We start from the raw sequence: 72089 nt of genomic DNA, 5'->3' as shown, positions 1-72089 counted from the left end.
TTGAATAACCGGGGTTAAAGAGACGGATGGTTTCACCTCCAGTTGCGCAGTTTGGGCTGATTCAACTTGTAGCATCACAGCTGTCAGTGAGAAAGCTACGTCGGTTAAGTGTAGCTAATAAATGTAGGACGCTAAGCAGCGATGACGACAACAGCTAACGGCTAACTTAGCATGACAAACAAATGCCTTTTTTTACTTGTTATCTTAATTTCACCCTAAAAAAAAGTAATTCTTCACAACTGCAAGGTCATGTTTAGTCAAGGAACTGGTTTGACTGGTAAGCATGATTCAAGTGTGACCAGCTTTGAATGACATGACTGGAAAATACAAAGAACATGCTGCTATTTTTATGTTTTTATTTTTCTACAAAGTCCTCCCTTTTCCTGTACTATAAACTGCCCTACTGCCCTCTTCATGTGTGTTTTCATGGATTCTACGAGTTACTTTACAGTTCAACATGCTCTTTGCAGTGTGTTGAAGTGGTATTTAGTTTCTCGGTCTTAGCTAAATGAGGTAACCCAAGCGTAGCTTTGCGCTAGCGCTGATTGTGTTACGTTTCATGTCTGAAAACCTTTAAGGCCATAACTTTATGTGCACCAATAGTTTAGATGTACCATTTCTTCCTTCTGGTGACGTGTACCAGGTGTACTCTGCCTCTCACCCAAGCGGCAAGTTACAGCGGTTAAAATTAAAGCCTATGTGGGAGTGCATTAAACTGCAGTTCCTCCTTCATACACTAGGGCAGTGTTTCTCAATCTCAGTCCTCAGGCCCCCCTGCTCTGCATCTTTTCGATATGTTCCTCCTCCAAAGCACTTGAGTCAGATTTTCTTAACTTCCTTATTAAGTTCTTTGCAACCTATTAATGAGCCCTTTATTTTATTCAGGTGTGCAAAGGTAGGGTTGCCTGTAAAACATGCAGGGCAGGGGGTCCTGATGACTGGAATAGAGAAACACAGTGCTAGGGGCTCCAAAACAGAATGAGTCCCATAGACTCCCATGTTAAAAAGACTAACTTCAGGACAGAAGTAAACATGTTTACAGCCTGGTTCAAAAATCCATTTTCGGTTTAATAGGTCAGGTTTACCTTCATGACAACTCGTGGGAGAAATACATTTCTTTCTAACTCCACCGTTTAAAAGTAATTTAATCTCAAAGTTCGTCATATTTAGGGGCGTGTCCTTTTGATTGACAGGTACTCAATCTCCTGCTTCAAGTAAGAACATAGAACATTTTAGCCAGTTAACAACATTACCTAGCTTTAGCCCGCTTCCTTCCATTAGCTGGTTAGCCCCTGTTAGCTCCGGGTAGCTCAATTAGCTCTTAGCTACAGGCAGCTCGGAGTTCGCTCGATATCAGTCATTCACCATGACACTAACAGCTCCCACTCTTCCTCTTTGCCCATATTTGTATTTTCCGGATGAGACGACACGCATGACCCCGCCAAGATAGCGATGGTAGGAACCGCCCACCGAGGCTCTGTCCACCTTTTTACATACAGTCTATGCTCTTACCCAATGATTGCTGGGATAGGCTCCAACTTCCCCGCAACCCTGAATTGGAATAAACGATTTAGAAAATGGATAGATTGGTGGATGCCACTTCTTCTCTTGTCCAGATTTCTCAAATTAAAGAAAAAAAAGAAAACCAAATTCCACACCATGCTAAGATGTGCTTAAGGTTTTAACTTAGGCAGTTTTTTAATGTAACTAAAGAATGGCAGCAAATGGTGTGTTCTTGTCACTGGCTGCTGGTAACAAGTTTTTCTTTGGTGTCTTAGAAAACAAAAACAGAAGGGCATTTCTCTGCAAAGCTTTGGGTGGTACTGGACTGACAGTATGGTAAAAAGAAAAGAAAAGAAAAACTGACAGAATATTTAAAGAGCCAGAAAAATGTTGCTCACAACCGCTTTGTACGATTACACGAAAGTCTGGCTGCTTGAAAGCAAAACAAAAGAAATGAAGGTTGGCTCAATATTTTTGCACAGTTCTGTAAGTAATTCACAAATGAGTCCATATTCATACCCAGCTGTTGAAAGGACGGCGCGCAGCTTAAACACATTTATGCACAAGCAGCTAAACACGTGATCTTCGTACAGAATAGGTCTGGCATGACTCAGACCTGCGAACACAAACAGTGTGTTTTTATGACCACATGCATCTCTCCAAAGAAAACAAGTGCTCTTAGGTGATGATTTTATGTTATTTTTTATGTTTCTGCCTTTTTTTGTAAAAGAAAATCCCTCAATGTTGAGATAATCTAATTTAGAGATTGCGAGGATGCCAGTCTCATTAGGTTATCCACAATCTCCAAGTCATTCTCTGAATCTATTATCTCCATATTTCTCTGTTTTTCCCCCTTTAACATTGTAAATTAACAACAAATAAAGGATCATACAGTATAGACAGTAACGGATTAGTCCACATGATTACTAGACTCTCGGTCCATTCTCAAAAGGAGCTTTTTTATTTGACTGCTTTTAAAACTCTTGCTTCAAGAGGTGCAGTATGTCCTCATAATTCCTCGTCTCACATGCTATCTTCGGTGGTGGCCTTTTGTCTGTCAACGTGCGCTGCAGAGGGAGTTAATGAATGAAATAATATCTGAGATTAATTTCCGGCCCGTTTGAGCGGAGCACATGTAGAGCAGCGTTGAGCCGCGACAGTCGATGTCTCTCTGTGTTCCGACGACACCTTAGCTCATAATGCCTGTAAAATACCTCGCCTTTCCACACTCACCTCTGTGAACGTTTTGACTTTTCCTCCTCCACCACATCTAGACAGGAGATGCCAATCAACGCTCCCAGCTGAGCTGACACCAACAGGAGTGGCTCGAAGGGGAGGAGGGCAGCTTGAGGGCAGCCAGGAGTTTTCCCCTAAGGTTGCAGAATTAGTGAAGCTGCAACCCCAAGACCTCCAAAAATCCTAGTCTGTGTGTGTGTGTGTGTGTGTGTGTTTGCAGCCCTGCATTAAATAGTAATCAGAGAGCAGATGGCTGTTTTGTAATGATTAGTGTTTAATGATTTGCTGCAGGAGGAAAATCGGAAGGCAACAGCTGTAAAAGGTATGCAGGCTGCAGTGGGGCTGCAGGTTATGCAGATATTTGCTGGGGTTGATAAAAACAACTCATGCATTCCTGATGGGGTCTACAAGGAAAAATGAAAAATGTTAAAGATTACAGAGGAAAATACAAATGTTGACTCATCAACCAGACCAGATTATTTACGTTTAACCTTGTAATGAAGGCGAAGCAAGTTTATTTGTATGGACAAAGACAATTTAAAGTGATTTACATGAAACATTAAAAACATTTCAGATGGTGTAAAAAAAAAAAAAAAAAAAAAGCATAAAAGACAACACCAATAGCAAAAGCACAATAAAATCATAAATGGTCTTAAAATAATAAGGAGCAAGATTGAATAAAAGTCATGGTGCAGATGTCGTGCACAGACAAAAAAATGGATGAGAGATGTTAGCATGCTAACACCTAAACCAAAGAGGTAGTCGTACATATTTCTAGATACAAGCTAGTTAGAACTGCATAATTATTGATTAATGGCTATGTATTGTCATCAAGCTCGTCCTGAGCCACCTCAATAGAAAACAACCTCAACGAAATCAATCTGTATGTTTCCGTGCTTATTTAAGTCAAGCTACGGTTTCAGCCTGGCTACGTAATTTCATTATTTTCAGTAAACAAAGGCCAAGAATCCATTTATTGACAGAAGTATGTCAAACTCCACATTTATGTGCCAATTTACCTCTTCTGGACTTGTTAGCATGGGCTTCTGTGATCTGTAGCATCTCTGACCCAAACAACTGGCATTGGCAAGCGGCAGATTGGTACCATGAGACTCGGTGAAGTGGACAACTTTACTTATCTGTTTATTTCCTCTCTTTTAACAACTAAGCTTCCCACGTATCTGGTGCATAAAACTGTGTGAATATTCATGACTAAAGCCTTGTTTATGCAGAAAAGCAGAAATTTGCATAGGCATTATTATTTTAGACAGCCAAGCATGTTTAAAGTTTTTTCTAATGATTTTCAGTCATTGCGAAACAGTGTGTAAGCACCTAAACCTGATTTTGACTCCTGATATCCATGGATGGATATGGATACTTTGAGTGTGTCATTTGCATATGATTTGCATGTGATTCGCTATGTTGAAGTTGCATCTCACTGCTGGCGTGATAATGCAACATGAAAACCTGCTGATTGTATTCAGTAGGGCTGTGACGATATGCTTTTGTCCCGATTTGATTTGATTCCGATTTTTTGGGTGTCGATTCAATTTAAATTGCGATTCTCAAAATTCTTCAATATTGCTGATATTTGTAGATTAAAAACAAAATATAAATTATAAAAAATTTTTTGCTAGTAATTTTTCTTGATTTCAGTTAGGAAAAAACAACACAGTCGACAGACCATCATTTTGCTGCTATAATGTCCAAGAAGACAAGTAAAAAGATCAATAAAACCAATAAAAATGACAACAATTTTATAGTGGATTAACTTTATTTAACTGGAAATAAAAAAGATTTTTAAACAGAAAAATCAAATTTAAAATTGTAAAACAAAAAAATCCTGATTTTCAATTTTTGATTCGATTTTCCCACCCCTAGTGTTCAGAGTTAAGCATCAACTATTTTTATATGCTACTAATGCTAACTATGCAAATTATACTACACTGTAAAAATTTGACAGCAAATTATTATTTTACTTTAGTCAAACTCTTATCATTAAGATATAGTTACTGTATAGATTAATTTATTATTAAAATTATATAATCAAAAGGATAGTTGTTCAAACCCTCAGAATATTTAATCTATAATATAAAGTGTAAGGCGAATGCATTGATTTGTCCGTTTCACTAGGATTTCGTCATTTTTTTATTTACACTTTACAGTCTGTTTACAGTTATTAAGTTTTATTTTTTTCAGATATTATGCCTCTTAAAATGTGCACACTTCTCATATTAATGGTTATTTGTTTCTTCGTAATATTGACATAACAGCTGTGGCATCTTAAGTTTGTAACCATGGCTCAAGGTAGGACATTAGCTATAGCATGATTAGCATTGCATGGATTTCTGCTAATTTTGCCTGGAATTAGTTGTTTTTTTCCAGTGATACTCGTTCCACACAGCTTACAAAGCGTCTTGTTTTGCTTTGTATCAAATGAGAAACATGAAATTAGGTCTGCTTTTCTGTTTTTCCCAGCAGCTGACACTTTTGTTTCATGAGAAAACATTGGAACTGATTGTACTATCCTCGCAGGAGTAAATCAGATTCCCCCTTTTCATCACACACATACCCTACCAGTCAAACGTTTGGACCCACTGACCCACTAGATCAGTGGAAAAGGGATGGACCAGAAGGGTACTCTGGTCCATCTGAATTCTGAGGTCTCGGTTTGTTTCAAATGAACCTAATGCAGGAAGAATATGTAGAAGAATAGACTATTCCTCTAATCAGAAGGGGTTTTTTAAGAGTGGAAGATTCACCCCGCACTTAATACAGACCTTGAGACACTCTATTCCCGCCATGTTCATGCAGGTACCGAAGCACAGACCGAAAGAGACTCTCGTATATAGAAAAGACTATTTATTTTACATATTTACAGCTCAGATGAGGAGACGACGCTGGCAAAAAAGCCCTGACCAGCTCTCCGACCTCCTCTTTTATACTACCCATCCTTCTTGCACACACACAGATAAACACAACACTCAAAGCACACACTCAGTTCCAGACTCTGCTGGAATGTGTTATCAATAGTCTTGCAGCCTTCTCTAGTTTTATCTGTACTTTCCCAAAAGTTCATCTCAATCTTTAACTTATCTCATGCTATGTGACCTCAAATACTCCAACGGGATAATTACTAAATAACAACACATACTAGAACTTATACGGTGGAAATGAAAGTCACTCTGCATTAGCCAATAGATGATCAGCCTTTTGATTGTTTGTTTTGTCTTCTCCTCCAGTAATCCCCCCACACCAGGGTCGGAGGAATACTTTTGGGCTCTTAGGAACCCTGTGGCCTGTGCTCTACCTGCCCTGGGCTGTCGGTGCCCGGCGGGTTGGTGTTTTCCGTCTGGGGCTTGGTCCCCCTTACTGCAGGGGACTCTGGCTGCAGCCTCCCTCTGCCTCCTCCTGGGTGGATACATAGTTGGCTCCAGAGTGGAGCGGAGAGTGGAGTGGATTGTCCGAGTCTCAGGGTCCTCCTGGCCTGCTTCTTAACTTTCTGTAGGCGCGGTCACATGGACTCGATCACTCTTCTCCAAACACTCTTCATTCTGCAGGTTTAATCTCTGACAGCAGTTTATTTTTCTCTTTGTGTTTGTGGCTTTAGCTGAACTACATGGTTTATAATCAACTTGTTCGTCTGTGGTGCTTTTGACAGTTGCCACCCCCATCCTACAGAACGATCCTCATGAAGCTCTACGCTGCAGTCAGAGCAGGAGGTGGTCACTTCTGCCGCATGACCAGATTAAAGTTGATCCATCCTGGTTTCCTGTCAGGTGTTAATGTGGAAGAAAACATTTAGAAAGCTAAAATTCCTGTAACATGTTGTAGACTCTTAACTAAAGAACAGCTGCAGCTGATAGTTAAAGTACCTGAAATGACACTTTAACTCTGAGTTTGTTCAGTTTTTTAGTTCAGGGATTTTTTTATTTCATTTTTTACCGTTTTAAAGTTAAATGCATTTTCCAGAGATTAATAGAGCCTGAGTTTACAGTATCAATCTCATTTTCTATTATTTTGGTATAATCCCTTCAAATCCATTTAAATCAAAACAAATATTGCTTTTCAGAGCAAATTTTGTTATGGGATTAAAATGTGATAAATCAAGATTAATTAGATACAAAACCTATAATTTTCATCCAAGGGTTGCGGGGAAGCTGGAGCCTATGGGCAAAATGCAGGGTACACCCTGGACAGCTCGCCAGTCCATCACAGGGTCACACAGAGACAAACAACCACTCACTCCTATGGGCAATTTAGAGTAACCAGTTAACCTAGCATGCATGTCTTTGGACGGAGGAAGATGGAGTATCTGGAGAGAACCCACACATAGATGGGGAGAACATTCAAACTGTCCAAGCCGAGGATCAAACTCGCAACCTTCTTGTGGTGAGGCTAAAGTGCTAACCACCATGCCACCGTGCAGCCCAGCCTGTAATTTATTAGATAAATTATTTTAATCAAGTCCCACTCCTAATATATGTATATATATAAAAGGTCTGTGTGTATGTGCGTGTACGCTGCTTTTTTATTTTCTCTGTGTGAGGTGTTTTTCCTCTTTCCTCCCTGTTATCTGTCTACACTCTTTTTTTCTGTTCTTTCTCTCCTGCCTCTATCCCGTCTGCTCCGCTCCTCAGTACAATGCAAACTCTGTAATTCACACAGTTATTCAAAATACCCAGAAAAATGCAGAATATCAAGAGGATCATTATACTATATCTGTAAAGCTCCTCTTGCTAAAGCAAATTTACTCAGCAGAACAGCATCCAGACCATCATTCTGGTTGCTTCATCGCTGAACAAGACAATGTTAAAAAAAAAAAGTTTTCCTGATACAGCGCCACCTTAGGAGGGGAATATGTTACTCAAAAGATTTGGTTTGTTTGACTAAATACAGGGTGAACGTAAAGTCGGGCTTGCTGAATGTTAGCCAAGCCAAGCAGACTGTTCAGTGTGAAAATTATCCAAGTCTGATTGGTTCCCTCCAAATTTTCTTCCATTTTTCTAGACAGAATAGTTACACTGCAAAAAATCAGCCTTAAAATAACAAGAAAAAAATATACAAAAATTAGGTGAATGTTGCTTAAAATAAGATAAATTATCTGCCAAGAGAACAAGAAAATTCGGCTTGTCAAGACTTCCCAAAACAAATAAAAATACTCTTAAAACAAGGAATTCTCTGGCATAAAAACTAAGAAGTATCTTATCTTTAAAAAAAATAAGCATACGTGTACTCAATTTAAGATTTTTAATCTTACTTAGATTTCAGTTTTTGCAGTGTAGGTCTGACTGGATCTCATCTCTGGCATCTCAAACCTTGTTTTCATTAGCTGACATATCATCACAATTTTTTACTCTTCACCATATTTTTCACTGCAGTCCTGTTTTCATCAGAAAAGAAGCTTTAACAAAAACTATGTTGAGAACTATTAAACTATGAAATGAACACTGTATGCTGAAAACGTTGCTGGAAATATGGGTTATACTCCTCACATTGTCTCTCGGCTAAATTTCCAGTGAGAGTATTTTAACAAAACTATCCATCATCCACAAATCATGGCGTTAACTGCTGTCAGAAACACAACAAGCCTTTTGCCTGCTAGAAGTTTCTTCGTAAAGCCTTTTATACCAGAAGTGGCTGACAGACCGCTCATGTTTCACTTCAACTGTCCAGTTTCAGGCTGTTCGCTTACTGTAAATACATCAACGTTTCCTGCACCTAACACCAGCCCAGTTTGGCAATAAAAACTTATTACTACAACTTTCAGGACTGTCGGGAACGTAAAACACACCTTAAGTTGATGCTGAGAGAAAAACCAGAGGAACAGCTGGTTTCTGCCCTCAGAGCAGCAGAAGCTTGCAGAGAGGTAAAAATCCTGCATGAGACTATTAACCAAATAAAAAAGATGGATTAATTTAAATTTCGTCTATATTTAATGAATGTGAAAATTTAATTATTTTTTAAATTCTGTTAAACAAAGTGAGTAATTTATTTAATTCTTTGTTTATTTTCTATTTAAACAAACAATTCATGTATTTACAACTTTTTTTTAATTAATAAAAAAAGAAATATACAGTTTGTTTGTCTGTACAGTAAATCAGGTGAAGTATCATCATCTCATTTTCTGTTTCAAGACCTTTAAAATTCTGCTAATTTTGTTACAACAAAAGGAATAAATAGTCTTTTAGTGGCACTTTTAAGCCCATTTTCCACCATCTGGCCCAAGGTAAGAGTCAGTCTACATTTTTTTGCGCTTCCACAGGAATAAATTGGTAAAGCAACCAGAATATCCAACTGGAATCATCCCAGTTTTTGTGGCTCTTCTGTTGGGTCCCAATTTTAGCAATCCAGCTATAAAAGGTGGCATTGTTTCATTATCTTCATCGTCATCATCATTCATTATATTTTCATCTGTGTGTCCTGCTTGAGTGACAGCAGTGTGTTGTTGAAGCGGTCCTGGTGGGGTGCTTTGGACTGGACCCCCCTCCCACTTTCTTTGATTGGCTTATTTATTATTTTTCAGCAGAAACTACATTTAAACTGCATTTTTGTGGGATTGAGAGAATGTTGAAGTGTTTACCGGAGCCTTTTTTTTTTTCATCAAGCACACAACGTTCCCCTTATTGCCTGCTGGAGAAGTGAGCGACTCCTTCTGAATCTCCGAGGCAGCAGGCAACACTGCTTACAATGCAGCTCATCAGATTAGGGAACACTGGGACACTTTTTATTATTTCTGAACCACCAATAAAACAAATCTCCCAAAAACAGACCCGTGTCTCTGAAAGTCTGCAGAGGAGGATGACTGCTGTCACAGACGTCATGCTGAGTCTGCAAAAACAGGAAAACCAGCTTTGCTTTGTGGAGATTTGTGGCAGGAGCCTGATGGAAAACTACACATTTACTGAGTTGTTATTGACCCGATTGCTTTGTTAACTTCTTCACTTTAAATGTGAGCTTCAAAACATAAAGGTCCATGGGGAAAAATCATAAGCTAGTAAATGGTGGTGTGGTGGTTATCACCGCAGCCTCACAGTAGTTTGAGCCTTGGCCGGGTGGGGGACGGTTCCAACAGCAGCATTTCTGTATGCTGTTTGTCCCTCTGTATGCGTAGCGTCTCTCTCTGTACTCTGGCTTCCTCCGTGTATCAGAAAACAAGCATGTTAGGTTAACTGGTCACTCTAAATCAGGGTTGCCCAAGTCCAGTTCTGGAGATCTTCTAGCTTTAAGATGAATCCCTTCTCCAACACGCCTAAATCAAATGGTTAAATATCTCATCCACATCATTCAGCTCTTCAGCGGTCCAACAACGAGCCATTCATTTGAATCAGAAGTGTTGAAGTTGGACTGCATTGACCTACCAGCTCCACAAACTGCATATTTAACCGATATCAAGCTTAATTTGCCCTCGGTTAAAACAGGTTTAGTTTAATTTAGTTTAGTTTAGTTTAGTTTAGTTTAGTTTAGTTAGGATCCCCATTAGCCGTAGCAAGCTACAGATATTCTTCATGGGGTCCGGCCAAGCAGCAACCTCCGGCGGTTAAAAGTGAAGCCTATGTGGAAGTGCATAAAACTGCAGTTCCCCCTTCATCCACTAGGGGCTGCAAAACAGAGCAAATCCCCATAGACTCCCATGTTAAAAAGACCAACTTTACAGCAGAAATAAACATGTTAACAGCCTGGTTCAAAAATCCATTTTCGGTTTATTGGTCAGGTTTACCTTCATGACAACTGTAGGGTGAGTGAATTTTTTTCTAACTCGCCAGATTAAAAGTAATTTAATCTCGAAGTTCGGCATATTTAGGGGCGTGTCCATTTGATTGACAGGTACCCGATCTCTGGCTTCAAGTCAGAAGAACATAGAACAACCGCGGTTTTTAGCCGGTTAACAACATGATTTAGCTTTAGTCTGCTTACCTTACCTTAGCTTTTAGCTCCCGTTATCTCCGGGTTAGCTCGGTTAGCTTTTAGCTACAGAAAGCTCGATGTCAATAATCCGCCATGACGCTCACGGCTGCCCTCTCAGCTCCACCTCTTTGCCCATATTTGTATTTTCCGGGTGAGATGACGCACATAACGCTGCCAACATGGCGACGGTAGGAACCGCCCACTGAGCTTCAATTCAGCTCTTCAGAAACCTATGGGTGACGTCAGGGAGACTCCGTCCATCTCTATATATACAGTCTATGGGTCCAGCACAATTATAACATAAAAAAACAAAGCCTTGTAAAAGTTACATCAGCACTTCAGTTCAATCCTGGAATACAAGCTATTTACATATTTAAATCCATCTCTTTACATCCATTTTTACATACTAAATGCATGCATGTCATGTCCATTCATGTAATATCCAGTACTTTACCATTATACATTGCATCATATAAACAGTTTACTGTTGTACACACTCTATTCATGCACAAAATATGCTGACTCATAATTGGATATCAACCAATATATTTGATTATCTATAATACAAATCTTCTAGTTCACCTCTTTCCACATTATCAATTAGTTTACTCTATTACACATTCATTTGTATTTATTATACTTTTATCACCAAACCCTTATAATTATGATTTATACAGATACCTCTACTTTTGAAAATAGTCTTTTAATAATATTTTAAAGTTTTTTAGGTCAGTGGTTAATTTAAGAACGTCATATATTCATGCCTCTATACATAACAATCCTTTTTATGACATCTGGTTTTGCTTCTGGTTTTGGTGTAAGAGGATTCATGGCTACATGGAGAAAAAGTCAGTATATTCTACCACACATGACATTAAGAGTCTCATCTCATTTGGATGTTTGAAGCAGAAAAGCCTATTTCCTAGTATAATTCAGAATGTCGAATGCAGGCCCAATCCCATGAGGGAGTGAGAGTGAAACCTACTGAAGATAACAAGTGAAAAGCATTATAGTTGCAGCCCATTAACCTCTGAAAACACCAAGGTCTCAAACCTCTGGGGGCAATAAAACCAGCATGTCCAGATAAATCTTCACTGGGTGAGGAAAGTTTGCAGAAGCAATATCTCATTTTCAGGCCTGCAAAGCTAGATGATGCCTTTCTGTGTGCATCTTTATTCCAAGATACAACTGTGTCAGTTTTTACAGCGCTTACAGGAACACTTACACCCACACTCATCATATGAGGATTAGATTTCAAAGCATTCAATGAAGGGCTATTTGATACAAGTTACTGTAAACACTGTCTTTCATCTTCTTTCAGCTACTGGAAGCTAAGCTCTAAATGCACTTTCTCTTGATACTGGAGCAAGTAAAGTCTATGTTTGATAGTTGTAGACAGTGTGAATGGAGACAGTAAGTAAATGGAGATTGTTGGTGTTCTGAGCTGTAACTGTGGTGTTTCTTCGGTTTCCTGTTGTTCCCAGGTTCATTCACACATCAGTTTAAACAGTGTGATACGTTCAGGCAGACTGTTATTAGCCTTCAGTTGCCTTGATAAGCTCCTTAGTCCTAAAATCCTTAAAGTTTGCTTAACTTCCTGAGTCAGGAGCAAATGAAAACCCATTGTATAGATTAAAGCTGTTTTTTGTTTTTTGGCTAATCTGAATGTTCAAGATTCAAGCTGAACTCAGGTGACATAAACATGCAAACACATTTCTCAGCAGGAAAATGTTTTATGTACCAATTTATTAGGGCTGAGCGATTAATTGGATTTTAATCTCAGTTACAATCTGAGTTTTCAACTATGATAAAACTAAAAGGGTGTAATTATTTTTCTCTCTGCAGTTTCCTCTCCTGCTGTCTTCAGCTGCTAATCGAGCGTCTCTGGCGTTGCAGCGCTGTGCTGTAAACTCCTCCCACAGCCGCTTTGCTTTCATTCAGACACTGTTGCCAACTTGGCGACTTTCTCGCTAAATCTGGAGACTTTTGTTGTTAAAAGAGACAAATCTAGCAGCTTTTACTGGAGTTATTAGAGACTTTTCTGGTGTTTTGGCGACTGACTTGAAGGCACATATTGTTCTGCAGTTATTGTAAGGAAGGAGCAGCGGGAGCCTCTCCCGTCCTAAAGCACTCCCAGGCGGCCAGTCTCAGTCGGCTCCGGCTGCAGGTCCATGTAGAATAACTGCAGTAGGTTGTGGAAGTTCACCTAAACATACTTTATACCATTGTCAGTGACAACTGGCTGCATTATTTTCCTATACATTGTTCGGCGAGTTAAACACTGTAATATCCCTCCATTACGGGGCGTTACCATAGCAACGCGTTAATCAGCTGGTTCAGATCAGCCGTCTTTTAACAGGTGAATCAGAGAAACGCGCTGCAGCCTGACAGCGGTTGTTTGGCATTAAAACATACATCAAGACCAACGTAAAATAGTTCCTATATAAGCGGTAAAAGCGGATTAAACAACTCAGAACCGTGGATTAGACGGTTATAATATGACAGATGGTTATAATATGACGTTATGACAGCTTCGCTGTCACACGGACCATTACAGGAAATCATTCCTGCTCACCTTAATAAGACTGTTCAATGCTTCCTCCTTGTGTCTTAGATAACATCAGGAATATTACCAATGTTACTTATCTCCTCTCAACCATTGAGAACATCACGACACGCAGTGCTGTTTAAAAATACTGGATAATCGTGTTAAATAATCATGTAAATAATCGAGATCTCAATTTCAGTCAAGATAATCGTGATTATAATTTTTGTCATAATTGAGCAGCCCTACAATTTATGTCATTAAACTAACTTGCTGATCTAAACTTGCTGGAAAAGCAACAATAAATCTAAAAACTGAAGAAAACCATTGACGCATCTGCAAAGGCCTGATGTCCTGGTTAACCTTACTGCTACAAATAAAACACATACATTCACTCATTTGTAATTTCATTATAACCTTTACTTGAAGAGATTTTCATTGTAAACTGGTCATTTTTCTAATATCAACCTGAGCAGAGCTTAACTTATTCAAAGCAAAGAGTCTATTTTGGGCTCACATTGTCCATTCTCCTGACTGTATGAGTCATCCCCTCCACGGACAGAGGACAGAACAAAGACAGCTAGTTATAGAAGTGTCACCATTCGTCTCAACCTTCACTGTGGAGATGATCTGTCATATTTGTCATATTCATTTGGCATCTTGTCTTTCTACAGGTGATGAGTGGAACTGTATCATGTCTGAAGTACAGGGAACACTGGAGTTTTCTCTTGAGTTGCACAAGTTTCACAATGTGGATCTCTTTCAGAGGGGGTAAGCACTTTACATCTGTTATTTATAAATGAATATTATCAAAGTAGAGAACAATGGAGTGATTTTCAGAAACATGCAATAAGAAGCGGGATGTGAGGAATACATTTTCCTTCCAACACTGCTGAAGCTACCTGTGGCTTGTGGTATGAACACAGAGGGGAATATGGTTAATACTAATGAAGCTATGACTCATCCGGGGATGTGTGATTGAATTTATTAGGTAATTCAATTGTCAGCCACCCTTCCACCTATTTCAGTGCTGTCAGCTGAAGATTGTGTTGTAAATCTGACTAATTGCATGTGAGGAAAAGAAATGTGCTCATGCTCCCATCTGAGCTGGATGTATTCGTAAGTTAAAATGAACCAACGAGAAGCAGCTGAGAGGTAACAGCTAGCTCGTGGATGCTGCTAAATCTATATTTTATTCCAGAATTTCATTTTGAAATTTGGATAAGTGTTAAATAACCCTTTCATTCATAGTGGCCAGTATAGACAAGTTTTTTTTTTCTTTCATATTCTCAAATGAAGATGGTATATTTGTAAATGAACCACTTCAGTGAATGTTAGCGAGTCATCTTTTTTTCTTTTTTCTTCAAATTTTTTATTTTGATAAAAGACATGACAAAAAACAAAGACCAAACAAACTAAACTAAATGGCAGGGTGATCAAAGAACTAATGGAGAAGAAAGCAAAGTGAATAATAAAATAAAATAAGATGTTAGCGAGTCATCTAATACATTACCACTCAAGAATAAATAAATGTGACATAATTCAACATAAATGTATACATTGTAATTACACAAGTTTGCCTTGTGACAAAAATGACACAGCTATGTTTTATAAAATTTTTACTTAATATAATTATAATTATGAATTTATAAATATTACATAGAATACATTAAAATAAATTGATAAGAAAAATATCATTAGATGCGTCTGCAGAGGTAAAATATGACAATTTAAAAAGTGTGGCATTGTGTTCTTATAAATGCATGTCTGAAAAGGATAATGCTGTTTGATAAGCCTCACATCACCAGCAAAGGGAATCCGCTGCGGAAGTGGCAAAAAGTACAGTTCACCTTTCGTCCACTAGGGGTCCTAAAAGTTTAGAAGTTATTTAATCTCAAAATTCGGCATAATTGGTTGTTTGTCCTTTTGATTGACAGGTAGATGATATCTGGCTGCAGGAAGTGTGTAGCACAACCATAGTTTTCAGCTGGTTAACGCTATGACTCAGCTTTAGCCTGCTTATCTTAGTTAAATGGTCAGCTCCCATTAACTCCAGGTTTGCTTAGTTAGTTCTTAGCTACATGCAGGTCTGAGTTTGAAAGATGTCACTTATCCACTCCCACGCTCACAGACCCCCTCTTACCTCTTTGCCAATTTGTGTATTTTCTGGGAGCGACATGAAGGATGATGCCGCCAAGATGGCGACGATGGGAACCGCCCAATGAGCTTAAACTAGACCATTCAGAAAACTACGGCTGACGTCACAGAGGCTCCGTCCATCTTTTATATATCACATATTAGCATTAACATTTTATAGCTCATCAGGTCTGGATTCAGGACTGGGTTAGACCAAAACTTTAACAGTCTAAGTTCACTGCTGGTTTCAGCACAGGATCTCCACAGTACATGTTTGCTGGCATAGAAATGTATTTTTATATATTTATGTATATACCTTCATTTTCTAACTCCAGTCCTCGTGAGCTACCATCCTGCAGGTTTAAGTGTTTCCCTGCTGTGATGCACCTGAGCCAAATCAACGGCTCATTAACAGGCAGGTGCAGAAGATGTCTACAAGTTGTTGGAGAACCGTTCATTTGAATCAAGTGGGTTGTAGCAGGGATACATTAAAACCTGTAAGATGGTCGCTCACAAGGACATGAGTTGGAGACGCCTGATATAAACAATTATTTGATAAACTAAAAAGCTCAGAGTTGACTTGTTTTATGCCTTGCTCTGTCACAAGCTGTGTTTCTATTACCATATATAAATGTGCAAAACCTAAATATCACAAATAAGAAAAAATGTTACCATCTCATTAGGTTTTTTTTATCAGATGTGTCACTCCAGAAGTATATTGCAAATGTGTAATGGAAACACTTTTATTCGCTTTTACACATCAGTGGACATGACGTAGGAGGTCACGTGACCAGTTCATTTCAGGTGAAAACGGCACAGTTTGTATGAACAGAAATCATTTTAGAAATAATTGAAGAGAAAACCTATAACCAAAATGTGGAGTTTTACACTGAATTAGAAAGAGAAATGAAGCAGAAGAGTTTAAAAAATCTGTGGCAAACCATCCCTAGCAAGTAAAAAACCCTAAAATGAAGCTATCTGGCTGCCTGGTATAAGCCACAATTCTCATAAAAAGAACTGCAGCTTACGTGCTGAACACTATTCACTGGAAAAACCTGCAAATTGCAGTTTACTTTGTCAAAATATTCAAAATATAGCTTTTATTTTGCAAAAAACTGTAAAGCAAATGCAGCTACTTTCCCTCCTTTTTCTCTTCCTCCAATATGCCCTGAAAATGTGGTGCTGTGAAGGCAAATCCAGCGATCATGTGATGCTCTGGGCTGGAAAAGCTGCTGTTTCTCAGTCATGAGACTGCTGGGCAATGAACACTGCAGGAATGAATGAACACAATGAAGGTTGAGTTGTCATCAAAACCAGCCATACGCAGAGTTTTAAGGTTGGAAAGTAAAGTATTGTTGAACAACCTGGTGTTATAAAGCCAAATCTTTTATCTGCAAAGCAAGACTAAGCATTAGTTATATTGGAAAGTAAACACACCGAAGGATCAAACCCTCACAAGACACAACCGCCATCCCTCGTCTTTCCACATTTCACACACTTGTTAACTAACATTGACTGTTTTAAAAACATACATTTGTTACAATATTCTATGTAAAGCTGAAAAGACTAAATGCTATTTGGCTTGAAAACAGACAGATATTTAAATATTAGAACAACAAAGGATTAGCTTTAATGTTTTGGTGAAAATATAAAAACGATCAATTTCTTCACTTTTTCCAGAGGAGCTGCTATTTAAATCTGACTCCGAAGTATCTTTCTGAAAGTGCTGCATTTGACACAACACATTCGCCTGGCAACCTCCTTTTGCTTTTACATCATGGTATGATCCAAGTGTGTCCATACCAAGCAGCAACTTCCGGTTAAAAGTGAAGCCTATACGGAAGTGCATAAAACTGCAGTTCCCCCACTAGGGGCTGCAAAACAGAGCAAATCCCCATAGACTCCCATGTTAAAAAGGCCAACTTCACAGCAGAAATAAACATGTTTACAGCCTGGTTCAAAAATCCATTTTAGGTTTAACAGGTCAGGTTTACCTTCATGACAACTGTGGGGGGAGTGAATTTTTTTCTAACTCGCCTGTTTAAAAGTAATTTAATCTTGAAGTTCGGCATATTTAGGGGCGTGTCCTTTTGATTGACAGGTACCAATCTCCAGCTTCAAGTCAGAAGAACATAGAACCGCGGTTTTTAGCCGGTTAAAAACGTGACTGGGCTTTAGCCCGCTTACCTCCATTAGCTGGTTCGCTCCTGTTATCTCCAGGTTAGTTCGGTTAGCTCTTAGCTACAGGTAGCTCGGGGTTCACTCGATGTCAATCATCCACCACAGCCACCCTCTCAGCACCACCTCTTTGCCCATATTTGTATTTTTCGGGTGAGACGACACACGTGGCGCTGCCAAGATGGTGATGGTAGGAACCGCCCACCGAGTTTCAATTCAGCTCTTCAGAAACCTACGGGTGACATCAAGGAGGCTCCGTCCATCTCTTTATATACAGTCTATGGTTCATAGCTGTGACTGGCTTCGTGGTAAAAACCGTCACAGTAAGCTTTTGGCTGAAAACAAAGCTGCAGGTTCACTATGAGATCTAAAAAAAGAGTTTGAGGATTTATAATCTGGAGCTGAGAAGTGAAAGATGATCTGTGTTTTCTGACATCATTACTGAGAACAGCAATAATGCTCGGGCCTCATTTGTTACTTCACAGACTAACTAATCCTCCTGTGTCAGTGTATCCAGAACTTCTGTCCAACAGGTCTCTTTCTTTACTGACAGTGCCTCCATGCCAGGGGCAGGATATATGTCCTCACTACCACTGAGCAGAGACTCAGACCCCATGACAACCTTTTCCCCAATCAGTCCTAAAAACCTGGATGACATCATTGCATCTGAAAACCACCACTTGCTGTCTTGATGTGGGAGGGTTTTTCAAGAATGTGTCAGGATGCATGACATCACATCTTTTACAGAATGTAAACATGTCTCTGTTTTCAGGTGTCTCTCCTCAGACCCTAAAAACAGCTGTCATCAAGCCACTAAAAAAAAAAAAAGAAATTTGACATGAGACTAATGAACAGCTACAGGCCGATATTAAAATTCTAGAAAAAGCTGTCCTTCAGTAGTTACACAACTTCCAGACACTCAGACTGGCTAAAAAAAAAAAAAAAAAAAAAAAACTGGGTAGGACTCTTTGGCACTGGAATCATCATAAGTGGTTTGAGTCTTACTTAAGGGACAATGACTACTTTTTGTCTACAGGGAACTCTAAATCTGAGCGAACTAATATAACATGGAGTTCCACAAGGCTCCACTTTGGGACCACTGCTGTTCAACATCAACAAGCTTCCACTCACTCCAATAATAAACAAACACCAAAATATGTTACCATAGTTACACTGATGATACACAAATCTACATAACCATCTCACCAGGAAACTGTGAGATCCAAACTGATCAAATGCATTGATCAAATTAAGGATTGGATGTGGCAAAACTTCCTTCAGGTAAATGAGACAAAACCAAAATAATACCCAGAAATCTTGGAATAGTCCTGGACTGAGACCTGGACTTCAGCATCACATTAAGACAGTTGTTAAGTCGCCTTTTATCACTTAAAGAACATTTAGAGGTTTAAAGGACTGATGTCTCAGCAGCATTTAGAAGAACTTGTCCATGTATTTCTCTTTAGTAGACTATTTTACTGTAATGGTGTCCTTACAGGTCTCCCTAGAAAGTCCATAAAACAGCTGCATGTAGTCCAGAACGCTGCAGCCCGAGTCCTCACTAAGACCAGGAAAGTGGATCACATAAGTCTAGTCCTCAGATCTTTACACTTTCTTTCTGTCTGTCAGAGAATTGACTTCAAAATCCTGCTGTTAGTTTATAAAGTACTGAATGGTTTCAGACCAAAATACATTCAGGATCTTCTGGATTGTTAATGAACCAACCAGATCCCTTAGGTCCTCAGGATCTGGTCTACTTTCTGTTCCCAGAGTCAGAACTAAACACACGAGGCAGCATTCGGTTTTTATGCTCCTCACAGGAGGAAGAAACTCTCAGAAAACTGCAGGTTGCTGAAACTTTTAGCCATTTTAAATGAAGGTCATTTACTGCGTTTTCACAAAGTAATTGTTAATTCTTAACACTAATTTTTATTCTAAACATTTTTCATCTCTTAATTTGGTCTCTTTTTCTTTTAAGTTTGTTTTAATGCTCTCTGCACCTCGCTGTAATGCTTTTTTTTTTTATGTAAAGCACTTTGAATTGTCTCATACATGAAATGTGCTGTACAAATAAACTTGCCTTGTCTATTTTTGTATTCAGAAACAACTCATCATTGTTGACATTTTGACTAAAATAACCTGCAGGGCTTGTACTTCATGCTAAAAAAAGTGCTAACATGTGACTAAGCAACCTTCATGCTAATGAAGGGTTTGATTTATAAATTTCAATCACTGCAGAGTAAAGTAAATGAAGTTTCTGCATTTATAGATATGCAGAGTGTACTAAGTATTAATTTACTTGATATAGCAGCAAAGATTCGATTAATTAGATGTGAAGTTAAGAATGCCAGCATTTTTTAATTACAAATTAATTTAATAATTACAAATGTAGAGATGATTTAAGTGATACTAGGCAATACGTTTTCTTATTTTGAAACAACGTATCATATTTTACATTGAAATATACCCCAATAGCCAACAAAGTTTGGTATATCATGCTAACAGGCCATCAGCATGTGGCTAACATGCTAACCCTCCTGCTACGCATGAATTCAAGCAGTTGCATTGTTGTAGAATTTGTCTGCACATTTAAAATGCTCTTTTAAAGTGTGAGAAAAATTTCCAACAAATTAGTTTAAACAGAAATAAAAGTAGGGTTTTGGACATAACCTTAAGATTGTGAAACAAGCACAAAATAGTCAATATATCATAATTGCAGAGTGAGTTAAAGATTTTATGTGACCATGGACTTCTTTAAACGTTACATTCATGATAACTAGACAGCTAGAAAGTTCAATGACAGCATACAATTTCAATACTCTTTTATTGAAAAGCAGATTAACAGGTGATGTTAACAATATCCTTTCCTTTATTTTATTGTTTTACTTCTGCTTCAGTTATGTTTCTGTTATATTCCAGCACATAAAAAGGTCACATTAATCCTCTTCTGATGTGTCTGCAGGAGGATTAAAACCTCTCATATGGCTTGAGTGAAGCCTAGTGTCATAAAAAAAAAAAAATTGTCCAAATTGAGCAATCTCAGGCATTATCACGGCCAGCCTCTGAGTAGACTGAAATGTGTTATTTTATTTTATTTATTTTTATCACTTCCTGCATTCATATAGCACATATCGTGCGTGAACACGGCACAGAACTGAATCCCAGTGTAAAGATTAAGGACTCTGTAATAAGAAGTTTAGTTTTCAAGATCTTGGAATTACCACTCTGAAATGACATCAGTTTTTGTGAACAGGACTGGTGGACCATACAGCTCTGTGGCACGGTGACTGCATTAAGAGTACTTATTAAATCTGAATGTAAGAAGGTGATTAGTGCCACATTTTTAGATTAAGTTGAACAAGATTTCCTCACATCTGAAATTAGAAGCCCAACTGTATGTCATTCAGTCTTGTGTTTTCTTTTTAAACAAAATACTAATCATTGCTAATTTTTGCTCCTTTAGCATCTATTTTCCAAGAGATATCTAAGATTTGGCATAGCCAAAAATGTTACAGTGAATAATGAGTAACTTCGTTGAAATGCAAATCTGTAGTATCCATTAAAGTGTGAGCTGTAATTTGACTAGTTACTGGCCACTAAGTTAAACATTTCTTATTTATACTTTCTGCTAATCGTGACTTTCACTCTGTTAGCGTTAGCTTACCAATGCTAACTGTGATTTCAGTGTTAAGTCCAGCTTTAAATTCTGAGACAAACATCTGCTTTAGTTAAAATTTCAAAGTGGCCCATTATATTCTCTTCAGTATCAATCCTGTTCATTCATTAATTCATTTTATGAAACTGCTTAATCTGACTAAGGGTCTCGGAGGGCTGGAGCCTCTCCCAGCAGCCTTCAGGCGAAAAGCAGGTTATGACGTGGACAGGTCGCCAGTCCATCGCAGGGCATCTTAAACCTGTTATTGTTTGCAATACATATTATAATTACAATTTAGTTTTGGATTGAAGGAGTTATCCTGTGCTAAATCTTTGCTGAACAGCTAACATTAGCACATATCTCATAACATGCTCAGTAGTTTGCATTACAGCCTTTGAACACATGTGCAGTGTCATGTGCTTTACATTATTGATATCCATTTTCCCGTTTACTTTAATAATTCAACAACTTGTACAGTTCATGACTGATTCTGTTCAACATAACCGTTGTCATAATAAAACATATTCAGCCCTGTTTTGGACATGTAATGTGACTCCTTTTAGTCAGTTTCAACTAAGCCAGCAAAAGGTGTCAAAAAGTAGGACTGTTGGATATAAACTGAGTATATATTCAATGTATTTCTGTAGAGGGATACATTTCAGATTTGCTATTTAAACTTTTATCTTCCTGGCCGACACAGAATATAGATTTTTTTTTCTAAAATTGTATTTTTTTCCAAAATAATTATACTTTTAAATATGTTCTTTAAATAGGAAAAAATGATGTAAGTTAAGGCTGGGCTCAAATTTAATTGCTGTTGCCAGGGACTCCAATTAGAGAGAAAACATCAATCTGCCAGTTTGTTTTCTATCTGTCTATCTATCTATCTATCTATCTATCTATCTATCTATCTATCTATCTATCTATCTATCTATCTATCTATCTATCTATCTATCTATAGTTTTATCTTAGCATGATTGCCTTTCATTTGTCTTCATATAATAGAATACCATCACAGAAATGTTAGTTTTATATGTTTGATTTTTTTCTTTTAAATGTGTTTGGATATTTTAATGAACAACTTTAATTCCATCTTTGTTCTTGTATTCTTCATTTAGCTTCTATCAGATACGAGCAGGGTTGAAGGTGTCGCCTCGTGTTCCCCACAGGTTGATGGTAACAACACAAGACAACACAGGTGAGGAGAAAACAGTGCCTGCTTTGTCACACTCTCGCAAATGTACCTAATGATTCTTCCAGTGTATTTTTAGATGTCACAAGGGCTTTAGCGATGTAAAAATCGTCCTCGGTTACATCTGTGGATAAGTTATCTGGATTTTCCTCAGCAATCTGTTTAATTGCACTTTTGCTGAATGAATGGCTTTTAGCTTTGTTTGGTAAACTCATTATGATAATGGTGACTCCTAGAGGTCCTTTTGTACCAGTCTGGCTGTGTGACATTTTGGAGCCATTTGGAACATTGCTGTGGTTGGTCAGTCTGGCTGATTGTGTTTTTTTTTTCTTTTTTTAGACAGGCAGGCAGACAGACAGATACACTTGCTTGACATTGCTTTGTTGTATTTCCTGCATTATAGCAGTATTACATTCTAGCTTCCTTTACTTTGAGTGTCTCTAAATGTTCATTTTGCACTTTTTCATTATTTTATTGGTTGATTTTTTTTCTCCACTGTTGTTGGTTTTTGTCTTTAAATAAAATATTTGTGCTACTTTAAGTCACAGGGTTCACATAGGTATATGTAATGGCATTTGGAAAACATATATAAGAAATTATGTTAAAATGAAAAGGAAATTCAAACATATTGTAAGATTATGTTTATGATTCTGGGGGGATGATTAAAATACAGACTGGTCCTCTAAATGTAAATTTTGAAGCTCATAGAAATCCTGCCTTGTACATCTTCAATATTGTCACATTTTGAAAAGTCTGTCATATGGCTATATATATATATATATATATATAGTCTATTAGCCTCTTGTAAATATCCATCAGCTTTATTAGTTTCTTCAAGTTTTTAAGGGAAACCTCAACCAAACTGCAACCACTTGTAACATAGACCATGCTGGAAACCAGTCTGCCACAACTGAGTAGTCCCTGCCTTTTGCCCACAGACTGCTGGGATAGGCTCCAGCTTCCTGGCGACCCTTCATCAGACTAAGCGGTTAGCATAATGAATGAATAATTTAAACTCAGTAGTCAATGAAACAAGAAAAGAAGATTATCTCAAATTTGTTTCAGTACTTTTCAATTGGCCAATATAAAAGATCAATCCACCTGTCCATCTATCCATCCATCTAACTGCTTATTCCAACTAAGGGTCGCAGGGAAGCTGCAGCCGAATATAAAACAACCTTTAAACAAAAATCTCCACAAATCATTGCTTCTTTTTGGGAAAAACTGAAATCTGCCAATATGAAACCCTGTACTGAGATCAGGAATGATCTGCTGAAGAAACGTCCTGTGAAATATTTATACTGTGTAAACACTTCCTCTTATTCATTTTCTGTCCCTTTTGGAGCAGAGAAACACAACAACATCGTTTTGAGACTCGGCCTGTGTGAACAGGTTGAGTCGTCAAACTGCTCCTAAAAGAGGACTGAGTGTGAGAAAATTTCACCCATGACAAGAAGGAACAATCTCATTGTCGTGCATTTTGTGTCTGAATGACACACATTGTTGGAGGCTGTCTTTGAAGTCGGTAAAAACAGTAATCTCTCTGAGCACGGTGAAGCGAGGACAGCTCTCCTCTTGAGCCTTTCTTGGAACAAATGACTGTGATTTTAGCGTATCATGTGAGGAAGTGAACATTTTCTTTACTGTTCTCCGGGTTGTTGTCATTCCTCTTTGGCTATATTTTCTACACTGACTCTAAACCAGAGAGAGAAATCAAATAAATGTGCAATTCCCAGATGAAAAAAAATGAAATGAAAAACCCGGCAGATTTAGCAGAGCATGCAGCTCTCGTTGCAGCTGAGAATAAAAGCCAGTAAATAAAAGAAAGTTAGTATGCACAGTAAGTCCCTCTGCCATTATGCCAGCTATCCGGTTCTGTCCGTCAGATATAAAGATTTCCTCGGCTTTAGCTTGTCCTGATGATTCAGGACATTTTACTGCAGTTAAAGGAGCTTCTTTTATATCAAATTCACTTTAAATATTTACACATTTTGTAAGTTTTCATGTAAATACGCACATAAACAGCACTGTGACTCCTGTGTTCAAGAAGAAAAATGAGCTGTTTGACTGTAAAAATGAGTCTGAAATAAAATGATGCCAATAACTAACACACTAAAAAAGGCAGCACTTAACCTCATACTGTGTGTTTTATTTGCATCAATTCTTAGCAACTAACTTGCAGATTATAATTGAATGAATCCTCTCATGTCTTGTATTTATTTGTATTCACTGAATGTGTAAAAGCACTCGTGAGTTCATCCAGCCATTAAAATCTGGACTGCTGGCAATGCAGAAAGCTGTTTCTCTGGCAACACTGATTTGCAGTAATAATGGCTATTTTTAGCTTGTCATGACTGGAGCACCATGTGTTTGTGTGTGTGCGTGTGTGTGTGTGTGTGTGTGTGTGTGTGTGTGTGTGTGTGTGTGTAGACTAGCTGGACTTATGAGCCTCCTGGTGCAGCCCGTTGTTCTTCTGGTCCTCTGTGAGAGTTGAAGTGCAGGTGAAGGTGATGACAGCAGGAATTTCTGCTCTCCATGTAAACAACCCCACAGCATACAGTGTGTGTTTTTGTGTGTGATTATTATACAGACAAAATACCATTGATTTGGTTCCTTTTGTTAAATTTCCCTCCATGATTCTGAGCATTTAAAACAACGATTTTATGTTAAAAAAGTGTCTTTAATGGACTAAAACTTTAATGCTGAGAGGAAAGGTTTTATAAAGTTGTGATGCAACCTGAAGCCACTGAGGTGTCCCATCCTTCCATCAAGAAGAGGCGGGAAAAGTTGGTTACTACGGCAGGAAATAGGAGGTTTAATCATGATATTATATTTATTCAGTCGGTTAATTGTTTACAGACATTATAAGTTCTACCATAAAATGATTTGAATCAATTCAGGACTCATTGGTTAATAAACTGAAATAGGAAGAACAATAATGTCTTCATCCCCAAAGGGAAATTGTTATGTAATGGGGAGTGTTTTGGTTCTTTTTTTTTTTTTTTTTAAGAATATAAGACCTTATCACCAGATAATATCTTTGCTACGTTGGTCGTCTGGTGTGCAGTGATGACTGCGATCTGAGCTGAAGACCAGGGTTTTTATGGGGCTGCATGATTATGACCAAAATAATAATCATGATTATTTTAAGCAATTTTGTAATCACGATTATTCATTGTGTCTGGAAAAATATGTATTTTTATTGTACCACTTGTAAACAACCTACCTGGCAACTATATATATATATATATATATATATATATATATATTTATATGGAGCGCTCCCTTTCTATCCACTATCTTTCTATCTATCTTCCATTCTGGACATGACGTGCTCTCATCAGTCTAAAGCTTGTTACATCCTCCATAAGAAGCTTTGTCTGAAGCGGTTGGCGATGTCTGCTTTTTGTGCAGTGAAGCTGCTTATTTCATATTTAACGAGCAACTTCGTCCGTGGCAGGGCAGGTTGTTCACGCGGCAGGGTTTGTGTATTTTAATGCCACCTGCTGTAAAAATGTTTGTGTTTTTTACCACCTTGATCAGCTGTTTAATCAATACAATCTGTTTTACCTGCAGCAGGAAAAATGCGAACCTCAAATGTCCAACCAATCCAACGATACTTAACTGGCTGCTGGTAGAAGATGTGCGTGTTTGGTATGCAGGCAGTTTAATGAAGCGTTAACCACGCGTTCGCCCCCTGGTGGTGGGCAGGCTACTGGTTGAGAAGTGAGTGATCAGAGACGCATGCTGAACTCGCGTTTTGAATGTAAATATCGTTGACGATAAGGTTTGTTTAATTGTGGCCACTAAAATCATGATCACGATCAAAATCCGATTAATTGTGCAGCCCTAGTGTACAGGTGAGGATGATGAGGCGATGCACAGGTGTCAGTGATCAGTTTCCAGACCAGCGATTAGTAACCTGGCAACGCAGAGTACTGAGGGAAGGAGGGGAGGCCGTTAGGTCTTGTTCTGAAGGGTGATGGCTGCTGGCAGGACTGATCTCCTCTACCTTCCTGACCTGAAGTGTACCTGAAGAAGCCTCTCTCTGAACACACTCTGTTGTTTCCTGACTGTGTAGTGTAAAGAATAAGAATTAGGAGTTAACACAATAACTTCCATTTATATAGAAAAAAAAACTATATTAAACACATTTTTATTACTTTTCACATTTAGACCAATGTAATGGCTAGGAATGAGTTATTGACACATAGATATTACTAAATTATATTTTTGCAAATTTTTAGTTATTGTTTCATTTTTAAGTCTCCAGTTATTTGAGTGACTGTTGTAAATTCAGCCTTTTCTTTAATGAAAGGGGATGAATACATATGAGCACAACTGTAGATAGATAGATGGATGGATGGATGGATGGATGGATGGATGGATGGATGGATAGATAGATAGATAGATAGATAGATAGATAGATAGATAGATAGATAGATAGATAGATAGATAGATAGATAGATGGATGGATAGATGGATAGATAGATGGATGGATAGATGGATAGATAGATAGATAGATAGATAGATAGATAGATAGATAGATGGATGGATGGATGGATGGATGGATGGATGGATGGATGGATGGATGGATAGATAGATAGATGGATGGATGGATGGATGGATGGATGGATGGATGGATGGATGGATGGATGGATGGATGGATGGATGGATGGATAGATAGATAGATAGATAGATAGATAGATAGATCATTCTTTGTGTCATGCTGTGTAAACTATTATTAATGGCGGCCCAGCTCCATAATGTACACATCTGTTTGGATAAACACACTGCAGTTTATATCTGAAGCATTTCACTACAATCTTTTTTTTTTTTTGTCCCCTACCAATAAGGAACGCTACGACAGAGTCACAGTGAGGATCATATCCGTATTGTAATCACATGGCTGCAGCCCTCCACCCTCCTCTCCACTGCAGCTCCTTTCACAAGGTCATGCATGGAGCGTGCACGCCTCACTGACTGAATCCCAAGCATAAACGCAGCAGCCGGCTCTCTGGCCAACAGGAGGAAGTGCATCCATCATACCCACACACAGGAAATAATCCCGGACTGTGTTGCCCTTAAAGCTCATGCTCAATATTTCACTTATCTGTTTCCATCTGGATAAGAAAAATAACTAAATATTAATAATAATAACGATAAATCCCATTTGTGTGATGGCTTGTGACCCACTCAACTGAAATAATTATTGCCTGCGATTAATGCACAATAACATGAAAGATTTTCAAGGCAAATTGTGAAGTAGGAGGAATGGACCAGTATTTATGATGACACCTGTATGGAGGAGATACTCCTGCATATTAGTGTGACGAAGAGCAATTTTGCATGAAGAGTTATGTGTAGTTTACTTAACGTCTGTGACCAGCAAACACACACAGCAGATGTAGAGCACTGTGGGTTGTAAGCAGATTATTTCCAGCGCAGAATTACTGTGGCGGGAGCTTAGAGGCATTTCAGCAGGGTTTAATGTGCAGGATGTGATAACGCCTCGACACCCTTCAGAACTCTCAGATCTGGGTGGGTTTCACTTTGAACGAGGAAGAGTTTTACGTAGTTTACAACACAAATATGTACATATAAGTGCTAATATTTCATGTTATCTGATATTTTTGATGATAAAAACAGGCCTTTTTTAATTGGATGCTGCTGCTTTTATAACTAATGGAATAAGAGGCTGGAAACACAAACCAGTAGAAAACAGCAGAGCAGTGATGGAAGTTCTGATTCACCTGTTTTAGCTCAACTTTGTTAAAAAAAAAATCTCTTTTTGCACACAGATAACTCTTTATTTAATAGGCAAGAGCTATTATGTTGGTCTAATTTATTTGTTAAGAAGGGATTGTATGTTTTCTTTTACTTTTCTTTCTTAAATGTTTTAGGAAAAGTTTAATTTTCAGGTGTTTATTTGTGAAAACTACCACCAATAATATTTGGTATTTTAATCCAAACTGTAAAGAACAAAACACACAGAGTCACTGCAAAAAAAAAAACAAACAAACAAACAAAAAAACAAACAAACACCAAGGCATGAACCAAATGACAATTTAGATTCCAAGTTTTTCCACTTTGGACCAAGGTTTGGACCCAAACGAGAAAACTGGGATGCAGGTTTGAGACTGGTTTAATGCTGGAAGAACACAACAATCCAGCAACTCAAGACAAAAACTGAGGGGTGTAAACACACAGAACACAACGAGACACAGGTGAAACAGATGATCTGAACAAACCCAGGTGAACCACTGAACACAGACAAAGACAAAACAGGAACAACCTACAAAATAAAACAGGAAACCAGGACCAAAGGACACAGAAAAACATACCCCCATGACAAACGTGTTGAAGTCTTGCTTCCCATCTCTCCGTCACGCTGTGCACGAGGCCTGGACTCTGCATCTCCTAAGAGGCCACGCCGTCGCTTCTTTCACATTAAGGTACAGTCCAAGTCTTTCCTTACGATTTTCTCCTGAGCTCATCGCCCCACGTCTTCTGAAGACTAGACCCCTGACAGGAATGGACTCTTCTCGTTCCCTGAAAAGGTCTGGTTCTTTCACACCGAAGCTGAGCCAGGAAGTAAATAAGTGCCACTCAGAGAGGAGAAAGGACTTGTTGTCCAATTGTTTCTCCAAATACGACGTCTAGAATGATCATCTCTGTCCGAACGCAGAGGTTTCCGCTTCTTCATTGCAACTCATGTTTATGTTTTGGTCTGAAAGGACCCCTGAGTAACCAACCGTTTGCTTATAGATCTATGATACATAGAAAGATGAAAATCACCTCAAATTTCTGGCACCATTTCAGACTAAAGGAAACTTTAGCAGACTGAAGTTTGGGTTGTAAGATTTAATGATCACATATTATCACATCCAGCCTTCAAAGCAGAATAAACACAAGATAACATTTCACATTTAATCTGAGTCTCTAAGTTTGCTGTGATGGACGCTCGGCAAGAACAAATGTCAGCTGCTGGATGGAGGACTTTGCATTTTTGTACTGCTTTACTTTTATCGTGTTAAAGTGGTTTCTTAAATGTTGTTAAAATACCTCCAGAACAGCACAACGCTGCCCTGAATCAGCCTGAAACATGAAAGTTAAACAAAAATTAAAACAAAGGTTTTCAAATGGGATTTTATCAGATGACTTCATGCCTTTTTTAAATGAGCGCACTGCAAAAAACTGAAGTCTAAGTCAGATTAAAAATCTTAAATTGAGTACACATATGCTTATTTTTTTTAAGGTAAGATAATTCTTAGTTTTTATGCCAGAGAATTCCTCTTGTTCTAAGAGTATTTTTACTTGTTTTGGGAAGTCTTGACAAGCTAAATTTTCTTGTTCTGTTGGCAGATAATTTATCTTATTTTAAGCAACATTTACCTAATTTTTTTCTTGTTTTTTACGGGCTGAGTTTTTGCAGTGCATCTTTTATTCTCAAGAGAAAAAGAAATGTTAATGAAGCATTTTAACATGAGAAAACACAACGTTTTCTTAGGGCACATTCACATCAGCCTTTTTGATGCGAGTCCTAGTCCGCTTGGAAAGTCCGCTTCGTTTGGAGAAATGTGAAAGCACCAAGTGGATCCTGACTCAGATTATGGACGTGGATCCTGTCTGCCAACAAACGCAGGTCTCAGCCCTCATCAAGCGGACCAAAAACAGGAAGTGGACTACAAAAAAGTCACTTCCTGCATTTTGTGTAGTTTTGCGTTGTGGGTAAATGCATAAAAATGTAATGTAATGTAAATGCATTAAAGGTTCTCTCCCTCGTCTGTTGTTTATACACACATTGTTGCAGTGTGTTTCTGCAGTAACATTGTCTGCGCTTTCCTGCAATACCAGAGCCGTGAAGTTCTGATCTGTTCAGGTGATGTGAGCGTGTGCTGTCTGTGTGTGTGTGTCCCGGTATGGAGACGTTGCCATGGCGATCTGTTTAAGTGAGGTCACTGCTCATATGTTCACTTCTAGCCTTCATGAAATGGCTTGTATCTCTTTGGGGTTTTTATTTGTCGCGGAAGGCAATGAGGGAAGGCCACGCTGTTCATTAGGGCTGCTCGATCATGGCAAAAATTATAATCACGATTATTTTGACTGAAATTGAGATCTCAATTATTTAACACGACAAATATGTATTTCTTTTCTACAACATTTGCTGAAGTATAGGAACTATTTCAGTTTTATGCCAAACAACCGCTGTCAGGCTGCAGCGCGTTTCTCTCGTTCACCTGTTAAAAGACGGCTGATCTGAACCAGCTGATTAACGCGTTGCTATGGTAACGCCCTGTAACAGAGGGATATTATAGTGATCTAACTCGCCGAACAATGTATAGGAAAATAATGCAGCCAGTTGTCACTGACAACGGTATAAACTATGTTTAGGTGAACTTCCACAACCTACTGCAGTTATTCTACATGGACCTGCAGCCGGAGCCGACTGAGACTGGCCGCCTGGGAGTGCTTTAGGACGGGAGAGGCTCCCGCTGCTCCTTCCTTACAGTAACTGCAGAACAATATGTGCCTTCAAGTCAGTCGCCAAAACACCAGAAACGTCTCTAATAACTCCAGTAAAAGCTGCTAGATTTGTCTCTTTTAACAATAAAAGTCTCCAGATTTAGCGAGAAAGTCTCCAAGTTGGCAACAGTGTCTGAATGAAAGCAAAGCGGCTGTGGGAGGAGTTTACAGCACAGCGCTGCAACGCCAGAGACGCTCGATTAGCAGCTGAAGACAGCAGGAGAGGAAACTGCAGAGAGAAAAATAATCACACCCTTTTATTTTGAAGATCGTTGAAAACCCAGATCGTACTGAGAATAAAAATCTGATTAATCGCCCAGACCTACTGTTCATATACAAAGATGCATTTTATTAAAGAAAGAACTTAAAGTATGTGTACGCAATGTGCAAATATGGAATTCACTGGTGTAAAGTGGTTGCAAGTCAGTGTCTGAACAAACCAACAAACCAAGCTGTGAGCTGAGAGAGCAAACAGCCCACACCGTTATACAGCCAGCTGCTCTGATGACTGGAAGCGCCCATAGCACACCTACCTACACCTACCTGCCTGTTACATCAGCTGATCAGTCCGATCGATCCGCTGCAGTGTGAAATCAGTCTTGGCTAAAAAGGAATAGTTTGTTCCAAATAAAATGTCGTTTAGTGGTCTCAGTGAAAACCTACAACAGGATCTGAGTTGGAAGTTAGATCTGAAGAGGAGGTACAGGTGTTCATAGGTCTAACTTAGATACGAACACGTAGTTTGATGAGGTGTTGATGAGCCGTGGGAAACTTCAGACTTGTGAACATTTTCGCTCTGGGAGTTTTACACTGCAAAAACTGAAATCTAAGTAAGATTAAATTGAGGACACGTATGCTTACTTTTTTGAAGGTAAGATAATTCTTAGTTTTTATGCCAGAGAATTCATCTTATTTTAAGAGTATTTTTACTTGTTTTGGGAAGTCTTGACAAGCCAAATTCTCTTGTTCTGTTGGCAGATAATTTATCTTATTTTAAGCAACATTTACCTCATTTTTGTATTTTTTTTCTTGTTTTTTAAGGCTGAGTTTTTGCAGTGTAGTTGCGTCTATCAGCTCAGCATGACGTTTCCTTTATCCTGTTGTGTACAGCGAGGCATATGTTCCCCACCAGCTGCATGGATGTATTCTCTACGTATCTACATGGTAAATTAAGAAATTAAGTTGAAATCTTCATTCAAAACACATTTTTTTCATTACTAAGGTACACAGTTTTAGCAGGTTTGATATATTTTACCCAAAATTTTGCAGATAATAGAAGACACAATTTTTCCAGCATTCATGCAGTTTCAGACTTTCTCTCCACAACACAGTTATCTACATTATTATTATTCCAGAGTGACTTTTCGCTGCACTGACATCTGTCTTTGGATAGACGATGTGTTTATTACTTCAGTTAACTTTTTTCTTTTTTTGTTAAACTCTGAATGTATATTTTCAGGCTCTAATGAATTTTTGTTTTCCAGAGATCCAAACCTTTATGCCGCCTCATTTCTCATGTTTCTGTAAACATATGCACCAATGAGTGCATCTATTAATACTGTAAACATCACTTAAAAGCATGAAAATTGGCTCTAATTCCCAGCAGAACAGAAAATACAATCCCAAACAGCTTTAAAGAATTTTTCATTGATTTAAATAATTCTCATCATAATTAGGTTTTTCTGTTTAATCTAACTGTCAATAGAAATACAGGAATTATTGATCAGTTTTCTTTTGTTTCTTGGGAAGTAACCTGTTTTTTGCATCATGCACTCATTCATGTCAGTCATAAATAATTATCCTCTTATCATAAACTATGGGACTGTGGCACGTTGTGATTTCCAGTAAGATTTCCTCTCTGCTTTTAAAACTTAGATATTCTATTAATGCCTTTTATAAATTATGACTCAACGATACTGACACAAATGAAAATTACATTATGGCAATAATAGGTCAAAACTATAATTGTTAGTTGACGATTTTCAGGTTATGGGATCAACTATGACTATAACTGTAACTGTATTTAGGCTAAATAGTGATATTAATATTGAATACTTTTCCTGAAAATCAAAATATGCAAGTCTAAAAATTTAATCTTAATCCAAAAAAACCTATAAATTCTGGAGCTTCACCAGCATCTTCATGTTGCATGCCACCGTACTGAGGCTGTTGTCCTGCAGACTGCAGGTTATTATCTGAGTCAAACCTGATGGATTTCAGTGCAGCAGCTCTCTTTTCAAACACTTTGTGTCCCTTGGTGCATAATGTTAAGTAATATGTAATCAATCCTGTAAAACAAACTGGGGTGTGTAGTAACTTCACTCACTCCAGTGCATTGATTTAGTGAGTCTCACTATGGCGGAAGGCTCCCTGCACAGCAAAGCACCTCAGGGAGATGATGAGTCAAATATATGAATCATTATTTATGGAAATTCCCAGCAATATTTTCATTTTTATATAAAAAAATGGAAAAAAACCCATTAAAAATCAATATTCGATTCATTAACTTAGAGGCAACAATGCTAATAGAGATGAAGTACCCCATGAAGTCCATTCATGGAGGAACTGCGCCTTTGCAACACATCTACTGAGACTCTGACGAGTGACGGTTCCTACACATCACTCGTCCTGGCCGGGCTGCTTGATGCTTCGATTTGTGGCAGGATCATCAAGGGGGAGGCCATTAGGGGGAGAGGGAATAAAAAGAAGAGTACAAATGAGCCTAACCTCAGCAGGAGGTTGCAACGACCTCTCACGGCTCGCAGTTGGACAGCAGCTCTGCCACGGCGACGGCAGTCCTGCAGGGGAGGAATGTTCCAGCAGCACACAGTGAACAGTGATAAAATCACCCACAGAAGCACTCCACCCAAGATGATGACAATTAGAACTATTGGAGGCTTTATATGTGATTTAGAGATTGCTGTCTATTAACAGAACATCATACATCTGTTTCATAATAAGGGGAAATATTATATGAATTTTTCTTTTTTCATTAAAATTGACAAAGTTTCCTGAAGTCTCAATGAAAAATAATGAATTTACAGTTCTGTTCAGCAGGTATTGTCTGATGGGAGCAACTTGCCTCCACAAGAAAGCTTTCAATACTCCACCGGAGAGTTGACAGTGAATGCTGGTCCGTCGTTTAGGAACAATCTCAAGCTCAAGCAGAATCTCCCAACACTTCATCCTTGTTCTGTCAAGTACTGCTTTGAAATGTTAAAATTCCCTCCAATAACAAAACCAATCATATTTATTGGAGACAAGCGATCTGATGCAGTTGCTGCTGTTTGTTGAGTTCACCTGGGTGGCGATGTCCCCTGTTTGTAGGGCCCATTAAAATGTCAGTGCACCCCCTACTTTTTGCTTCATCAACCACCAAAAATGCCAGAAACTGCAGGTGTGGATGTGTGAAGTCTGGGGGGTGACAGACGGTAACTCAAGTTTCTAGCAAAATGGAAATGTACTGAATCCCGAAGCAGCCATACCCCAGACTGCACTGTAAAACCTGATGAGTTAGTCAAACTCATGATTGTATGCATTTCCAAAGTTATAATAAAAGTGTGCATCAAATTTATATTTGTGAATCAGAGCATGTGCATTTGTGAAAAACCTGGCCTAAGTTCATTCCTATGGAGACTGATCTGGCCTCATATGTAACAAGGGTTCCTTAAAAGCACACACAGGAAATGTGTTCTGTTTATTCTTTTTGCTTTTTTCTCATTGTTTATTCTTAACAAATATAACTTCTAAGAATTTAAAGAAACTAAAAGGTGCACATGGTTGTGCTAAGCAGATAAGATACAATTAAATATCGACCAATAATATGGTGATATAAGGTCTCAATACACAGTAAAATCACACAACTTACATTTTGCCTGAACTGAACACAACCTGAAATTAAGTGGGTATCCTTTCTTTGTGGTTCTATTAAACTGTCAGTCATTTGGGATTTGTTTTCTGATTCACCTTTAAATCAAGCAAAGCAAATCACATTGTTAACTACAACATAAGCTCCACATGTAGTAAAGTACTAAAATTAGTGATTTTTTTTTTTTTTTTTTTTTTTTTTTAAATGGATGCAAAAGTAAAATTAGCAATGTGGTTCTGAGTCGTATGAGTCTCAGACATTGGTGTTGTTGTGCTGGCCTGTGATAACAGCTCTGTTAAACTGGTGACTAGCTGCAGGTTGGTGTCCTGAGTTAGTGCTGCTGGAAGTCAGCACTGCTATGATTTAAGCTGCTGTTTGTTTCCAACAGGTAAAGAATAAAGTCCAGCGTTTCTTTTATACCCCTCAAAAGCACAAATCTGTCCCATTGCAGCAATGTTTCTTTTTTTCATAAGGTCTGCAAAAGTCTAAATGTCTGAAACTAATGTGGATCAGATAATAAGTTCACATCAATACACACGTGTTGGTGGGCGTGGTTTGTATGGCTGGAAGGCAAGTCTGAAGCAGGGTGCTGAGAGGTCTTTTTTATTTTCCCATTGCCTTGGTGCTCCTCTACATCACACCAGAACAAAACCCAGTTTATCCACAAAATCCCAATGTTTTAAAGAAGTTCTAAAAAAGTGGTTTTCATCACAGTTACATAAGAATATGCTTTTAGCAGCTTAAAAGCACGTTTTTTGATGAAGTACACCTCTTTAGTCCTCATTGATACACCAGTGCTTGTCCTAATTGTAGTCCAGAAGTCTTTGCAACATTGCAGCCATCTTTGTTTTGCTGATACAGCAGTTTGTTTTTATTCCCATACATCCCTTTAATGGTTTTGTTGAAATTGCAAACATTGTCGTATTGGTGTTGGAAGTTATGACAGACATAAAACATGTAACTGTAAAGGATATGTATTAAACTATTTAGCTACTTTTCTTCTCATTTCCAATTTTCCAAATTGCTTGTAATTAAATACCCCTCCCCTTTTTGTGCTTTGTGTCCTGCATTAGGAGAGTGCAGCTTCAGCTCTGCTGGGGTGTACGACGGCACTGTTTTCAGCCGGATTTTTCAGATCCTGTATAGAAATGAGGAGATTGTTGTAAATGACTGTATGATCTTCAAAGTCCACCTGCTACTGGATGGAGAAAAGGTAAGCCATGCTTGAACAGCTTTCTGTTTGCACACATTAATACTATTAAATTCTCTAATCTATGCTGTAGCTTTGTTCCAAAGCTGCAGAATCTGGCTTTTCTACATATTACGTACATGGGTATCGATATTCTATCCTTCTCCTCCTTTACTTGTTGCTTTACCAAGTTACATGGAAGATATGCAGTTTCCATTGTGACAGATTTAATAGTCATGTTGCTATAAGTTTCCAGATTTCACATTTATTGTTAGCAACACAGTTGTAACTAGCACACAACTCCACTTGGGATGGGTGTATCAGTACACTGAACTCAACACCTCCTTATTTGCAAGTCAAAATCTGACATAAAACACTTTTTTGATATGAAGATATTGCTGTGCTAATACAAAAATACATTTAATTTCACTTCAGAGAGTTTAAGGCAATAAAATTATGTGTAAAACCCAGCAGTAGTGCTTCATGCCATATGATCAGATAGCCAATCACAGCCTTTCCCAAACTGGGGTCCCAACCTCCTGAATTATTTCTGGGTGTCACCAGATCAGTTCATTTAAGGCATGTAGGTGGTTTGTTAATGGAAGTTCACTAAAAACCACTTTATCCCTCTTAATTTTGAAGTTTCTGATATTTTTCAAGCCTCAAGTTTTTTAGTTTTTATGATTGGATGGCCAGAAACAGTTATTACAGGTGCTATTTTAAAATCCCAAATTATCAGCATATGAGATGTTTGTCACAGTTCTGGACATAATCCTCCAAAATCCCCCATGCAAACACCAGCATGTTAATTTTAGGTTTGTGGCTTAAAAGTTTGCTTTAATAGGTGAACTGCTCGCCTATCAGATGCCAGGATGACATATTAATTTATGACTTTATGGTATATATTTAATAATAATTTTATTAGCATGTCTTTAAAGTATTTATATTTGATCATATTTCAAATAGTTTTTGTAAGAAAGATATTAATGGACAAAGTACAGTTGTGTTATTTTCCTTAAAGGGACGGAACTTTGTTTCTGTATCCATTTTAGTAGCAATGAAAAAGTACTAAAAACTAATAGTACTGCATTTAGTAATTTATTCCCTCATTTCCTATACTGCTTAGTCCAATTCAGGATCACAGTGCAACTGGAACATATCTCAGGTGAAAAACAGCATGTGACCTAGACAGGCCATCAGTCTTTGGTAGGGTAACATAATACCATACATGCTGGTGGTGATGAGTGAAACATTTTATCGCATATAAATCACGGAGCATCACTGGCAGCACAAAGTGGAACTGACAAAGCCAAAGAAGCAGAATATTGTCAGTTTGCTTCAGATGCTAGAATAGCCAGTCATCACTAAGGTATGAGTCATGTAGGAGAAGCAATAAAAACATCATTTTCATGTTGATGTTTCTTGTGATTCTCACAGGAAATTATGCAAATATGTTCTGTGTTGTCTCTGGATTGCATGGTATTGCAACATGCTCAGATTTTCTATGTCAATACAATAAAAACATTTAAAGTATCTTAACTGAAGGCTGCAAAATTGACAGCAGGACCCGACATGACAGATCATATATTACCATTTTTTTGACAGTATGGTTTTTGGCAGCTCACACTCATCCCCGCTGTGTAGAGACAATCCAGTTAAAAATAATGAGCTCCAGCTCTATGAGTACATCCACCACCCTGAAGGAAAGCAGTAAATCAAATATGCATTCATGAACTACTTTCAGAGTTAGAAATAATTATAATAAAGCAACAAAATGTCATTCTAAAGGACCATTGCATGCATTGCTTCAACAACATACAAGATGAAATTTCAGTCAGTCAGACTCATTTTAATTGAGTAGTCATGCAAGTTAACAAAGTATCCATAGTTTGGTCCAATAAAACCAAGAGCTGGTCGATTAATTGGATTTTAATAAAATTACAATCTGGGCTTTCAACGATCATAAAAATAAAAGGGTGTGATTATTTTTCTCTCTGCAGTTTCCTCTCCTGCTGTCTTCAGCTGCTAATCGAGCGTCTCTGGCGTTGCAGCGCTGTGCTGTAAACTCCTCCCACAGCCGCTTTGCTTTCATTCAGACACTGTTGCCAACTTGCCGACTTTCTCGCTAAATCTGGAGACTTTTACTGTTAAAAGCGACAAATCTAGCAGCTTTTACTGGAGTTATTAGAGACTTTTCTGGTGTTTTGTCAATATTCCTCCGTCACGGGGTGTCACTATAGCAACGCGTTAATCTTTTAACAGTTGATTGAGAGAAATGGTGTGTAGCCTGACAGCGATTGTTTGGCATAAAAAGTACATCCAGACTAACATGAAATAGATCCAGAATATTTAGCAAATGTTATAAAAAAGAAATACAAATTTGTTATAAAATGTTTCCTGTGTGGGACCATGGTATAAGTGGACTAAACAACTCAAAACCGTGCATTAGACAGTTATAATGCATGACACGGAGTAGAGAACACCACAGCAAGTAGCGTTGTTTCATCCTTACTTATATTTATCTATTCAGTTTACATCAGTATTTGCACTTTGTCAAAACAAAGCTTCATGTTTGTTTGTTTTCTAAACTTGTGGAATCATAAAGATATTGTTTAAAAGCCACGGTTTAATGTTAACTATATTCATGTTAAAGATAATGGATAATCGTATTGAATAATCAAGATGTCAATTTCAGTCAAAATAATCGTGATTACAATTTTTGCCATAATCGAGCAGCCCTAATAAAACCCTCTAAAAGTTACACTGTAGAAAAATAAGTTTGCTATATAAATAATGCTGATTGAACCATTTTAGACACAAAATCAGCACGAGGATGAACAATCTGCCTCTTGGAATTGATCTGCTTTCACTGACAGACACATGGAAATTTATTGTGCCCCAGACTGCCTATATTTAGCCCAAATGATCAGGCGTGTAAACCTGCCAGACAAGTATCGATGTGCTGTCTTTTACATTTTCACTCCAGGTGCAACCAGGAAAAAACACTTGTCCTTTCCGTTGTCGAAGAAACATCAGAAATGCTAACTATGACTCTGACCTGGGGCTGGAATATGTGGAAGTTTGGATAATCATCCAGCCATTTATATCATCATACACCTTATTCAGCTGCTTGCCAACTGGTGGCGATACATACAATAGGAACTTGCCATAGTGTGCAGTTAGAAGCCAATGCCTCACTTGACATCTAATTTTAGAAAATTTCATTAAATGCAGACGTTTATGTGGAGGATTAGAGGTAGTTGAGCTCAAAGCGCGCATCAGATTTCATCTGGAAGCACTCCCGAAGGCTTCCTGCTCATTAACCTTCCAGAGGTTATCGGCTGCTCACAGCTACAGATAGCAAAGACAGAAATAACCCTTATTTCCCCCGTGTACACCCAAATGTATGCTCAATCAATCCAAACATAAATATCCTACAGAAATTAAAAGATGTGTACATTTACCCCGAGGGTACATTGAGTGTCATAACAGGGAATAAAAGAACAGTGTGAACCTGTTTTTCTTTTTCAAATTAGCCACACTGCACCTCCATCTTCAAAAGGCTGCTGCATCTACTAGCGGCGCTGCCTTTTTAGTTTGCTCCAAGCTTTTGGTTTTTCCAATTTGTTGATCAAATTTATGCCCTTACATGTCTCTAGCACTTTGAACATGAGATCATTTCAGCTGTGCTCAGGCTACATCAGATGAAACGAGGCACCAGAGTCCAGGGAGGACACATGTTTGACTAATATGGTCACTGAAGTGGTTAAATAGGCAAAGCAAAAAAGGCTGGTCTCATTGGCTTCACGACCAAAATAATAGCACAAATCCAGATTTGTCCCTACAACTCACAAAAAGCCAGTAAATTTCCAATTTTTGAACAAATTAGCCAATGAATAATATTTCCATATAACTTATTGGTTAGTGAGAGTAACTGAAGAGATCCCAAGCATACACAGGAAGAACATGCAAGCATCCAAGGTTCAAACCCACCCGAGCCAAGTCTCAAACAGGCCGTTATCTTGCTGTGCTTACCACCAAACCATGGTGGTGAACACATACTCCAGATTTGATTTCACATCTTTGTTGCGTGTGAATGAACTAGTTTGTGAAATAAGAGGTTGAATAATCAATGTCCTGGAGGATTCATGCTGCTGTAGAGGCCTTAATAGAGTACTTGATGCTGATTTACCAGTTTTAATCTAATTTTCCTGACCTTTAACCTCATTATTAAACTGTTTATAGATTTCCTCCATAAAACTGATTACCAGTTATTGCACATCTCTTGTTTTCTTTACGAGGAAGACTCTTATAAAGTAGGACCAACAAGGTTGTGGCCATTTATTTATTGGTTATAGTATTAAAAACTCTGTTCTGACTTTGTAGGTGGAGGAAGCCTTGAGCGAGGTGGACTTTCAGCTGAAGCTGGATCTTCATTTCACTGACAATGAGCAGCAGTAAGTTTTTAAGCCGATTTCAAATGTGTGTGTGTTCAGGATGAAGGATGTGTGTGCGCGTGTGTGTTAATGTACTCTTCTTTTATTCTGCCAGGCTGGCAGAAATAATGACAGTTCCCTTGATCAGCAGTCGGACCCTCAGCCTCCACTTCCATCCGCGAAGAGGCCTCCACCATCACGTCCCCGTCATGTTCGACTACTTCCACCTGTCTGTAATTTCCGTGTCCATTCATGCCTCACTGGTTGCCTTACATCAGCCGCTGATCAGGTAGATTCCAAAGTTTTGCAGACTTCATACCTAGCAGAGCTTAATGCTCTGCCAAGAGATGTTATGTGATATGAATTGGTCTAGGAGCAATTACCATGAACTATTTTCTATGACACCATCAGATTTTCAATACTAATTTCTAAAAAGTAGACATTAAAACAAAAAGAAACTACCACTACAGTTTTAATGAATGAATGAAAAAGTATTGTAGCCTTTCATTGTTATCTTTGCATAAACTGTTGGTGATTACCTTTACAGAAATTTCTTCCTTTCTCTCCCACTTACCGCTTCCTTTTTCTTTTTGTTTTTTAAAATACATTAAAAGTTTCCAGTAAATCTCAACAGCTGTAAGCAGATTTTATCAACTGTCTTCCTTCAAATAAGCTAACATTAGCTCAACAAGCATACCAATAATACTCCATTAACCTTCATCAGACTGCATAAAACATTGTGTTTTTTCCTTATAAGCCTGCATTCTTCGTCACAAACAGAAAAAAAGTCATGCCGACCTGTTTCAAAAGCAACACGACTCGATCGTCCTGCTCTGTCCCCCTTTGCACCTTTTACTTGGTCCGCATACTGATTCGTCTTGCAGGCAAACAGAGCGATGATCTCTTTGTTGAAGAATAGCTCAAACGGTTCCCCTTCAGACATATCATTGTCTTCTAAATGTTGCCCTGCAAGTTCACCAACAGTAAACTGTGTTACTGTATTTTGGCGCATTCATGCACCGGCAGCTGTCGAGCGCTTGCATAGATCAGGCGCTTGAATGCGGCGGCAGTGTGTTGAAGGTTAAGATGAGATTCAGCTAAATTAATTTCAGATGTTACGTATAAATGATATTAATATAATATCATGCCAATTTATGTTATGTAACTTTTAGCCAAATCTTTAAGCCAGAACACTTCCCTGTACTAAAGATGGGCATCAACAACATGACCTTTTGCTCAACTCTGTAGTATAAGATGAGTTTCAGTTCAGTGTGAAAAATGAACTCAACTGATGTAGTAATAGAATTGATTTATTTCGTAAGCTCCTACACAAACAGTGTAAAAGTACTTTTGAAATAAAAGAAGTGTTTTTTGGTTTGAAGGCAGGGGTTGGATAGGGAGAAAGCTGGATCTGTTCAGTTCTAGGTTACATTTTTAAAAATAAAAACTTGGTTTTATATACATTTTTTTTTTTGTTTTGTTTTTAATCATTTAGAATTTTCCACACATGCAGGAGTTTTGTTTTTGGTTCTTACAAATACGGATTATCCTATTAGCATGTGCTAATTTAAAGTGCATTTGTATGTGGTCAATTGGTGCAGAAGAATATTGATCTAAACCTCTGGCCATGGTGAAGATGTCTGAAAACTGTTTGAACAGAGTCACTCGTACTTTTCATTGCCATGTCAGATTATGTGCCACTGTCTGCTTGTGTTGGCACGACAACCTGCACTGATTTCCCCTTTGACTTGACAGAAAGAAACACCACAACCTGTAAGATGCTGATGCCTGTGGCGTGGTCATTTATTTAAAAACACTTTTTTTTTTTCTTTTTTAAAGCGAGAAAACCTTAAAGTCTGAATGGAATCAACTCTGTCAGCCTTCTAGTTTGGTTTTCCTTCCTCTGTAATTCATTCCCCACTGGCTCAACATGGAGAACTGAACCAAAGAAAAGATTTATGCAATCTGTTGGTTTTCTTACTGGCAATTATTCTTTTTTCTTTTTTTTTTTTTAACTGACTTTATGAAAGTTAACATAAATTAGGCTGTTGTATATCATTCAATTTGTTTGATTTAGATCAATATTAGTTTTTGTAAAATAAATTTTGTCTGTAAAAGTGCCATTAGACCAGTGTTTTTCAACAACTGTGCCATGGCAAACTACTGCGCCATGACAGATCATCAAGTGTGCCATGAGATATGATCCCATTTTACCTTGTTTGTCTAAAAAGCAGCTCTGTGCTCATCCAAACAGGTCCAGGTTCAGGTGAAAGATCAAAACATTATTTTTTCTTGTTTATTTCTATTCAAAACACTGACAATTTGGACTTTATATTATTAATATAGGTTTGTTTTTGTTTTTTTTAAATTGGTTTTTAGTGTGATTTTTAAAAAAAAAAGTGTATCTTGGCTCAAAAAAGGTTGAAAAATATAGCTTTAGATGATTTTGTCATAAACTGGCGCTTTACAAATAAAACTGAATTTGATTGAGTTGTTTAATTATTTTAACATGAGAGAAAATTTAATGGTTGAGAGTCCTGCTATTTGTGGTTATATCTTCCAAGGTTAATTTGTACAGAAGATGCTGGTATGAGATTTGTATTAAAAAGAACAGATAAAAAAAAAGTAAATTAAATATGTTTTATTCCATAAAATCAAACTGTCAAGTACTTAATAAGAAACAGCTGGTAATGCTGTTTTTATTTTATTTTATTTTATTAGTTTATCTACCACTTGCTTAAATGGATAATGTTCAAACCACTCAAAATCATAAACTCAGCAATCATGCATGCATTACATAGATTGGTTCAGCACTTGATTGATTGGGACATTAGCAGCTCTGATCTCTCAGCTTATCCGTCTTCCTTTGCACACACAGAGACACTGATGGTTTGTCGCTGCATGTGTCCTCCCTGTTCTCTCTCCAGCTTTGCACGTACAGGGAAGGGCTCCTGGCTGGGGAAAAGCTCACCAGAGAGCACGAGCGACCCATCTGCTGTGTCCGTAGAGAATCTCATGTTTGGAGCTGGTTACTGCAAGCCTGTCATTTCTGAGGTATGTTAACCTTTAGCAGAGAAGTCAAAGCACATTTTGTCTCACTAAACAAAACAGTTGTTTCAGGTCTGCTAGGTATTTTTTTTTTCTTATTTTAAGCAAGCAGCTAAATGCCAAGCAGTGACGTAAATGCGATGATTTGATGGCATGTTATCCAGAAGCATTAGGATTCTGTCATGAAAAGATAGACCTGATCTGGATTACAGATTCTGGTCTTATTTTGCCCTTCAGAATTTGTCATTTGCATGAGTTGTGTCAGGTCTTGAAGGCTTAAAAAGCAGGTCCCCACAATGATTATCCCTCTGTAGCACTGAGGCTTTTCATAATAATGTCTAAGTAACCCACATGCTTAGGCATGTAGGTTCCGGGCTTGGCATCTGGAATTGATAAGACGTCCCACTGGAAATGTTGGAGTAGCATCTCATGTTCCTGTAGTTATTAACAGTGCTCTTAAGAAACACAAGTGCACAGTCACAGAGTCAATCGACCAGTTGCTGTTAATATATGTTTACATACATATATATTTAAAATCACCTAAACATCCACAAACAGAAGCAATATTAGTATTAATATCTTCACCATTGATTTTTTTTCTTTCTTTCTTTCTTTCTTTTTAAAGAAGTTTGCTGTATTATCGTGGTGTCATTAAGTTGGCTGGCTTTCTGAAATATTAGCTCACATTTAGCTGACTGAAATTAGCTTCATGTTAGCTGTCTTGCTTTGATGTTAGCAACATAGTTTGCTGTCCAATTTAGATATTAGCAATGTATTTAGCTGGATTTTTTATGTTAGCTTTGTCTTTTTGCTACTTTAACTAAAGTTTAGGTAAAAAAAATACAGATTTAACATCAGAAAGACAGCTAACTACATAGCTAACATCAAGGTATGAGTTAAATGCACAGCGACTACCATGGTAACATACATGGTTAAAATAATACATCAAACTACTCAGTCAAGGTAGCAAAGTAGGCTACATAACTGTTATCATGTCTATCTTGATTTGAGTAGCTTGATGTATTAGTTTGAGTTTGGGAACATAGCTATATGTGGCTGTCTTTCATATGCTAGCTGTTTAGTTGTGTATTGCTCAACTTCAGGAGTTAGTTTTATTTCAATGACATAAACACAATGTGTTTTATGACCTTGACATTAGCTATCTAGTTATCTTTCTATGAGATAAAATGTCATAATTTGCCTGTAGCTGTAATTTGAATAAGCCATAATTGTGATGGTATCTAACTGTACAACAGTTTATTTTATTTATTTATTTATTTATTTATTTTTTTTAATCATAAAAGCCTATTATATGGGTAGTTATCTTTATATTAATATTGCCATTTCAATGTTCACAATTCCTTAAAGTTACAGGTGACCTGGACAGACAATGGTCTAATTCAGGAGGCCTAAGAGATTAATCTGATTGTACATAAAACTTATATATGTATTAAAAAAAAAAAAATAAATAAATAAAGTTTTACCTGTTCATCTAAGTTCAAGTTTTTTAATGACTTATTATTGAAAACATTAAGAGTTGTTGTTTTAATGGCTTTAGAGAACATTTATGTCCTTATTAATTAGTCTTTTAGTCCATGCAAGATAAAAAAAAAAAAAAAAGAATCAATCATGTAAAAGTAGAAGTTAAAGACTCAGTGCTACATTTTAAGATTCAAATGACATCAGTCAACGTCAGAGAAACCATGACACAGAATCACTTTTAGCTAACATGTTGTTACTGGGATGTTAAAAGAGCATAGAAACATGCAAAAGTAGGTGGTACATTTAATCCTAATATGGTGGCTTTACTGTGTATTTTCCAGTGTTACAACATACTGTATGTGCTATCATAAAGCAACAGGTTTAATTTTTTCTCATCTCTTTTTCACACACATTTGTCAGGTTCCTGCAGACGTCACAGTCAGCACTGTAAATCTTAATGAGTTCCCAAACCCCCCACTGCCCTCTCTGCTCCACCTCATGGTTTTTACTCCCACCCCCAACTGGGCACTTTAATAAGCTCTGCGTTTAGCCAGGCAGGGGGCTTTCGTTTGATCATAGTAATGAGTTTTGCTCACAAGCGCCACGTATCACATAGCTGCAGGTGAAATTTGCACGAGACGTCAACTCCTCCTTCATCTTATTTATTTACAGCTTTTTACCTGCAGCTACTTTTTGCCTTTAACACTTTCCCCTTATTACTGCTCCAGTACCTTTTAGGGTTCGCTGTTATTTCATACAAAAACAGAAGAACAAAATAATGTTTTTATGAGAATTACTAATATTTTTTAAAAAGTCTTTGTATTTAGGGGTATAATAGAGTATGATATAGTGTTTGAAATATAAAGAATATTTTCTCTTTTTGGTATTATGAAAGCACAGATAAGATCCGATAAGATAAAATACGATATGATAGGATACGATACAATACAATGCAATATGATACAATACAATGCAATGCGATGCGATACGATATGATGCAATACGATGTGATACGATACGATAAGATACAATGAAATGTGATGCGATACGATAAGATACAATGAAATGTGATGCGATACAATGTAATACGATGCGATAGAATGCAATACGATGCAATGCAATGCAATGCGATGCAATACAATGTAACGTGATGCTATTCGATGCAATACGATTCGATGCGATACGATACGATGCGGTACGATACGATGCGGTACGATACGATGCGGTACGATACGATGCGATGCAATACGATGCGATGCGATACGATGCGATGCGATACGATGCGATGCGATACGATGCAATACGATGCGATACGATGCGATGCGATACGATGCGATGCGATGCGATACGATGCAATACGATGTGATACGATGTGATGCGATACGATGCGATACGATGCGATACGATGCGATACGATGCGATGCGATACGATACAATGCGATATGATGCGATACGATGCAATACGATACAATGCGATACGATACGATGTGGTACGATGCAATACGATGCAATACGATGCGGTACGATACGATGCGTTACGGTTCAATACGATACAATACAATATAATAAGCCAGACTTTATTAACTGGACAACAAGCAATTGTGTGTATTACTGCAGTACAATTCAGCAAAAACAAAGTACAAAAAACAGATATAAATTCAAATACTAACTAAAAATGCAATAAAATAAAACAATATATACCACAGTAACTGGTGTACAAGCATACACAGTATACATTATGGATGTTGTGCAAATATGCAAGTATGCAAATGTGTTAGTCTATACAACTGGACAGACATTGTTAAACACATACGCATACATATATTTTCATGTGTATATATATATATATATATATATATATATATATATATACATATGTACATATATATATATATATATATATATATATATATATATATATACATATGTATATATATATGTGTGTGTGTATATATATATATATATATATATATATATATATATATATATATATATATATATATATATATATACATATGTACATATATATATATATATATATATATATATATATATATATATATATATATATATATATATATATATATATATATATATATATATATATATATATATATATATACATATGTATATATATATATGTGTGTGTATATATATATATATATATATATATATATATATATATATATATATATATATATACATATATATATATATATATATATATATATATATATATACATATATATATATATATATATATATATATATATATATATATATATATATATACATATATATATATATATATATATATATATATATATATACGTGTATGTGTAGATATATATATATATATGTGTGTGTCCGCTCAGAAACAAGCAGCAACTGGACGCTTACATATCAGTTCATTTGGTGAGAGTGATGTGTCAGCAGTACATGAAGCAAAAAATTTAATAAAAAAGATTCTTGGTTGAACTGGACAACATCCCAAAAATCTTCCACTCAAAGAGAAACTACAGTTTTGAGATAATGACTAGTTCACAGAGAAAAATAGTTATTTTTCTACTGTGCCTCACTAACAGACTGATCCCAGCAGGCCTCTATAAAGCCAAAGAGAAATATGAAAGTAAACATACAGATGTTCCTTCCTGGTTTGGGTCGACTGTGTTGCTGCAATTACAGAGCGCATGTAGCAATGATGATAGGGCCAGTGACTTTACTTGCTTGGGGCAAATTACAGTACATCCTCCGTTATTCAGGCACTACATGCTTTTCAGAGCTCTGACTGCTGGTGGTGTTGCCAAAATATCCCAGTCATGTGAAGAACTCGACAGATGGCTGCTTCAGGTCGGGAGGGATCAATGTTCAGAGGCAGTCATCGACCCCCACCCGACTCCATTGTATGATGTCTGATTGTGAACAAGGATAGTCGCATTGCCTGAGATCCATAAGCTCTTTCAGCTGAATGAAAGAAGTCATTTCATGCACTAAGACTTTGATGATTTGCATCTCGTCACTTCATTCACCCTGTGAATGGTGGTGGTGAAAATCAGCTTATGCTTTAACTCCTCTGTTAGAGGGCCACCTGCTGGATACAAGCTCGAAACTACAGTCCATAGTGACACCAGCACTGGGATTCTTAGAATTTCTCTCTATGCTTTTTTTGTTCTATCATCAAATCAACACAATATTTAGCGGAAGCTCAGGTTTGTCAAATTGATGTTTTTTTTTAATGTGATTTTTAGCTTTTACCCTTGTAACTACAAGCCATATTTGCTACTTGCTTCACCTGTTTAAGTGAAAATGCATGAAGAACCTCAACTACTTTAGTCACATACAGACACTATTGTATTTGAGGACAGCCTTAGTTGTCATATTATTACAATAAAATTATGTTATATCAATTTATCAATAGAAATAGCCCCATAAAGGCCAACCAAAAACAACTGAACTGAAAAACACACAGATCAACAGTAGCAAGCCTTCCCTTTTCTGCACATCATTTTCTTACGTCTTGACTGTCAGAAATAAACTAATGGCATTGGAAAGAAGCACAACAGACACTATTTACACATTTACAATTTTTCCTCAATTTTTCTTTACGGTTTGTTTGAAAAACTCTAAGTCTGTTCGCTTTTCATGCCACCAAACATCAAAAACATCTTTGTGGCTTTATTCCAGCCATAGAGGGTTATACTTTCATTATTTCAGACAAATAAAGAAGTTTCTTCTCACTTGTTGGTCTCTGGCTGCTCCTGATTGAACTTTCTCCTCAATCTCATTGGTCAAAAGTTTGTCAGGAAGTGTTTTAATCATGGTTTCATTGTCAAATTAGAGGTCTTTAAACATAATAGGAGTCTTTTTTTTTATTATGAAAACATGATAAATAACCATGTTACCAAGGATCTTTCATTGTGGATTTGCCATAGAGTTTCTGAATAAACTTAAAGGTTATGGTCTGGGTGGAAACGTCCTGGACAGGGTATAAATGCCTGGGGAACCTCTTTGGACCCTAGCAAGGTTACCACAATAGCAAAAAAAGGTTTGCCCCCGATGTGCCCCCAACACCCATGTCCATCCCAGCTCCACAGTTGCCAGGCCCATAAATGAGCCAGAGACGCCGAAAGTTGCCCAGATTAGGTCCAAATGTTACTGTTCCCCAGACTGCGTTACACCCCTCTGTTCCTGTGGAACTGATAATATGTAATAGTGTTGGTGATTAGCTAGAGTTTTAAAACTGTGATTTCTACCATCTTTACACACATTGTGTTCATGCCTTTTATTATTTCTCATCCTCCATACAAGCAGCGACTTCTCAGATCCTCAGAGAACTCCAAGCTCTTGTGACCTTGCAAAGGTCATAGAGGTGATTCTCTGCAGGGATGTTCCACGTAAATGCATTGATCTGCTTTTACAGCCAACAGCACGCTGTGTTTAGGGCCAATTTGTTTCTAGCAACGTATTTGATCTTCCAAGTAATCATTACCACTTTACACATGCAAAAATAAGCTCCTTTTCCCAATACTGTAACAAACTTCCACAACTGCTGCAGTGGAGGCAGTAAAGTTTGTCTAATGTGAACATGTCCATCATTAAAACAAGTTTTATTTTTTCTTGAGATTAAACTGCGGGACTGACATTTCCTGTGTGACTCCTTGTCTGCAGGGAAGTTTTTATGTGCCCAGTGAAAACTGCCTGCAGAGAGCTCATACGTGGCACCGCCGGCTCTGTCGCCTCCTGTTGGCGGCACACAAAGGCCTGCACAACTACTGCGCTGCACTGATGAAGGAAATCCCACAGCTTCAGCCGATTCCACTAGAATCAGGTGATGGATGGTTTTAAATCAGATGACACAACTGAGATCATTATATGAGACATTTTCATAGCTATTCATGTCCAAATATACATAAAATGACTTGTTCTGTTGCATCAGTGGAAGGAGAATTGTTTTATTTTTACATATTGTAAAAGTAAAGAGGTGTTATTAGCATAATATGCTCAAAATGGTTGATTATGGATCTTTTAGTAGTAGTATTTATTAGTATTATAATGTTTAAAATGGGGCTGCACGGTGGCGCAGTGGTTAGCACTGTGACCTCACAGCAAGAAGGTCACTGGTTCAATCCTTGGCTGGTTTGGTCAGTGGCCTTTCTGTGTGGCCACTGTTTGCATGTTCTCCTCGTGTATGCGTGGGTTCTCTCTGGGTACTCCAGCTTCCTCCCACCATCCAAAGACATGCATGTTAGGTTAATTGGTCACTCTAAATTGCCCCTAGGAGTGAGCATAAGTGTGGTTGTTCATCTCTCTGTGTGTGGCCCTGCAATGGACTGGCGAGCTGTCCAGGGTGTACCCTGCCTGTCGCCCACAGCCGGCTGGGATAGGCTCCAGCTTCCCCACGACCCTGAATTGGAATAAGCAGTTCGGAAAATGAATGAATGTTTAAAATGACATTTTTGCTTCTGACAGACCGAGATGAAATTTTTTAACCAGTTTTTAAACTATAAAAAGCAGCATATTATATAACCTGAGTATATGCTGTGAACCACAGCCTGTGATATTATTAACTTGTACAAACTGAATATATGCAGTGGGATACAAATTAACAATCACAAAATAAGACCGAAAAGAAAAAGTTAGCTTCTAGCATGTCCAAATGTTCTGCAATGATAAACTGGATGACCCTCCAGGTTAATGGGACACAATCAGTTTTTATGGTCTGTAGCTGGTAATGCAGTGTCCACATTCTTCCTTTTACAGCCTCAGTCTTCAGTCAAAGGATCATTTTACTCTTCTGTAACTTGAGGATTTGAATTCTAAAGTTTTGAAGTTGTGAAATTAAATGGTGATGAACTTTAATACAAACATAAATTTCCACTCTGTTTAAGTGAAACTGCAGCAAACAGACTGAAATGTCCACATGGGACTCGTGCACAGACTGAGGTCACAACCATGTGAACCATGCATTCACCAAATGTTTTTACGAGCATATCTGTTCTCAAGACCTGCTTATGAACTTTTATGAAGATTTTTTCATTCATAAAAGTGGTATTGTGGTATCGCACACAGGTTCCTTACTACTTCTGCTGCGCATTATAAGTGATCTAATAAAACTGAAGTTAGTTTTGACAGATTTTTAAAGTAACTCTTGGTCATTGACAAAATATTTTGTTATTTAAATATAAATGGCAAGATATTTTAGATTGTGTCGGAACATCATAGTTTCCCTCATGGCAAGTCGGTCATTTTTTATTCATTTTATTAATTCAAAAACAAGATGCAGTCAAGTCGGGACTTAATTTTATGTCTGGTCTCACAAGCATTGGTGCAAAGAAACTGTTTCTCAACCCTGGTCCTCTAGTCCCACTGCCCTGCATGTCTTCGATGTGTTCATAGTTCAACACACCAGATTCAGATTAATGAACCTGCTCATCAAGTTCTTTGCAAAACTGTTAATGAGCCATTCATTTAATTCAGGAATGTTAAAGTAGAACATGCAGGACGGTGGTACTTGATGACCAGAATCAGAAAACATTGCAACAGACAGCAGCTCTCTGGCCTGAATATTATTATATATGTCATTATTATTTATAATTAAGATAGTTTTTCCTTTGGACTGTCACCTCATGCAGCTCAGGATGTAGGATGGGATCCAAGTAGAGATTTCATGCAGTTGGTTTTTCCTAACTAGTCTACTTATCATGAACTAGCTGGAGCTGATGTGTCTGTAAACTGTCCTCCCATGTGAAGTGGCGCTGTACAAATAAAGCTGAATTGAATTCAGTTGAATAATTCTTGTCTTGGGAAATGGAGGTTCTGCTCTTTTCCCAGGTTAATAACTCCACTGATCAACCTTCAGACCTTACTGGAGGTTCAGTTGCAAACCTCTTTCCTTTGGTCCACTGCCAGCATATAAAGAGATGAACATGTATTCCATGGTGTGCCTCTCCCCCTTTAGCCTCTACACTACTTGGACGTGTGTCCTGACTCGCTGATGGGAAGCTCAGGAGTGATTTACTGCCCATTTTTACATAAAGCTGCTGTTATTATTTGAAGCCCACTGTGTGGATATTTATAACCATGTAAATCACTTTTAAAATGAGGGAAACTGGTTTCAGTTCACATCTTTATTAGTATTTGTCTTAATTCATTTATTTCAGCATCATGTTTCTTACTGTTTCTCATTTCTGGCTTATCTCTGTCTGTTTGCACACGGCCCATAAATCTTAGCCTTTTATGGGCTTTTTTAAATGTTTATCAGTGCAGATAGTTCCAGCTGGCACGTTACTTAATTTATTAAGGCTAGCCAGTGGTGTGTCCCTCATGAAGTGGCTATACTCTCTATGTTTTGCCTTTTTTTTTAACAACAGAATAAAAAGTAGCCCAGAAAAAAGCTGTTCCAGAAAAAGTGACATGTAAGACTACTTTATTTTGTTTAGCCAAAAATCCATCAATATATTTGCTCATGGTCGCATAATTCCTGTTCTTTGGTTTCAGAGAAGAAGAGTTATGAAATGACGAAACCAGTACTGGCACACAGGCTGAGACAGGCTAGTAGACATATATACATATATCTTTATTATGTCTACAGTTAACACAGCTGGGGGCTAACTGCACCAGTGTAGCGTAGGTAGCCTTAGCCCAGCTGCTGGGCGATGTAAGTACAGAGTGTGTAGGGATATTTGTAATTGTAAAAGCAGCATCACAGAGGGTTTACAAGTGGGTATACTCTGTACACCTGCATATACCCTGGACTACGCCACTGAGGCTGTCTACATCTACATCTACATCTACATCTAGAGTTGCAAACAGTGCATACTGTGACATAAGCTGTACAGCTAGCTACTGCTGCATAAGCTTCATGCTGTGAATCAAACAGAACTGAAGAAACAACAACAAAAAAACACGTTTTCTGTGAACATCTGGAAAGCACAACTGGATTATCTGAACAAACTCCTCCTGGAAGATCTTTTCATAAAAGTTCATTTTTACTCTTCCAAAACTGGTTTTGCATGTGGATGAAAGACTTAAACTCACCGAATGTTCTGTGTTTGTTAAAATACCTGTTTTTCTTTTTTGTTTTTTCTTTCCGTAAAGACAGGAAACAGACTCTCTACTAAAGTGTATAATTAGGAATTGAAGAAACATAATACCGTTGTTGCAAAGAAAGACAAAACAGTAAACTTCACACGAAGACTTAAGCGTAAAGAGCACCACGTGAAGAGAGAAGCACGGTGCATTATGGGAGTTCATTCAAAAGCCCGGGCCTGTAGTGTGAACCTAAGATGAGAATTCAGGGTCATCCGAGCAAGTTGCACTGATAAACTTTCTTTCTAAAAGCAAGAGTTAAGCCCAATCTTGAAGGTAATAAAGTTGTCCTCCTTTTAAACCCAGTCTGGGAACTGTTTCTAAAGGATGAAGGATCAGCAGTCTACTTTAGGGGGGTTCAGGAAAGTCTGAGAGTGAAATACTCTACAGAAAGAAACCTCAATAAATTCCCAGCTTATATCTGCTGGATAGCAGTCGAGATGAAAGAAGCATAGAGATAATAATGTTGTGCAGTAACATCACCAAAACGATATGTGGTATAAAGTAAAAAGAAAAACAGCAGCTTGTAGTGGGCTCACAAGAATATAAGCAGGACTTTAGAATAAAGCAGCAAAATGACTATTTACATCTGCAGGATGATAAAACAAAAAAACCTCAACAACTCAGGATGTCCAGATACTAAAACATATAATAAAATCAGCTGAATCTAAAATGGCTTTTGCTTAAAGTAATTAAACAAAAATAAAAAGTAACTAAATAATGGACCGTGCATTTTTTTCTCCACAGAGTTGCTGCCTGTAGAGGAAACTCTGAATCAGCTGTCAATAGAGTTACAGGTAAGAGCAACACAAATATATTCTGATGAAATCACAAAGACAAATTCTTATTTTCACCCTAAATCCTGTGACAATAAAAAATGCTCTTTCTTGTTGTAGACAAAACAATATTTCATTTTCATTTTCTTTTTGGATTCTTTCACTGACTGTCTGAATGCCAAATGTTCTTTTGCAAAAAAGCACATTCTGTCCATTAAAATGATAGCAGCATGTTAAGATAAACTCTCCAACCTCTTCATGGGGTCATCTAAAGAGGATTTTTTTCAATGTAAACAAGGTGTTTGAAACATTTCTCAGAGATTTTGCTTCATGTTGACGTAATAGCATCACACAGTCGCTGTAAATCTGTCGGCTGCACATCAACGATGAGATTCTCCCCTTCCAACACATCACAGAGGTTCCAGATCTGGTGACTGTGGAGGCTGTTGGAGTTTGGTGAACTCCTCATGTTCAAACAGCGAGCTGGAAATGATTTAAACTTTGTGACATGGTGTATTGTCCAGCTGGAAGTAGCCATTAGAAGAGGGTACACTGTGGTCATAAAGGGATGGACGAGGTCTGTAACAACACTCTGGTAGGCTGTGGTGGTCAAACAATGTGAGGTTGGCGTTAAGGAGCCCAAAATGCTCCAAATAATATCTCCCAGACCACACCAACAGCAGTCTAAACCATTAATGCAAGACAGGATGGATCCATGGTGACGTGTTTTCACTAAATCCTGAATGTGGAGCAGAAATGGAGACTCGACAGACCAGCGATGTTTTTCCATCTTCTGTTGTCCAGTTTTAGTGAGTCTGTGTGTTAATTCAGTTCAGCTTCAGTTTCCTGCTCTTGGCTAACAGGAGCAGAGGTGTGTAAAGTAGAAGTAGAGAGTAGAAGTCTGGTGTGGCAGCTCTTTCCAACCAGTCACTAAACCAGGTGAATTTCATCAGCTCAGCTCCACTGCAGGTAGATGAGCCTGTCAGTGAAACACCTCTTCTAAATGCATCGGTAGATCCAAAACCATGGCAGGGAGGACTTCTGCTTTATTTTTACTTTTACTTTTACTTTATACACCTCTGGCACCCAGTTGTGGTCTTCTGCTGCTATGGCCCATCAACTTCAAGGTTGGACGTTTTATATATTCAGGATGCTGTTTCTACAGACCATGATTGGAACCAGTGGTTCCTTTCTAACATCTCCAACCAGTCTGATCATTCTCCTCTGACCTCTGGAATTAGCAAGTTAATTTCAGCCTAAAACATCTGCTTACTGGACCATCTTCTGTAAAGCCTGGAGAAGGTTTCAATAAAGGGCTTGGAGGCTTTTTGAAGCTCAGGCTTCGGACGAGCCTCCTAAGTAAAACAAGATCGTCTCGTCTGGCTTCCTCCTTATTTAATGATAACTATGTTAAGCTGTTAAGGGTTTAAACTTAACACTGGACCATCTTCTGTAAAGCCTGGAGAAGGTTGTGTGTAGATCCGAGTTGGTCAAGCAGTTTCTGAGTCACTCAGACCAACAACCATGACACTTTCAAAGTCACTTGAATCCTCTCTCTTTCTCATTCTGAAGCTCAGTTTGAACTTCAGCAATCATCTTGACCATGTCTACATGACCACATGTACCGAGCTGCTGTGATTGGCTAAAAGGATATTTATGTTAACAAGGAACTGAAAAGGTGTGCATAAAGTGGGCAGTTCTACAGCAGACTGTGAACACGGGAACGCTCAAAAGTCTGAACATCACTACAATTTTAGAATTCACAATGTCTAAAAGAATAACGATTACTCTGAGAAGGAGTGTTCCAGCACACAAAAAAAGCAACACAACTTTCATACTCGCTACTTTCCTGGACTGTGTTCAGACCAGCAGCTTCCAGACTTCAACAGCAGCTTTATATTACTGATTGCAGACTTCACATTATTTTTTGGCGTAAACATGTCAGCAGAAAAAACAAGGATACTAAAACAGTCACTGGAGATGTATTTCTCAAGGATTTTGAAATCCAGCTTTGATGTAAGATTGTATATTTTTTTTTAGCTGCAGGAAGGTCACGAGAAGGTAGCAGAGCAGATCAGTAGGGATGTGAGCCAGCTCTGCTCCCAGCTGGCTTCCCTGTGGAGCTGCTTCCTGGAGGCTGCTGTGCTCAACCCTTACATCCTCTCCTATCTGGCCCAGGAGCACCACACGCTCAGGGTGAGTCCCGCTTCAAGGCTTTCTAACATCATCATGACTCCCCCTGCATCCCTCTGCGGCTGTGGCTTCATTAATGACCAAAGCAGGTGTGTTTAAATATAGGAATTGTGATTCTCAGCACCGACACGGAAATGCAAAAATACAGTCTGACAGCAGAAATGGTTTCATAACCGTTGATCTTTGAGCTTTGGAAACAGCTTCGTCAGGCATGTTACGACCAGTGTTTTAAAAAGTTTTGCAGGGTTACTGAGTTCAGTTTGCCAGCGGCACATTTTCTGAAGTGATGGTAAAATTAGTTTCCATCACAAACTGGGAGAAATATGTCAAAGTTATGACTTGAGGTGTGAAAAATAAGTTCATTTAAAAGCAAAGAACAGGAGTTTCATCTCAGATGAAGGAAAAAAGTTTGATAGAATTTTCTGAAACTTTGATTTTCCCCTTTGTTCTAATTCTAATTCACATCATTAAATATTATTGTACAAAACAACAAAGTTTAAATCTGATATGCCTATGGACTGACTTTATGTCATGAAAACTAGAAATAATTCAGGATTAAGAGGCTAAGTAGCATTCAGGTGTGTGTAAACATAATGCCAAGGAGGAAAGACATCAGCAATGAGCTTAGTGAAACAACTTTTTGCTTTCCATTAGTTTTGAAGATAATTTTCAAGCAATTTGTAGTCCATCAGTCTGGAGAGATATAAATATTTCTAATTGTATTTAAGGCAGCTGACATTCTTACCAGGAATGAGCATCCCAGCAGGTTCAGCCCAGGATCAGACCAGGTTGGAGCTACATCTCAGGCTCTACTGGAAGACTGGCTGCTGGATTTCTAGTGATTTCTTCATTAAAGAAGTTGTTTAATATGTTCTTGCTTTTGACCTCAACAAATGTAAAGTAGTGCTTTTATCTCTACCTTCAAAATGGCAACTATTTATTGTTTTCCCTTGAATTGCTATTTCTGCTGCTTCATTGAATCTGTTTGGTGTGTGCACATGTGGTGTGTGTGTCCTGGCTTGTGTGTAAAAACAACAACTCTGACTGGCTACCACGTAGCATGACTCTGCCTTATTGCTTTGTTAACCCACCCAGTTTCTCCACTACCAGTTAGTGTGTGAAGCCAGGTGTACGTTCAGATTGCGCAGTTCAACAGTGGTTCAACAAGCTAATAACTAAGTAGCCTTTTACTCAGGTTATCAAGAGCAGCTGTTCTACAGATTCATCTAATTTTCAGACCTGGAAAGACAAAGATCTCTTTATGTCCTATTACGCAAAGTGTCAAAGGTAGTTGAGATGTGGGACCCAAATGCAGGAACAGAGATGCAGGAGGCAGACGAGATGCAGGAATGGGGTTTAATCCAAATAATAAACTGAACAGAGGACAGGACAGAAATATTAAAGGATGATCCGATAATGAAAACTTTGAACCAAGGAGTATAAATACACTGAGGGACTTACAAAGAACAGGTTAAATGAATGAAAAAATCAAAGCAGGTGAGCAAACAAACAGGAAGGAAAATGGGCTTCAAGACAGGGGAGCTAAACAGGAAAAACTACAAAATAAAACAGGAAACAGGAGAAAAAGACACAAAAAGTCCACACCATTACATCAAAGCAATAAAACTGAATAAGGGTCTATTTTCCATTTAACATGACTAAAAGCATCACATTATTAATACATTTGCAAATACATTAACTGCAACTGTTGATTTGCAGACCTCAGAAAACAGCTCCTTACTGATCATAGTTTTATTAGCAGATCACTCTTCTAAAAAATGGCATAAATACATTAAACCATTTATTCATCCTTTCATTATCCGCTTAGTCCAATTAAGGGTCGCGGGAAAGCTGGTTTCGGGCGAAAGGCAGGGTACACCCTGGACATCTCACCAGTCCATCGCAGAGCCACTACATTAAACCATGTAGTAGGTGATGTGATGCACCACAAAAATGCACGTAAAAGTAATTTTTTGCATCAAAAATATGCACAACAGCAAACAATTCATTCGATGGTCTCTGGCTTGAAAGCAAACATAACTGTTTCTAATAAGTTACATGAACCCAGCTGAGCAGGCTAATATGTTTTTTTTTTTTTTTGTATAATTTCAGTCCAGTTGCTTGACTGTTTGATATTAATATCATGCATTTTTCACAGTTGAGGAGCTCTTAAGAGTCCATTGCACTGAACTGTTTCATCTTTGTTGTCTGAAAATAATGAACATGTTTGCTTTGGTATTTAATCACCCCAAGGGGATACTGTTATGCCTTCATTCTGCCAGTGGAGTTAGGTTTTCAATTAACACTTACTTCTGTGATAATTGTGGGAAACACACAATAAACTGTGTTCCTGATGATTTGCACATCATGGTTGCTGAGTCAAAAGCATAAAGCTTCACTTATTTAAGGTGTGGAGGAAGAAGTGTTGGTTCTGGCCTGTTGTACAGACTTGAAAACCTTCCATTTTTTACTCTGTTTTTGTCAGTGTATGTGCTAATGACATTGGAGACAAGACTTGGGTGATAATTGTACTTTTCTGTTTCTGGAAACAACAGGTCAGACGGTTCTCAGAGGCATACTTCTTCACCGAGCACCCCAAAGAGATATCGTTGACATTTCAAGAGGAACTGTAAGTACCAGTTCACACGTAAGGTTAGCTTTCTAAGTGGAGGGATAATTTTTCATTATATTATTCTCCTGCTGAAGTATCAACAGACACGGCCAGATAGCTTCAGAAGTGCGGAGCTCAGACTACTTGACCAAGTTGCCTCCTTTACCTGTTGAGTGCCTGGACATCGATGGAGACTGGAACAGTCTGCCTATCATCTTTGAGGACAGATATGTTGAGTGTCCACAAACAGGTAATGCAAATCCTACGGATCTTAATAAAAATGTTGGACATTTACATATGGCTGCTGAGTTTCTCATGACCTAGCTTTCATTTTACAAGTGTAATGTTGCTGTGTTTTCCAGAAACAGCATCACATGTGCCAATACTTAAAGCCAATGATGAGCAAAGCAGCTCAGATGTCCCCATCACTCCTGCTAAAATAATTCTGGACAGCAGCCAGGAAGCCGAATCACCAGCAATACCCCAGGTTTCCTTGGAAAGTGATGAATGTATGGACTTGTCCAGTTATGTCTCCTTCATGGCAGAACAAAGTAATATGACAGACATTAAAATCCAAGATCTAAACCAGGCTGGGCATGGTGATAAACTCTCACTGAAAGAGTCAGAGAACTTGAAGGAACCGCCGGATGACAAAGACAGTTGTCCTGACCAACAGTATGTTTTGGTGAAGCCTTGTGATGTGGAACCACATAGTGGAGAGTTGGGTCTGGGTTTCTCCTTAAATGACAATGCCTTCATTGATTCTGCTTATAGTGGGGATCAGTCCTCTGCACAAAATGGAAGAGAAAGTATCCAACCTTGTGTTTCCACAAACCACAGCATAGCAGTAGAGACTAAAAACAATGAAGAGTTGGACATTGCCATGCCTTTAAATCACTCCATGGATGATGAAGGTGAGGAGCTTCCTCTCAACCATCTACCCACTGCCCATGTGCATCCAGTAATCCCAGCCTTTCTGGGCGACCCAAGAAAAGAGGCTCATCGCGGAGGCTTGATCAGCGCTAAGATCATGAAGCGATCATCTTCTGTTATTTCTGATTCAGGTATTGAAAGTGAGCCCAGTTCAGTGGCATGGCCTGTGGAGGCTGCGTTGCATGGCCGGCCTCTAGATTTTTGTAGTGAACGGGAGATCCCAAATCAAATTGTGTGTCACCACCCAGTCCATCGTAGCTGTCTGGAAGGCTTGCAGATGGAGAGCAACGGCACGCTTCCAAGTGGAGGTATACAGGCATCACTTACCTCCATTAGCTCCCTGCCCTATGAGGAGGACCAACAGCAGAGGCAACTTAGCAAACTCACCAAGTCAGTGTCTGCACCACAGATAAGCAGTCCGGAGGACACAGAGGAAGACCATGTTTTACTCAACCAAGAAACTGACAGAAGGCACCTGATGCTACAGCAGGATTCTCCTGGGATTAACTGTTCTTTGCACAGCAACCTGGATTCAGAGCAGTCTGAATCATCTCAGTTTGATATAAATCTTGGCCATGTTCCCAAAGAGAACATCAATTCTGAAAAGTCAGACTCTTCGATGTACCAGTCAGAGACATCCAGAAACAAGTCAGTGTTAAGTGGTGTGTCTGAAGTGTTGCTTTTACAAGATTCTACAGAAAGCATCCATATGAAGGAATGTGCAGTTATTGGCAGCCAGAGGGAGGAAAAGAACCATCAAACAGACATGAGTGGAGTGAATGCCTCAGTGGAGGAGGTGCAGCTCATCGAATCAGAAGGAGGGCCCTGCAGCTGTGGAAACAAACCATGTGTGCATAAAAGTGCAACAGAGCAGGAGGGTATGAGCACTGGAGATGAGTGCCAAAGTTATCATCAGATCAAACAGCTAAGTGTCAAAGACCAGTCATGTCCTGGTTCCTCCCAGACACACCTGAAACAGTCACAGTCCAATGATCTTCCAAGCAGCACCACCACACAGAGGCCAAATGACCTCAAAGGGCTGCCAGCCATGGATGTAGCATCATCTGGTAACCGTGGTGGAACATCGGCAAGTGATAAAGAGCCTTTAGACTGCCAGAAAAAGTCCTCTAAGATTCCAAACTCAGGACTAGCCTTCATGAATAAAAAGATGGTAGAAGTGGTTAATATGTCCGTATCATGTGCCCCAACTTGTCTGCCATTTTCATCTGTCCTGAGAGACTCTCCCTCCATTAGTGGAATATCTGTTCGCCAAGCTACCTCGCCTATCACCAATCAGCCCCTGGGCTCCTTTGGGATCATCACACCCTCTTCGCTCAGTCCTCTCAACATGGATGATGAAACCAATGAAAGGATGCTGAAGTGAGTTTTGATTTTAACATACAAATTTGTCAGTGTATTAAAATATTGCATTTGCACCAATATAAACCTTTTCTTTCTACAGGTAGAATTTCATTATCAGCCACAGCTTTAGCCAGTGTAGCTTCATACCGGGAGCTTCATGTATCAGTCAATTTTTTTTTAATCACTGTTAGCTTTCTAGCAGGAAGAAGTCCAATATAGCTGTCAATAGTGCTAACTACATAAAAAAGCTAACAAGCATTACCCTTAAAGCAGAATGAATATCATTATATCAAATTTTTAGCCAATGCTAACTTTGTTGGCAGCAAGGAAGACCATTATATCAGTCAAATTTTTAGCCAATGCTACCTTTGTTGGCAGTAAGGAAGACCATTATATCAGTCAAAGTTTTTAGCCAGTGAAACCTTGCTAAGGGGAAGAAGTCCAATATATGTTACAATTTTAACCAGTGTTTGCTTTCAAGTAGGGAGAAAGCTATTATATTAAATATTTAGGCTGAAAGATGTCGAAAATATGTCAATACTGTATCCAGAGTTGCTGTCCAGTAGGAAGAATTCTGTCATCTTATGTTAGTGTTATACACAAAGAAAAAAAAAGAGAAACAGCCAACTTTCTTGTAGGTCTTCTTTTTATCTTTTAACAAGTAAACATGTCTTTTGTTGCTCTTAGTTTACTTAGCAACCTAGCAAACCAGAGTCTACCTATGCGAAAGTACAAAGCTGCTATTGTGAGCTGTCAGGAGAAAACAATGCTAAACTTTGCAGTAAACCAATTAACTGTACTGATTGAAACAAGTATAAAATGGAGATTATAGTATGCTGTGTTTTTGTCCTTGTCATTTATTTTTCAGTGCTAAACAAGAAGTCTGACCCAACAATTGCTAGCTTAAAACTTGCTTATTTGGTCTCATGCATTCAAGTCAGGGTTAGAAAGTCTGACGTTTATGATAGACTTCCTAATTTTATCTGCACTGCAGTTTTTACTACTTTCTTCTTCGGAATAATACAGACCCATGAAAAAAAAGTAACTTGAATACCAATGTTCAACACATCTGAAAAGGCTGCATGGTGGCGTGGTGGTTAGCACTATTGCCTTACATCAAGAATGTTACTGGTTCAATCCTTGGCTGGGGGGGGAGGCTTTCTGTATGGAGTTTGCGTGTTCTCCTTGTGTATGTATGGGTTTTCTCCAGCTTCCTCCCACCATCCAAAGATATGCATTAGGTTAACTGGTTACTCTAGATTGCCTGCAAATGGTTGTTTGTCTGTTTGTGTTAGCCCTGCAATGGACTGGTGACCTGTCTAGGATGTACCCCCACCTCTTGCCCAAAATCTGCTGGGATAGGCTCCCCTGCAACCCTTTTATGGATTAAGCAGGTTCAGAAAATGAATGAAGGAACACATCCGAAAACCTGCAAATTCAAGAAAACTGCTGCAAGCAGTTATATTTTAAACCTGAATTTTTCTTGTCTTTTATCCAAATAAATGGTTTAACTTTCTGTACCTAAAGAAACATCAAAGTCAAACGTGAACAGTGAATTAAAGAAAATAATGCAGTGACTAGTTGTCTGTCTAAAACAGACTATTGAGATTTTTTAAGGTATTGATGGACTCTCCTTCTCTGATACCATTTTGTATTTTATTCTGGCATTGTGGAAGCAAAAACCAACACAATCTGGATGGAGACGGCTGTCTATAGACACAACCCTGTAGAAAATGACGATTTGATTTAAGTTGATTTCTATCAGTTATAAAATGTCCCATCCTCTCGTTTCTTTTATTTCTCCAGTGCATTTTTCCTGCCAAAACAAAACTTAAAAAATACCTTTGACAAATTTTCTGACTTGAATAGAATTTTTTCATCATAATTGTGGACATTGAACTAAATCCTATTCAGATGTAGCTGAATATGTTCAGGCAGACGGATATAAATGATGTCAGCAAAGATTTGTTTTCTGAAGAAACTTTGAAGCTGTGAAATTATTATGCTTACTAACTGCAAGAAACAAGGTCAAAACACAGGGCTGTCTGGGTATTTGCGGGACCGTGCCTGACATCTGCTGTGGTATCTGGCAGTTACTCATGCTTGGAAGGTCTAGCATAACGAAACACAGCAAATTTGAAGCGCGGAAGTCAAATGCCTCCTGGGTGTATTAACATCAAAGAGCATGCAGACAAATCCATCATGATTAGCTGCAAGTACGTAAACTGCAATCGGATTTGTTTTGACTCCTGCACGGCTAAAGTCTGTAACCTGGCAGGATGACAGGGTACTACTTTGAGGAGCTTACTCATCACGTTGAGACTTCTGTTTGGAGGTCTTGATTTGCTCACAGGTAGAAACTGTGAGAGCCCCACCAAAGATTTTAAGGCAGGTTTCCATCATAATTGAAAAATAATTGACATCTTGTGCGTCATGTTTCTGTTCTGCAGTTTCTACAAAGCTAAAGAGGAGCTGCTGAAAGATCTGAGTTTCCAGGCCAGCTTGTACAGTGACCTTCCTCTGCTGGCATCAGATCTGCCCTACTTCCCCCCTGAGGAGGATGACGAGGAGTTTGAAGATGGCATACACCTTGTAGTGTGTGTCCATGGGCTTGATGGTGAGGCTGGCCTGCAGTCTGCTTACACAGCTACCAAACCGTCAGAGCTGTCTCCTCATCCATCTGCCTGTAACATTGTTAAAGTAACGTTCTCTGTGAAAGTACACAGGCATCTCATTTCCCTTCACAACTGGTGAAAAAAGCTTCTAAAACTCATTTTAGGTGTGTTAAACCACATGGCAGCCAACAGCTGGGTTAATTTCTACCACTTCCTCCTCTGTTTTCAGGAAACAGCGCAGACCTTCGGCTGGTGAAGACGTTTATCGAGCTAGGACTTCCGGGATCCAGACTGGACTTCCTTATGTCTGAGAGGAACCAGGTAAGTTTGGCAATGAGGGGAGCACAAACCTGATCCAATTCAGTTAAATTCAGTTCATCTATTTTGGAATAAATAAATTCAGTTCAGTAATTCAGCTTCTTTATTGAAGGAAACCAACATGTTCCATTCAGTTCAATCCCAACTACGACATGCCAACAAGGCAATTCACACTGTGCTGATTATTGCGTCGCTTCCCTGCAGGCTGACACATTTGCAGACTTCGACACCATGACGGACAGGCTCCTGGATGAGATCGTCCAGCATATCCAGCTTTACAATCTCACCATAGGCAGAATAAGGTCAGTGACCAGTCTGCAACGCATTACCTCCCAGTCCACGCTTTGTGGCTGAAGCAGTACCGAGCCTGATCAGCAGGTGCCAGCAGAGACTCATTCTTGTCCTCAGTATCAGCCCCTTACCCAAGATAATGCAAAGACCCTGTATGGATAAATGTCAGAAAATGGATGCAAAGCTCTTATCAAATGTTGCCAAAAAGCCTCTGACTTTCACATGATCGACCGTACTCCTTCATGCAGTATGGCGCCGCCTTGCTCCAATCAAATTAAGCTATTCATCTTCCTGCTTAATTGCCCCCAATGTGCCAGTTTATTTCTTTGTTAGTTTTCACCCAAGTTTCTTAACTCTCTTTATTCGTCCGTTTCCTCCAGAGAGAAAGTATCAAAGACTAAAAGCAATGGACTGCCACAGCAGCATCTGCTTCTTTCAACATTACCTCTATATTTAGTTTAGGAGGCTGATGAGAAGGAGGAGGCACAGTGATGAGGGACTGTGGGCTGAGCTGCAACACTACAGTAATTAAACAAAGTGAAAGTCACACTTTGGTTTGATGAATCTAATATTCCCAGCTGCTGCTCATTTCTAAGGTTTGTCCTCTAACTTAGTATCAGTAAGTTGTCAGCTTCTTTGACTTTCTGTAACTACCGAGACAAGTTCCTACTTCAATAGGAGTCGATGCTGAGCTGGGTGTCGTCGCAGGTCAGCAGCGTTTGTTTCCTTCCAGCCACCCACTCAAGCTTCATGTTTTGTTCTCTGAAAGTTGTCTGTCTCTGGTTTGCAGCTTCATCGGCCACTCTCTAGGGAACATCATCATCCGCTCGGTGCTGACGAGGCCTCGTTTCCGCTGCTATCTGCCCAAACTGCACACTTTCCTCTCGCTGTCGGGCCCCCACTTGGGAACGCTGTACAACAACAGCGCGTTGGTCAGCACAGGTGAGGCCAGAGCAGTCGGATCGGGGGAGAAATCCCTGCAGCATTTCACTTTAGGAGGTTTTGTGCCAAATGTGGAGCTCTGACTGACTCGTTCTGTTTTCTTTAGGTCTGTGGTTAATGCAGAAGCTGAAGAAATCAGGATCCCTGCTGCAGCTCACCTTCAGAGATCACGTCGATCCACGGAAAACATTCCTCTATCTTCTGAGTCAGAAACCAGGTAAGGCATGAAAGCATCCCAACCCGACTGCCTCAGTTGAAAAACAGTCTTCAAATATTCCTAAAAATGTTGTCATCTTGTCTTTTTTGTCAAATTTGTCGTCTCACTAACACACAAACTGCTGCCAGCAGGCTTTGCGAGGCCTCCCCACTGCGAGTGGAACAAAGCAGCCGTTTGTCACACAGGCATGAAGAAGATAAGCCTGAAAATGTGTTTTTTTTCTTCAGTGAAACTGAGACAGGCTGACAGGATGATCCAAACCCTGGAAACCCACCAGTGCGCTCTCTTAAAAGCACACCAACAGACAACTAGATGAAAATAAAGCTTTATCTGACTGAGCCTGTCATTGTACTTTGCATTTAACAACTAGTTCAATCTCTTCCTCTGTATTGCCCTCTCTCCCCCATCTGCACACTCTATATCCTTTCAGGACTGCAGTTCTTCAAGAATGTGGTGCTGGTTGCATCTCCACAGGACCGATATGTTCCCTTCCACTCTGCCAGGATAGAGATGTGTAAAACTGCTCTGAAAGACAGAACCACAGGTCAGAAATGCAGCTATGCATCTTAAAATTCGTAATTTCACTCTATTGCTGGTCGCACAATATTGCTCCCCCGATTTGTGGCGGTACTGCTTCGTTTGCATCTGCAAGCTTTTTTGAATGCACAGGAGCCGAACACATAGATAGAAAGTTCAATCCATATGTTTGTGTATGCATATTTAACATTCAGCACAAGTATCAGTACTCTTTACTGGTTTCATATTGGTCTTAATACAGTCTCTTCCACAGCAACGTGGTGAACAAGACTGAAACCCTAAATACAAACATTCACATTCACAGTCATTTTAGTCAAATCTAGTGATATGATTCAGATCACATTTATTCAACATTTAACTGTTTACCAATTCAAGTTTTCAGCAGTGGTTTCTAACCTAAATTCTCCCCAAAAGCCAGGCTTCCAGCATCACAAAGTGTGCACTTTGCTCTACAACAATTTACATTCATTCAGCAATGCTTTTGTCATATTGAGGCAATGTGGGGTTCGCTATCTTCACCTGTAAACGGCAGAAATTGGGGGTTGACTTAACACACATCCAGATCAACCTGAAGGTTCAGGTTAATCCAGATTAACCTGAAAGTAAACCATTAAGCCTTTAATTTCAATTCCATATGCCAGCTCCTGTTTTTCTGGGTGGGGGAGGGGGGGGGGGGGGGTGTTCGGGGGGGGACCTTCCCACAGGGTATCCACAGATCCTTAAAAAGCCTTAAAGTGCATGTTCCAAAATTAAGGCCTTCTATATCTTTAGCAATGAAAAGTAATCATTAAATCCAGAGTGTAAAGTCTTAAAAACCCCACAGACCCGACAAACAAGACTTCTGTATGTTATCTGGACATCTCTTGGATATTGTTGACAATTTTGTAAATGTTGTTTTGCATTTCTGCATAAGAGATTAGACTGAGCGGAGGTGCCAACATTTATTTGGTTGTGCTTGTGGGGAGCTGTTTCACCCTGTATGAACCATGTTGAAATGTGGGATAATCCCGGTTCCAGGCTGCGCCTATGAGAGCCCGCTGTATGCTTTGTTAATTTGGTTGAACTGGAGTTCAAATTGAGTCGCAAGTGCAGAGTGAGAATCACAAAGCGGCTCCCAAAACCCACAAACAGACACCTGCTATTTCGCTGTTTGGGTCGGTTTCATCAGTTCTACAGATTTCAGCTCTGTTTCCAATCCCAGCAGCAACTGGAACAGGCTTTAGGGCAACCTTGGCCCTTCTACTCTTCTGGCTCTGTGTGCAACACCAAACCCCAATCCCACAGGGCTGATGAGGGAGTTGGAGATTTTTGCCAAGCTAGAGTTCCTGACTGAAATCCCAAAAACTTTGGTGTGCAAACAACAAGCAGCCAACCTGACACTTCCATTTGTCACATCAGTAAACCCCATGTTAACAAATGCAATCACTTCACGTTATTTTCCTGCACAGTCAGGTCCATCAGGTGTTTGGAAGAACTGATTGTAAAATGGATCCATGCTTTCACCATTTTGTACATAAAAGGTCTTAAATTTAATCATCACAAGCCTGCAGACACCCTGTGGAATAAACCACAACATGTAACTTGTAACAAATGGTCTGTTGGAAAAGGATATCAGTGATCTCAGACTGTGTTCATTCATGATGTACAATTATCGTTGTTCATGTTTGCAGCGGGACTTATCGTATCTTTTCTCATCTTGTCCTGAAGGGTCTGTTTACACTGAGATGATCAACAACCTGCTGCAGCCGCTTGTGGAGGCCAAAGAGTGCCGCCTGATACGGCAGAACGTTTTCCACGCTTTGCCCAACACGGCTAACACCTTGATCGGCCGCGCTGCCCACATCGCAGTGTTGGACTCTGAGCTCTTCCTGGAGAAGTTCTTCTTAGTGGCAGGACTCAACTACTTCAAATAAAGGTGCTATCGCTGCAGGCCGACAGGACGGAAGTTTCAGACCTCTCTGATACCCTGTACAGTACCTGAAATGTAAATAACCCCCAGATCAGAGGTCGGATCTACCGGTCCTATGTACTAGCATTGTTTGCAGTTGGTGTTAAAGGGTCTCGTGTGATGTGACTGTTTAAACTGTAAACTCAGAAGTCTGAGTTTGACGTGTAGCCATGCAAGACAAAACATCCGACATTGCTGACAGGATTAATGGTAGATGTTTTGTCAGCCTTATTAATCACTTCTCAGCCAGAACACTAACAGATGCTCATCGTGCTCCAAAGCATTTACTTACTTTCCCTTCAGAGCCGTCCGTGTCGCTGGCTGATCAGATTTAAGGGTTACCACGGTGATAGTCCTATACTATCCTTAGAACCAAGACAACAGATGTTCAGCATTTATCGTCTTGACTGTATAGTAAGTATTTTGTTGTACAAAACATACCTGGTCCTTTATACATGAAACAAATATATTATTTTTATGTAACTTCATGTACATGTCACTAAATCTAAATGTAAACTTCTGTATCTGTTGTCAAACCCACATAATGAAAATGTTCTCCAAAGCAGGCAGAGGTGTGATCCAAATGTAGCCTAGTTTAGTAAAATATGCTTTCTTCAATATTAACTTGTGTTTAAGTATCAAATCAACCAAACTTATCGTCGCTGACAGGTTAAAAAATGTAACTTCGTTAGAAGTATGTATTATATTATCTTTGATTAACAATCTGCTACAGTATGTTAGCTTGAATTGTTGCACTGAGTAATTAGTTATCGTTGCCAAACCTGCCCATGGGGGGGGGACTGGGAGCTATCTTCAAAGCTGAGAAGTTCCCACCAAATAGAAATTAAAAATGTGACTAAATCCACTGAGTTTAATTTCAACATCACTCTTTCACTGCTTAGCTCCATGGATTGTGTTTTTAAGAAGCTGTGCATAAAAAAGAAAAGGTTTATTTTTTGGATACTTTTATGCTGGCTGATGCTGCTGGTATGCAAACATCTGCAAATCAAATCTATCTGTCACACAAAATCAGATTATTTTTGTTATTATTGGGAGTTTTTTGTGGCAAACAACTGTAACTTAAAGCCCAAACTTTACCAGATATGATGATTACTATGCTAACACTGTTCATACCAAAATAAATGTATATAAGGCTGTCAGTGGATCAGCTGTGAGGAGGCAAGAGGAAAATATGTCGTGGTGTGATTGATTGGGTCACTAAAAGTAGAGAACCTCGACGTGTAATACTAGCACCAACCACCCGATGCGTTACTTCAATTATTCAGGATCTTTTAGACAAAAGTGTAACTCTAAGGACTTTACAGGGCAAAAGGAAACTTAAAAGCAAAGAGGCAATTCACAAAACCAAATTACAGTATATTAAGACCCTCAGCACCATTCCATCAGCTGGAACTCAAGTTGAAGGGATTCCATGACCAACAAGCGGAGCTGCAGACCGGAAGTCTTTATGTGGGTTTTGACTTCAGTATAAAGTCTTTCAAATCTTTCAGAGAATGTGATCTCGCTCTCTCTGAGTGTTCATCATCTCAATGCAGATGCTGTTTTTTTTCTTTTTTTTCAACTTAGAATTTTTATTTCTTCCTCAGCAGAGGAATTACACAGTCATGCATCAGCAATGATTGGCACAGAGATTGACAATGTGGGTTCTAAGGAAAACAAGTAAATAAATAAAATAATAATAATACATTTACATCTCAGCATAAGAATATACATTTATAGGTGGTTTCAGCATCACCAAGCCACTCTTAAAGACAGATCAAATTTGGGTGGAAAGGCGAAGCAGCAAAAACAAAACATCCATTACTGTTTTTATACCAGTCCAGCTTCCACTGGGCCCCATCTTAGTCTAAATATAGGTTTTTGAAGATGCTGGTTTTTAAACACAACTTGTGCTAAAAGAGGTAAACTGTTCATTGATTTAAAATGCAATCAATACATTTTTATTCCCAAACTGTGTTGTTATTATGTAGACCCTTTCCAAAGAGCAAAATTATGCCTTCAAAAGGACCAATGGCAAACAAACCAATGGCTGATATCCTGGTTGACTTCCACCACTAGGTTGTTTTCATTTCCAGACAATGTTCAGATTGTTGCTACAATCTAACAACAGTTATCATGAAATGGAGACACCATAAGCCCATAGCTATAAACAGATATCAGATATATTCACACCTAATAGTCCACTAGACTCGATTCAATTGGGGATGTGTGTTTTGAACAATCTTCAGCATTCACCCTGCAGTTAGCTCACATTCACACAAGTTTACTCTAAACAAACCCTGATCTGCTACCACTCGTTGTACGTTTCATTTGGAGCAGTGTGAACGCATTTGCACTCTTTTCTGAACAAAAGAAGATGACTCGGTTTCCCTTTCAAGCAAAGTCTGATGGGGTCTGCATGCAGTGTGAAAGATGCATCATGCTGGAAATCTCGCTGCCTCTCCTGCTGCTCATGAACAGCTTTTTGGGAAAATTGAGCCAGTTTTGGTCCTGAAGAATAACAAAACAACAAAAGATGCAAAAATGCTTTTTCTAACCCAAGACCCCAGATTATCCTGGTGAAAATTCACCCTTATTCAGACAAGTCAGAGCTGCATTAGGAATTACTGAGAGCAAAGATAAAACAAATTATTATTATTATTATTATTATTATTATTATTATTATTAATAATAATAATAATAATAATAATAATAATAATAATAATAATAATAATAATAATAATGAAAAGCTATTGGTTACTGCAGGGAAACGTTTGTTTCCACTAGATACATTATTGTTTTCTTCCTGAATTTGGTTCTGTTGAAGCAAACAAAATCCTATGAGGTGGAAAAGGTTCCACTTCTTTGCATGTCAGAGTTCAGCTGTGCGTTCAAACTTCCCCAAATGAGCCACACCTTCCGAACAAATGATCTAGGATTCAGTTTAAAAAGTGCTGCTGTGACTTTCCTATTTATTAACCGCATATTGTGGCGGAGACAGAATAGCAGGATAAAGACAATGGATAGATGTATTCTGGTCTAAAAACCATCATGTTTTAAAGGAAATCTTTTAACCCTTTTATATCAAAAGCCTCCTTTTAAATCAGTTCTTTCTATTGCCATATTTAATATTCACAGCATCCTTTGTTACGTTTTGTAGAAAAGTGGACGATGGGGCGCATTCTTCCTCCGTGGCGTGGTGACAGCTGGGAAGCAATGCTGCGATTTAAACATCTGATGAGCAGAATCAGAAACATTTTTCATGTTTGTTTGTTGCAGCCTTTGCTGTCACAAGCGGAGTGTAATTTCCTAACGTCCTGGTGAGGACTGCTTCCCTCCCTGTCTCGCTGTCCATCTCATGATGTTCACATGTTCTAACATCAGAGAGCCGCTCCCACAGACGTGTGGTTTCCAGCAGTGGCAGTGCATCCACTGCACATGTAGTTATGTACATACAGAGAGCTATATTTTAACCTTTGCACTGGTTTGTTGGCAAGTGCACTTTATTGACAACCTTGACTTAACCTCCACTAGCTTTACGGACTCCAAACAGCTTTTTTGTTGTTGTTTAAAATATGCACTGCTTTTCTTTTTATTTCATTTTCTTTCCCTCTGGAGGTCGCGTCTCGCTCCCGTTCTAAGAACTTAACCCAGCTGTCCATCTTGTCCATTCAAGCATTGTCTCGTCTTCAAATTGTGCTGTCTCCTAGAACAACTGATGACATCGCAAAGTGCTCTTTTTCTGGGTGAAAGCCGTTGCCGTGGCGAGTGTCGCGGTGATTGACTCTGATCAAATGAGCTGCTTTAGGACACAGAGATGGTTTTCAGGGTGACACAAAGCGAAGCTGCATAAGCAGTCAGACAGAGCTGCCATGCATCGCTCCGTAACGTCCACCGCTCAGCTGTTGTACATGGACGAGGTTTTAACTTGTTGGCTTTTCCTTTGTTTGTGTCCTGTGTGTGTTTCCCTGATAGAAATCAACTGAGACAAGAAGTGTTTGAGATGTCAAGGCCTTTCAAGGGCAAACGCAGGGTTGGATGCTTGCTGTGTTAAAGATTTCATAGAAGTGTATACATCATCCTGAACTAAATATGTCTGAGTGTTAACTGTACATTTGCAGCACCGTCGTCACTGAGAGGAGTTTCATGCGTCCAGGAGATCCTCTCAAGTGCTCTCATCCTTCAGAAGTACCTGACTTGAACCTTTTTTTATATGCCATTACCCTTTACAGGAGGGTGTGTGACGTGTGTATGAGATTGATCCACTTTTTGCTGAGTCACACTCCATGTGTTTGATCTGAATGTAAAAAAAAAAAAAAAAAAAGCTTGATGTCACTGTGAGAAACATCTTTTGTT

The 72089-nt window shown here is 38.6% G+C and overlaps 1 protein-coding gene across 1 annotated transcript; it reads left to right on the top strand.

Moving 5' to 3' along the window:
- Positions 1-13886: 13886 nt before the first annotated feature.
- On the top strand, positions 13887-67698 carry fam135b (family with sequence similarity 135 member B; the record flags this gene model as incomplete). Its single annotated transcript, XM_079258992.1, has 19 exons — positions 13887-13963; positions 22280-22359; positions 35821-35960; positions 40323-40393; positions 40488-40661; positions 43300-43426; positions 49571-49730; positions 53738-53787; positions 55807-55962; positions 58515-58588; positions 58666-58820; positions 58933-60883; positions 63316-63482; positions 63710-63801; positions 64003-64100; positions 64880-65031; positions 65138-65248; positions 65679-65792; positions 67493-67698. The coding sequence occupies 19 exons, from the start codon at positions 13887-13889 to the stop codon at positions 67696-67698; spliced, it is 4155 nt and encodes a 1384-aa protein (XP_079115118.1).
- Between the last annotated feature and the right edge of the window lie 4391 nt (positions 67699-72089).

The sequence above is a fragment of the Telmatherina bonti genome, assembly GCF_933228915.1.
Source record: "Telmatherina bonti genome assembly, chromosome: 19".
Lineage (NCBI taxonomy): Eukaryota > Metazoa > Chordata > Actinopteri > Atheriniformes > Telmatherinidae > Telmatherina > Telmatherina bonti.
Note: the sequence above shows the minus strand (reverse complement) of the source record. Positions and strands in the feature narration are given on the sequence as shown.